This window comes from Anas platyrhynchos, chromosome 33 (assembly GCF_047663525.1).
Source record: "Anas platyrhynchos isolate ZD024472 breed Pekin duck chromosome 33, IASCAAS_PekinDuck_T2T, whole genome shotgun sequence".
In the NCBI taxonomy this organism is placed as follows: Eukaryota; Metazoa; Chordata; class Aves; order Anseriformes; family Anatidae; genus Anas; species Anas platyrhynchos.
Genome location: NC_092618.1, coordinates 7,809,343 through 7,879,678, shown reverse-complemented (window position 1 = coordinate 7,879,678; position 70,336 = coordinate 7,809,343). Strand labels below are relative to the sequence as shown.

Genomic DNA, 70,336 nt, shown 5'->3' with positions numbered 1-70,336 from the left:
CAACCCCATAACCCCAAAAAAAACCCCGCTGCCTTACGGGGGTCGGCGTCGCAGGGCTGGCACTCGTGCACCCCCCAGGCCACACCGGCCCCCCGGCAGCAGACGTCCTGGGTGCGCAGACCGGGCAGGGGCGAGCTGCACTGCACGGGGCGGGGGGGTCGGGGGGCGCCGGGACCCCCCCCGTGTCCCCATGTCCCCCCCCACGTCCCCATGTCCCCACCTGGATCCCCAGGTCCCCCTCCGTGTCCCCACCACGTCCCCAGCCCCACATCCTCGGCCACCTCCCCGTGCTCACGGTGCCATCCCCATGTCCCCACCCCAATGTCCCCATCCCCATGTCCCCATCCCCATCCCAATGTCCCCATCCCCATGTCCCCATCCCCACCCCAATGTCCCCATCCCCATCCCAATGTCCCCACCCCAATGTCCCCATCCCCATGTCCCCATCCCCACCCCAATGTCCCCATCCCCATGTCCCCATCCCCACCCCAATGTCCCCATCCCCATCCCAATGTCCCCACCCCAATGTCCCCATCCCCATGTCCCCATCCCCACCCCAATGTCCCCATCCCCATCCCAATGTCCCCACCCCAATGTCCCCATCCCCATGTCCCCATCCCCACCCCAATGTCCCCATCCCATCCCAATGTCCCCACCCCAATGTCCCCACCCCAATGTCCCCATCCCCATGTCCCCATCCCCACCCCAATGTCCCCATCCCATCCCAATGTCCCCACCCCAATGTCCCCATCCCCACCCCAATGTCCCCATCCCCATGTCCCCATCCCAATGTCCCCATCCCTGTCCCCATGTCCCCATCCCCGCCCCCAAGTCCCCATCCCCATCCCCATGTCCCCCATCTCCCCAGGCACAACTTGTGGCCATTTCCTCAAGTCCTATCATTAGTTATCTGAGAAAAGAGGCTGACCCCCTCCTCATCACAACCTCCCTTCAGGAAGTTGTAGAGTACAATGAGGTCTCCCCTGAGCCTCCACTTCCGCAGACCAACCACCCCCAGCTCCCTCAGCCGCTCCTCACAGGACTTGTGCCCCAGGCCCTTCCCCAGCTTTGTAGCCCTGCTCTGGGCACACTCCAGGGCCTCGATGTCCTTCTGGTACTGAGGGGCCCAAAGCTGAGCACAGCACCTGAGGGGCGGCCTCACCATGTAATACACAATAAATGTTTGTTCATTGTCTTTTGTATTATAAAAACAAGGAGTTCTGTTTGAGGAGCAGGAGTTGCAAAAGCTCCCTGCTGAAGTAAGGAGCTGTATAATACTTGGCTAGACACTATGAAAATTCTTTTGCTTAATGTAACAAAAAAGAGAACCCCCTCCCCTTCTCTCCTTCTGCATCTCAGTTGCCTCTTTCGTTCAAAGACCCTGCTGCAAAGCTCATGTAACCATCTCCTGATAAGTTGTTAAACTAGTGTATCAACATCCTGCCTTCCTGTCTCACGCTGGGCCAACATGACCAACTAAAAAAAGAAGTTGAACCACAACGCCGAGGAAGACTACGGCCTTCATCTTCACGACCACCAGAGGGACAGAGACGACCCCCTAGCAACAGTGCGCACAGTCGCAGAATATACCAGGATGTGCTGCGTAATCCCGGAATTACCAAGATGTAAAAAGGGACCCTGGGGGGGGGTGAGGTGCGTGCCGTTGGTGGAGCCGAGACTCCGTTGCCGCCCAGCGCTGTTTTGCTTGCTGTTGCTTACTCAATAACTTCCTTTCTATTATTAATGCAATGCTCTCTGAAAATTAATTAAGGGGGCAACTTATAACACTGGGGAGCTCTGCTTGGGCATGGCTGGTGCGGCTGGTGGCGAAAGTGGGGTGGCTGGCGGGCAGCCTGCGATGGCAACCGATTGTGTTGCCCTTCACGGGCACCAGGCCTTGCAGCTGCCCCTGAGCAGCTCCTCTGGGAAGGATCCAGCGCTGAAGCATCTCACAGTGCTGGGAGCTCCCTTCACATCGGCCACGCTAATGCTGAAATTCCTCCTGTCCTCCTCCCTGCCAGGCGTCCAGCCAGGTGCAGGAGCACTCCATCTGCCTCTTCCAAGCCGTGGTGGAGGCTGTGCTGTGGCAAAGGACGAAGAAAATGAAGAGGACAGTTCACAGGAGCCTTCTCCCACTCTACGTTCATATGAGAGACCAGAGTGAGAGCGTAGCAAAGGTACAGATCTCAGAGCTGAGCAGTTATGTGGGCAAGGGTGTGCTGATGCCACAGGGTTGCTGTGGGGGATCTCTGGCCGGCAGCATGAGCTGCCTCCGATGGTGGCTGTCCCGTGGCCTTGCCTTGGCCACTGAACCCAGTGCACGCTGCCCCCCACCACAGCCTCCCATAACGCGCTGGGAAAGGCTCGCAGCCCTGCCAAGAGGAGGGGACAGAGGGTCTCCTTCCCAAGGCTGTGGTGCCATCTCCCAACCTCTGCTGCTCCGCAGGCCTCTGGGGAAGCTCTTGCTGTGGCTGCAGAGTTTCTGCGATGCAAGGAGCTCAAGCGATTCGTCCAGACAAAACAGACATGGAGGATTGGAGAGTGCTTGGTAAGGACCCAACTTGGTTTGCCCCAGCTGGGCAAACGCGCCCGGCCAGAGCCCGCTGCCTGCAGCCGCATCCTCGCTCCCTTCCTGCCAGCACAGAGCCCCAGGGGGCTCTTCTGCAGGCCCCTCTGCCCTCCCTGCCCCCAGGATGCTGGAGGAGACCCTGGAGAGGGTGTGCAAGCCCCGTGACCCTGCGTTCTCTCTCTCTCCAGCTGCAGCAGGACAGAGGCAGAGTAGAAGAATACCTGCAGCAGAGCCAGCCCTACCTGAAGGCCACTCAGACCCTTGTGCGACTTGAGGCCGTCAGATTCATTGGTGAGCCCAGCCCCTGGGTCCCTCTTGGGGCAGCCTTTGGCAGCCCCAGGCACTTCCCTGGCAGTGAGGCACAGCCCTGTTGCCCCCAGAGCCCCCCGACTGGGCCCTTGCTCCAGGGTGCAGGAGGGGGCACAGCCTGGCTGGCCAGGCCAGGGGCTGCGCTGCTGGGAGCGTGCTGGGGAGCGGGGCTCTGATGGGGTCTCTGTGTCTAGGTCTTGCTGCGCGCTACTGCGAGGACCAGAGCGAGGAGAAGCTGAATGAAATCCTCAGCGGTGAGTGAGGGCAGTGGGGGGTGTGCTAGGGCTGGGGGGACAGCGGCAGAGGCCCCCGTGCCTTGCCCTGCTCCAGGGAAATGCTTTGGGGCGGAGGAGCAATGCAGCCATAGGAACGAGGGAGAGGAGACGGGGTAGCCTGTGGTGTCAGGGAATGGCCTCCCAGCCTGGAGCTGGGCAGTGCCGCTGAAAGGGTTGAGTGTCCCTGAGGAAGAGTCAGGGGAAAGGGCAGTAAGGCTGACAGAAGGTGGGAGCCTGTTGTAGAGCACGCAACCAGGACGAAGAGGGAGATGAGACAGCCTACAAGCAGCTAGGAGCAGGGTCACGATTGCTAGCCCTTGCTCTCATGGGGAAGCACAATAGCGAGAGGAAAGAGTCCAGGAGATTCCTGGAGTGTGTGAATCCTCCCAAGGGATGGAGGCAGGTGGTGAGGGAACCAGCTTGTGAAGGTGCCCCACTTGACCTGTGGTGCGCAGGTGGGGAAGGACTGGTGGCTGCATTTGGGACATTGCTGAGCAGCAGCTTTCAACGGATTCCTTTGTCCCTCCTGCTCCTCCTGGCCTGGGGAAGAGTCGAGTGGGGCTGGCATGCTCTGCAGGGGATGCCTGGGGATCTCTGCAAGGAGTGGGTTTTCATCTCTGCTCTTCTTTCTTTTGCAGTCCTCCAGCCTTCATATAAAGACCCGGAACCCATGGTCCGTTCCCTGGCAGTTCAAACCACCCTGATCCTGATGTCAAGGCATAAGGCAATGTCAGGACGGAGATTTCCACTGCTGTGTTGCTGCTAGCCCCGCAGCAGTCCTCAAAAGAGCAATATATATTTTAATAGAACTAGGTTGTTGTCTCGTTATTCCAGCAGCTCCTTCACAGTGACTCGGTGCCATGACGCTGAGCTAACTTGGAGGCCACCAAGGACGTCTTTTCCCTGGGCCCGGTGACTGCATGGCGCCTACTCAACCAGTGAAAGAGTCACAGAACCCTTGCGCTTGGAAAAGGGCCTTCAGCTCAAGTCCAAGCGTCAGCTAACACCACCAGGCCCACCACAAAACCACGGCCCTTAGCGCCAAGTCCACGCATTTCATAGAATCATAGAATATCCTGAGTTGGAAGGGACCCTTAAGGATCATCAAGTCCAACTCTTGACACTGCACAGGTCTACCCAAAAGTTCAGACCATGTGACTAAGTGCACAGTCCAATCTCTTCTTAAATTGAGTCAGGCTCGGTGCAGTGACCACTTCCCTGGGGAGCCTGTTCCAGTGTGCAACCACTCTCTCTGTGAAGAACCCCTTCCTGATGTCCAGCCTAAACTTCCCCTGCCTCAGCTTAACTCCGTTCCCACGGGTCCTGTTGCTGGTGTTAATGGAGAAAAGGTCTCCTGCCTCTCGACACCCCGTTACGAGGAAGTTGTAGACTGCGATGAGGTCTCCCCTCAGCCTCCTCTTCTCCAGGCTGAACAGGCCCAGTGCCCTCAGCCGTTCCTCGTACGTCTTCCCCTCCAGGCCTTTCACCATCTTCGTAGCCCTCCTCTGGACACTCTCCAACAGTTTCATGTCCTTTTTATACTGTGGTGCCCAGAACTGCACACAGTACTCGAGGGGAGGCCGCACCAGCGCAGAGTAGAGCGGGACAATCACCTCCCTTGACCTACTAGCGATGCCGTGCTTGATGCACCCCAGGACACGGTTGGCCCTCCTGGCTGCCAGGGCACACTGCCGGCTCATATTCAACTTGTTGTCTACCACGACCCCCAGATCCCTCTCTTCTAGGCTGCTCTCCAGCGTCTCGTCGCCCAGTCTGTACGTGCAGCCAGGGTTTCCCCGTCCCAGGTGCAGGACCCGGCACTTGCTCTTATTGAACTTCATGCGGTTGGTGATGGCCCAGCTCTCCAACCTATCCAGATCCCTCTGCAAGGCCTTTCCACCCTCATTCGAGTCCACAACTCCTCCAAGTTTGGTGTCATCAGCAAACTTGCTCAAAATGCCTTCTATTCCTACATCCAGATCGTTTATAAAAATATTGAAAAGTACCGGCCCTAAAATGGAGCCTTGAGGGACCCCACTGGTGACCGCCCGCCAGCCTGACGCAGCACCATTCACCATAACCCTTTGGGCCCTGCCCGTTAGCCAATTGCTCACCCATCGTATGATGTTTTTATTTAGCTGTATGGTGGACATTTTGTCCAGTAGGATCCTATGGGAAACCGTGTCAAAAGCCTTGCTGAAGTCCAAAAAAATCACATCAGCTGGTTTCCCTTGGTCCACCATACGGGTGATCTTATCATAAAAGGAAATCAGGTTAGTTAGGCAGGACCTACCCTTCACAAACCCATGCTGGCTGGGACCAATGACTGCATTGTCCCCCAGGCGCGCCTCAATACGTTCGAGAACCATCTTCTCCATGATTTTACCAGGCACTGATGTGAGACTGACAGGCCTGTAATTGCTAGGGTCTTCTTTCTGACCCTTCTTGAAAATCGGCACAACATTTGCCAGCTTCCAGTCTACCGGGACCTCTCCAGACTCCCAGGATCGTTGAAAAATAATTGAGAGAGGTTCCGGACCCATGGACTTGTAGGGATCCAGGTGGAGTAGCAGATCCCGCACACGTTCAGGGTCGGTTGGGAGTTTGTCATCCCCACCGTCCCGGTCCTCCAGCTCGGGGCACCCTGGGTCCCGAAGCCCATCATCGGCATTGAAGACAGAGGCAAAGAAGGCGTTAAGCGTCTCTGCTTTGCCTATGTCATCGTCTGTGAGAAGACCTTCCCTATCAAGGAGCGGCCCTATGTATTCTTTAGTTCTCCTTTTTCCATTCACATATCTAAAAAAACCCTTTTTATTTTCTCTCACAGACACAGCCAGCTTCAACTCTAGGTGTGCTTTAGCCACACGAATTTTCTTCCTACAGACACGAACAGCATCCCTGTATTCTTTCCATGTCACCTGGCCCTCCTTCCAGTAGCGAAACACTCTCTGTTTCCGCCTAATCTCCATTAGAATGTTCCTGGTCAGCCACGCCGGCCTCCTGCCACGCCTGCCTGACTTGCGATATTTAGGAATTGCCTGATCTTGTGCTTCTAGGAGGCATCGCTTAAAGAGTGACCAGCACTGGTGGACATCAAGGCCTTCAAGAGCAGCTTCCCAGGGGACCTTGCTGACTAGTTCCCCGAGCAGCCTGAAGTCCGCCTTCCCCATATCTAGGGATGAGGTTTTGGTGGCACTTTTCCTTCTGTCACCGTAAATTTTGAACTCAACCACTTCATGGTCGCTATGACCGAGGCGGCCACCAATCACCACATCTCCCACCAGACCCTCTCTGTTTTCTAGCAACAGGTCTAGGAGGGCACCTTTCCTAGTTGGCTCCGTTAACACCTGCACCAAGAAGTGCAAGGAGCTATTAAAGGAGCTATTTCTTTAATAGCTCCAGGCCTGGGACTCCAGCAGTGCCCTGGGCAGCCGGTTCCACCCTTTGCATGAAGAAATTCTTCCTGACATCCCATCCTGTGAGTCCACCTGTGGTAGGTGCGCCCAGGTAGAAGAACTGCTCAGCCTCCTGGCAGAGCTTCGGGAGGACGTGGGCAGGCTGAGGAGCACCAGGGAGTCGGAGAAGGTTGAACTGTACTGTGCCAGCCCTGGGACAGATGCGTCAGGCAGACACAGCAGAGGAAATGGAGGATCCCCTACCCTCTGGCCATCAGGCAGAAGGAGTGCATCTCAGTGACGAAGGGATGGAAGTTTAGATCTGCTCGGGGCAGCAGGCGAACCCCTCCTTGCCTACCTCACCTTCCTTTCAGGTGCCCTGAAACAACAGACTCTGGAAGTAATGGACACACAAACGATGATGTGCATGAAGGTCCATCCAGGTTGGAGGGGTTTTCTAGGGCAAGTCAGCCTTCCCCAGTATCACGACCACCTCCATCAAGAAGAAGAGAAGGGTTACTGTCATACGTGACTCCCTTCTGAGCAGAACAGAGGGCCGCATATGCCGGCCTGACCCAACCCATGGAGAAGTCTGCTGCCTCCCAGGAGATCAGGGTAAAAGGTGTTTCTGGAAAGCTCACTTGCCCCGTAAGGCCCTCTGAGCATCATCCATTATTGTTCTGTCCTGACAGAATCTTCTAAGTGGCACACCAAAATGGGAGGGAGTGTGCGCTAGCGAGATCCTTCGGCCTGCTCCATGCCACGCTGGGTACACTGGAGCACATTTGGAATGTTTCTGCACCGATGCACCCAGCATGAGGGACAAGCAGGAGGAGCTGGAAGCTTCAGCTCCATCCCAGAACAAGCGAGACTTGGTGTGCTGTGATGGACGGGTATGGGCTCTTCAGGAAGGATAGGCAGGGCAGGCGAGGCAAGGGGCTGGCACAAGGACGTGGCCGAGAGCTTCTGGGTAAGGATTAAGGGAGAAAGCAATCACTTGGATGTTGCAGTGGGTGTTTGCGATACCAATGAATTATTCGCTAAGCAACTAAGAGAGACCTCTCTTAGCTCAACTGCCCTTGTCCTGATGGGGGACTTCAACTTGCCAGACGTTAACTGGGAAGACCACACAGCTGATACAAGCAGGTCCAGGAGATTCCTCACACACCTTGATGACAACTCCTTGGTACAGCTACTGAGGGAGACAACAAGGAAAGGTGCCATCCTAGACCTGTTGCTTGTGTTATAAATGGCTCAGTCTTCAAAATAGGATTATAATCAAAGTTTACAATTTATTAAAGGAATAGAGGTAAGCAAACAGCGCTGGGTGCGCCGGGAGTCTCTGCTCCACCAGGACGCACACCAGTTACATCAAGCAGCTGATTTTTATGCTCCTAGGCTGATACATATTCATTACTACTTCTAAAAAAAATGGGTTATTATAATTAGCTTCCGGGATCCAAACCCTCCTACTGGAGCATGCGCATCAGTCTCTGGTGGTCCCCCTGGGGGTCTCTGGGGGTCTTTCATGCTGAAGGCTCGTAGTCTTCCTCTCAGTTTTTTTTTCTTGTCCTTCCCCTTTGTACTCCTTGGCAGCATGTCAAAAGCTTACACAGCGTTCCCTGCAAGTTTTGTCTTCTAGCCATCCTTCAGCTTCTTTCTTCTCCTTAATCTCCTGGCCGCCTGGCCAGATATCAGGGGCTTGCATAGTGTCCCATTCAGAAGTCATAACAGTTACTAGTTGTTAGCAGTTGTTCTGAAACCCCCAGACATCAGAGACTTCAAAGAAAGAACATACAAACACAAATAGCTCTCTATTGACACTTCACATTTAAAAATCTTTGGCGATTGGAGGAAAACTGCCAGTACGCCTGCTTTTGGCAGGGGGGTTGGACCCGATGATCTCTTGAGGTCCCTTCCAACCCCTCCAATTCTGTGAACTTTGGACACGGGGAGGGCAGAGTTCAGGCTGCTCAGGGAACTAGTTCGGAAGATCCCCTGAGAAGCTGTTTTGGAAGGTATCGGGGTCCATCTTTTTAAGCACGACCTCCTAAGAGCACAGGAGCAGGCGATTCCAAAATGTTGGAAGTCAAGCAGGCGGGGCAGGAGGCCAGCTTGGCTGAGCAGGGATCTTCTTCTAGAGCTTAAGTGCAAAAAGAAAGCGTGTGGCCACTGGAAGCGAGGTCGTGTGACATGGCAGGGCTACAGAGGTGCTGTTTGCCTCTGTCAGGAGAAAATTCGTGCAGGCAAAGCTCAGGGGTGACGCTGGCTAGTAGTGTGGGCAACAACGCAGATATATACATTAATATGTGTATTGAAGATGTGAACTGCTAAAGGAGGGCTAGAGGAAACATTGGTCCCTTACTTGCTGAGGATGGTCACCTCACAAACACAGACATAGGCGAAGCAGAGCCATTTAATGTCTCTTTTGCCTCTGTCTTCAAGAGCAATGATGGGCTCTGGGACCCAAGGGGCCCAGAGTTGGGGGGCCATGAGTGCGGTAACAAAAACCTCCTAGCCAAACCCACACTGGATGCATATGAGTCCACGGGGCCTGAGGGGATTCATTCCAGGGTTCTCAGAGGGCCGACTAATCTCCTTGTGAGACCTCTCTCAATTATTTTTCAATGGTCTTGGGAGGCCAGAGAGGTCCAAGTTGACTGTAGGCTGGCAATCATTGTGACAGGTTTCCAGAAGGGCAAGAAAGAAGAGCCCAATAATTACAGACCCGCCAGTCTCTCTTCAGAGCCTAGTAAAAATACGGAGAAACTCTTCTGGGCATTACTGAAGAACACCGGAAAGACAACGCAGTTGTTGATCACAGCCCACCCAGGTTCATGAGGGGAAAGTCCTGTTTAACAAACTTAATTTCCTTTTATGACAACATCACCCGTCTAGTTGAGCAAGGGATGCCAGGTTTTGGATTTCCATCAAGTTTTCAGTACTGTTTCTCTCAGTATCCTTCTGGACAAAATGTCCATTGTACAGCTAGATAAATACATGCGGTTTAGGGTGAAAAGTTGGCTGATGGGTTGGGCTCAAGGGGTTACAGAAATGGGGTTGCATCAGGCTGTTGACCAGTCCCTAGTGGGGTTCCCCAGGGTTCCACTTAGGGCCAGCAGAAGAGGCTGGAGAGCAGCCTTGCAGAAAGGGATCTGGGGGTTTTGGTCGACAGCAAGTTGCATACGTGTCAGAATTCAGCCTGGAGGAGAGTGAGGGGAGGCCTCCTGGCGGCCTGCAGCTCCCTCACGAGGGGAGCAGAGGGGCAGTGTGGCATTTAGGGGTGTAGCCGATTAACCGTTACGGGTCCGGTCAGATTCAGGGTCCTGAACTATCACAATCACAGATTCACCAATAACGCATGTATGAAATACAGAGGTGGCACAGGTGCGCAGCCTGGAAATGAACGCGTTACAAGGCACAAAGACTCTATAGAGATTCCTAAGTTTCCGCAGAGACACACGATATAACCTAGTGTTCAAATCTCACCCAAAGGCGTCCCAATGGGCGAGAAGAGAGGCTCAGCCCGTCGACTGATCCCAGGAGTCAGGAGGTCCTCAGGATGGTGTATTCCCTTGGGATGGCATCTCCCCTGATGGTGGTATCTTCCCTAATGATGGTACCTTCCCTAACAATGGTATCTTCCCTGACACACCCTCTCTCTTAGGCCAATTTATGAGGTGGAGCTTGAGTGACTCTAGTCAAGCATATTTTAGTTAGGATTGGTGAAAAGGTTTCTTGTCTCTGTTTAAAGTAGTAGGCTCTGAGAAATTCAGAGCACATGCTCAGAGAGGGGTGGTCGCACCTTGGAAGCAGGGAGCTTTTGGGATGGAGGTGTGTTTTGGCATTTTAATGATATTATAATTGTACTGGGTCTGGCTGGAATGTTAACTTTCCCGGCAGCAGCCCATACAGTGCCGTACTCTGGACTTGTAGCTGGAACAGCAGTGTTATCACACCAGTGTTGTGTCTACTGCTGAGCAGCAGTGGCACAGCATCGGGCCTTTCTCTAACCCTCCTAGGGGGTGGGCAAAAAGTGAGGAGAGAAACATCACTAGGGCAGCTGACCTAAACCGATCAAAGGGATATTCCATACCATGTGATGTCACACTCAGCAATAAAAGGTGGAAACAGGAAGAAGAGGGGAGGGGTGGGCTCTTGTTGAGAAGACGTCGGTCCTCCTCTGGAACACTGGCTGCGTGCGTTGAGGCCTTGCTTCAAGGACGCGGTCAATCATCGCTCATTTGTGGGAAGTAGAGAGTAATTTCTTTCCTCTGCACTTCCATATAGCTTTCATTTATTTTGTTGGTTTGTTTTCCTCCCTTCTTTTTATTTTTCCTTTTCCCCTCCCTTTTCCCCTTTCCCTTTTATTTCCCCTTAGTTAAATTTTTAGTTCATAGTAGTCTTGATTTAATTATTATAGTTATTTCCCTTTAATTAAATTATCCTTATCTCAACCCGTGAGTTGTTCTTTGCTTTATTTCTCCCCCTCCTCATCTAAAGGAGGGGGAGTGAGAGAGCGGTTGTGGGGTTTAGCTGCCCAGCACGGTAAAACCACCACAATAATGAGCAAAAGTACATTAGAATACAGCATTTGTCAAAACATGACAGGTCGTTGGCTCAGGGTAGCAAAAAGTGCAGCTTATCGGTCTCAGCGTGCACAGGAACAATCGAGTCCGCACCTGGTCACAGAGCCTAGCCGTGGTGTCTCCACTCCACTCTATGCTCCGTGCTGTTCCTTAGAGCTAGCACACCAGGTTCCCCCAGCGCAATAGCATCTAAGGTTGGAAGCCTAGGGAATGCTCAGGTAATGCAGCTACGCCCTACCCTGAAAGCCTTTTCAATGCTGTGCATTTTCTTTAAGATGTGAATGTTAGTTTTATTTTCCTAGTTACTTCAGGCAACTGCACCACAGGCAGGTGCTGAGCTCTGCTCTCTGGGGACAGTGACAGGACCCGAGAGAACGGCACGGAGCTGGGACAGGGGAGGCAGAGGCTGGGTGTTAGGAAAAGGTTTTTCACTGAAAGGGTGGTCGGGCACTGGGACAAGCTGCCCAGGGCATTGGGCATGGCTCCAAGCCTGCTGGAAGTCAAGTCAAGCGTTTGCACAACGCTCTAACATCCTCCGATAATGGGTGGTTCTGTGTGGAGCCTGGCGTTTGACTCAATGATCCTTGTGGGTCTTGTGTGGGAAAGGAATTTGTAGGTGGCTTTGCACTATTGCACACGTTCCTGAATTAGAGATAATGAAGAAATAATCGTAGAATCGTAGAATCTCCCGAGTTGGAAGGGACCCATAACGTTCAAGTCCAACTGCTGGCACCGCACAGGTCTACCCAAAAGTTTAGACCATGTGACTAAGTGCACAGTCCAATCGCTTCTTCAATTCAGACAGGCTTGGTGCAGTGACTACTTCACTGGGAAGCCTGCTCCAGTGTGCGACCACCCTCTTGGTGAAGAACCTCTTCCTGATGTGCAGCCCAAACTTCCCCTGCCTCAGCTTAACACCTTTCCCACGGGTCCTATCACTGGTGATTACGGAGAATAGGTCACCTGCCTCTCCACTCCCCCTCGCAAGGAAGTTGTAGACTGCGATGAGGTCCCCCCTCAGCCTCCTCTTCTCCAGGCTGAACAGGCCCAGCGCCCTCAGCCGCTCCTCATATGTCTTCCCCTCTAGGCCCTTCACCATCTTCGTCGCCCTCCTCTGGACCCTCTCCAACAGAGAGCCGGAGTCGCCAGGTCAACCCAGACCCGGCAAGGGGGGGGGGGAGGAAAAAAAACGGGGAAGGAGACGGGAGAGAGACCCAATCCATGCCGCGTGGAGCGGGGAAGTGGGGCCGTGTGATGGGAAGAGGGTAAGAGGGAAAAGAGGGAGAAAAGCGAGAGTGTTCTCCCCCGAGGGGGGAACGAGTGAACGGCAGGCAGGCGCAGGTCTGCGCGTGACAACTGCATCCCCTTGCCTTTCCCTCCTCCGCCCGGTGGTGGCAAGGGCGAAAAGTGACAAAAACTCGTGTCAAGGGCTGACTCTCAATAGATCGCAGCGAGGGAGCTGCTCTGCTACGTACGGAACCCTGACCCAGAATCAGGTCGTCTACAAATGATTTAGCACCGGGTTTCCCACGAACATGCGGGACGCAACGGTAAGCATACATGCGCCCAAGCCTTGAGCAGCCAGTTTCTCCGGGAGAATTCTGTGAGAAAAGGTGTCGAAAGCCTTACGGAGGGTTAGGTAGACCACATCCACAGCCATTCCTTCATCCACTGAGCACATTGCCTTGTCTTAGAAGGAGATCAGATTTGTCAAGCAGGACCTCTCTTTGATAACCACCTACTGAAATGGCCTGATCACCCGACTGTTCTTTCAGTGTTACAGAATCACAGAATCACAGAATTTCTAGGTTGGAAGAGACCTCAAGATCATCGAGTCCAACCTCTGACCTAACGCCAACAGTCCCCACTAAACCATATCCCTAAGCTCTACATCTAAACGTCTTTTAAAGACTTCCAGGGATGGTGACTCCACCACTTCCCTGGGCAGTCTGTTCCAGTGCCTAACAACCCTTTCGGTAAAGAAGTTCTTCCTAAGATCCAACCTAAAACTCCCCTGGCGCAACTTTAGCCCATTCCCCCTCGTCCTGTCACCAGGCACGTGGGAGAACAGGCCAACCCCCACCTCACTACAGCCTCCTTTAAGGTATCTGTAAAGAGCGATAAGGTCGCCCCTGAGCCTCCTCTTCTCCAGGCTGAACAAGCCCAGCTCCCTCAGCCGCTCCTCGTAGGACTTGTTCTCCAGGCCCCTCACCAGCTTCGTCGCCCTTCTTTGGACCCGCTCAAGCACCTCGATGTCCTTCTTGTAGCGAGGGGCCCAAAACTGAACACAGTACTCGAGGTGCGGCCTCACCAGAGCCGAGTACAGGGGGAAATGTGTTGTGTGATGGTACTCCGGATAATCTGATCCATGAGCTTTCCCAGCATCGTGGACAGAATAACAGATCCGTAGGTCCCCGACTCCTCCTTCCAGCCCTTCCTGTAGACAGACGTCACATTTGCTAGTCGCCAGTTGACCGCAGCCTCCCCTGATAGCCACGACTGCTGATCAATGATGGTTGCAGGTTGGCAAGTGATTCTGCCAGCTCCCTCAGTAGTGACAGGTGGATCCAATTCTGCCCCATAGATGTGTGTATATCTAAGTGGAGTAGCAGTTCTCTAACTATTTCCTCCTGGATTATGAGTGTTTCATTCTGCTCCCTGTACCTATCTACCAGCTCTGGAGGCTGAGTACCAGGGGAACAACTGGTCTTGCTGCTAAAAACTGAGGCAACGAAGGAATTAAGTACCTCAGCCTTTTCCTCATGTCTTCTATGGTTCTATGTCACTATCATTCCCCTCACATCCAATTCAGAATGGAGATGCTCCTTAATGCTCTTGTTATGTGTATATATATGTGTATATATATATATATATATATATATATATAATTACTCTTTTTGTTAGTAATAGTCAGATAGAGCTCCAGTTAGGATTTGGCCATTCTGATTTTGTCCCTGCACAGCTTCAAGACATGGAGGACTGAGCTCCACACCAAACGAAAAAATGGATGGAAAAAAAGCACAGAAAAGGTGGAACGTGGCAGCTTTACATCCCCTGCCCTTACCTGAGTCTATGCTGTAATTCCGTTCAACTGCTTACTGCCGTATTCTCTAAAGCGTCCTGCAACTCCTGTTGCTGTTATCTTGTGAGAGACAGCACAATCAGGGTGAGTCATCTGCCTACAGAAATTAACAACTGACAGAATGGAGCATCTGTCCAGGAGAAGTTGGAGTGGCTGATGGGCCTGCCACAGGGACTGGCGTGTGCCTGCAGGAAAAGTCCCAGGGGTCGGAGACGTGTTGCCTGTGGCTTGTTAAGCACAGGTCAAGCCCCAGCACATTCCAGTAATTTGTGTCTCTTTGGAAATGCCAGGGTGATCACACGCAGTTTTCAAGCATTTCACAGTTTTTTCTAGGATTCTGCACATTCTCAGAGGTGAAGCTCCAAAGCACTGGAGGTGCCCACTGCTCTAGGTTCCTGCCCATATCCTCACACAGTCCCTGCCACTCCTAACTCTCCTGCCTCTGGAAAGATCTCTGGATGGCATGCTTAAGTAGTTGTTTAAAATTATACAAAACCTGAATCACATTTAGGAGATGGGACAACAGAAACATGCTGGTTCGGCCATCCCACGGATATTCAAAGCTTTCAAGAGCTATTGTAATTAGCCCGGAGGAGAAGAAGAAAGGGAGAGTGAAGAAGTGGGGAGAAACGTCCCCCACTGTCCACACCAGTTCCATCCCCCCACCTCCTGCCCCACCCTGCACAGGAGAAAAGGCAAAAAGTGTAAAATAATGTAACTATTAATAGTTTCTAAGAGATGAAGAGATGGTTCCCGAGGTACAGAGGTGGCAATAATTTTATCCTGTCATAAGTCAGTGTTATCCCATACATCAAAACAGTAACCTTAAACCAGCCCCCAGAATTGATGAACAGCATGACATGGAAGACAGACAGTTAGTGATGTGCTATACAACACAATTCTGAAAACAAGCACAACAGCCCCAAGATCAAAAAGATCAACATTGTGATCAGCAACTGTTAAAGCAACTGTTAAACTGATCTATTGCTTATAACAATTTACTTTTAAAATGCTCTGGTCCGATTTGTCATCTCAACCTTTGTGCTCCATGCTAGGCACCAAAAAGACTTGCAGTGGTTTGACCCAGGAGGCAGCTCAGCACTACAGATCTATTTATCCAATGCAATGAAGGAGAGAACTGGGAGAAAAAAAAAAAAAGAAAAAAAAAAAAGACACAAAAGGAGTAGGTTGTTATTGTTATTGTTACAGACACCAACAGAGTAAGGGCATGATATTTTTGTGTGCACATCAATGTGGGGGGGAGGATTGGGAGGGACCGTGGGTGGGGCAAAGGGTCACGGGGATCTGGGGCAGTCATGTGTATAAGAAGCTATGCTACGCAGCAATAAATTGGCACTTGAGCTAGACACGGTGTGTCTGTCTCTGGTGTCCCTGCTTGGGGAGCAGACGTCCAGGCAGCCAAGTGATGTTGTCTCTCGGGATGGGGTAGCACGGAGAGAGACAACAATCAAAAGACAGGAAAGGTGGCGGTGATTAATTGAAAAGTGTTGGACCTAAGCATGACGTATATGGTATGGAATTAGGGGTGGATATTGTCCTAGTTTTGGCTGCGATAGAGTTCATTTTTCTTCCTAGTAGCTGGTATGTTGCTGCCTTTCGTATTTACAGAATCACAGAACAGTTTGGGTAGGAAAGGACCTTAAAGATCACATAATTCCAACTCTCCTGCCATGGGCAGAGACATCTTCCGCTAGACCAGGTTGCTGAAAGCCCCATCCAACCTGGCCCTGCTTCCAGAGATGAGGCAGCCACAGCTTCTCTGGGCAGCCTGTTCCCGTGCCTAATCATTCTCTGAGTAAACAACTTTCTAATATCTAATCCGGATCTACCCTCTTGCAGTTTAAAACCATTACCCCTAGTTACTGCTGGCTCATATTCAGCTGACTATCTACCAATATCCCCAGGAGCCTTTCTGCTGGGCGGCTTTCCACGCACTCTTCCCCCAGCTTGTGGCATTACATGGGGTTGTTGTGCCCAAGTGCAGGACCCGGCACTTTGCCTTGTTGAACTTCATCCAGTTGGCCTCAGCCCATGGGTGCAGCCTATCCATTTCCCTCTGCAGAGCCTTCCTACCCTCAAGGAGATCAACACTCTCTCTGAACTAGGTGTCATCTGCAAACTCACTGAGGGTGCACTTGATCCCCTTGTCCAGATCACTGATGGAGATATTGAAAAGAAGTGGCCCCAGTACTGGGCCCAGTGGGACACCACTAGTGACTGGCCTCCAGCTGCATTTAGCTCCATTCACCACAGCAATTTGGACCTGGCCACCCAGACAGTTTTCGACCCATTGATGCATCCATCCATCCAGGCCTTGAGCCGCCAGTTCCTCTGGGAGAATGCTGTGGGAAATGGTTTCAAAAGCCTTACTGAGGTCTAGGTAGACCACGTCCACAGCCTTCCCCTTGTCCACTGAAAGCATAACCTTATCTTCAAAGGGGATCAGATTTGCCAAGCAGGACCTGGCGTTGATAAACTCATGATGACTGGGCCTGCTCACCTGCTTGTCCTGGAAGCGTTGCGTGACAATCTGCTCCATGAGCTTCCCCAGCACCAAGATCAGACTGACAGGCCTGTAGTTCCCCGGATCCTCCTTCCGGCCCTTCTTGTAGACAGACGTCACGTTTGCTAGTCACCGGGTGACTGGGACCTCCCCTGATAGCCAGGACTGCTGGTCAGTGATGGAAAGCAGCTTGGAGAGCACTTCAGCCAGCTCCCTCAGTAACAACGGGTGGATGCCATCTAGCCCCCTAGACTTGTGCACATCTGAGTGCAGTAGCAGTTTTCTCAACATTTCCTCATGAGAGCTTCATTCTGCTGAAGGTCCTTATCTACCAGCTCAGAGGGCTGAGTACTAGGGGAACAACTGGTCTTGCTGCTAAACACTGAGGTAAAGAATGCATTAAGTACCTCAGCCTTTTCCACATCTCTTCTAATTCTGTTTTCCCACATCCAATAAAGGATGAAGATTCTCTTTTCCCTCCCCTCCCCTCCCCTCCCTTCCCCTCTGCTCTCCTTTCATTATAAAAACCTTTCTTATTGTCTCTGACAGCAATAGATAGATTGATCTCCGCTAGGGTCTGGCCCTTCCAATTTTGTCCTTGCCCACCCTAACAACATTTAGGACACAGCTTCAGACAAAATGACAGCATACATGAGAAGCACAGAAAAGGTGGAATCTGGCAGCCTTCCATCCACCAGCCTTCTGTGAGTCTGTGCTGCAATTCTGTTCAACTGGTTACTCCTCTACTGTCCACAATATCTACTAACACCTCATTGATGCTATCTTGTGAGAGACAGCACAATCAGGGGGAGCCGTCTTCCTGCAGAAATTAACAGATGAAAGAATGGAGCATTCAAGGTCCAGGGGAACCTTGAGAAACTGCAGGATTTTGCCTACAGAAACCTCTTGACATTTACAAGAAGAAAAGCCTCATCCTGCACCAGAGGAAGAGGAACCCCACACATCAGGGCAGACTGGGACCTTGCTGAGTGAGCAGTGCCCAGGAGGAGGAGGGCCTGGGCACCACGAGGGATGCCATACGAGCTCACCAGGAGCTCACCAGGAACCAGGCCAACTTCCTACAGAGCTGCCTTATGAGGAGCATGGCCACCAAGAAAATGTAAGTTACCATGCTCGGCTCCGATCTGATGAGACACCACACAGCCAGCAGGGAAAGAGGTGCAGGTCTGTGAATCTCTTGGACAGCCTGGTGTGGAGAGGAGCAAGCACACTGGAAAGGCTGAAAGTCCCAACAGGCCTGAGGTCTGTGTGTCAATGGCTAGGGCTCTTGTCTCCGACAGCGAGGCCTATGAGGAGGCAGCTTCTTGTTAAAGCACCAGGGTCTCATTGCCTCCTCACCAGCCATGAACCAGGCAGGAGTCGTACCCTTCTCCTGCACTGGGCCATGGACATCCCCATCTCCTACTGCCCAGGAAGAGCCCTGAGCTCCTGTGTGAAGGGAAAGGATCTCCCTTCCCAGGAGCCTGGGGTCAAAGCCTGTTTTTCAATACATCAGTGTCACCTTCACATTTGTCTACCTGTCCTCACTGCCTCCAGTGTTCTGCTCTAATGAGCTCCAAGGGAGGCTGTGTCAGTGCCAGCAGAGTCCCCCCTCAGGGGGACACTGCAGGAAACTTGCATCTGCCTTGGATTTCTTGAGAGATTTCTTCAACGCACTCTCAGTGCCTGAGGTTCATGGGCTCATCGCCAAAGCCCCCAGAGGGCTGATTCCAATGCCTCTGCTGCTGATCTGGGCTGGGCTCCTGGGACAGGGAGAGCTCCTGGCAAGAGGGCCCTGGTGCAGAGAGACAGCTCTGCCCAGGAGCAGCTCCTCTGCACAGCGCAGAAGGGCTGGGGGCTCTGACCCCCATGGGGAGAGGAGAGGAGAGAGGGGTTTGTTATAAATGGCTCAGGATTCAAATTAGGATTAAATAAAAAAATAGGATTTATTAAAAGAATATAAAGGAATAGAGGTAAGCAAACAGCGCTGGGTGCACCGGGAGTCTCCACTCCACCAGGACGCACACCAGTTACATCAAGCAGCTGATTTTTATGCACCTAGACTAATACATATTCATTACTACTTCTTAAAAAGTAGATTATTATAATTAGCTTCTGGGGTCCAGTTCCTCCTACTGGAGCATGCGCATCAGTCTCCTCTGGGGGTCTCTAGGGGTCTTTCATGCTGAAGGCTCGTAGTCTTCCTCTCACCCTTTGTACTTACTCGGCACTATTCCAAGTTTATGGAACACTCTCTGTACACTCTCCGCAGGTCTTGTCTCCCAACTGTCCTTCAGCTTCTTTTTTCTTCCTCTTAATCTCTTGGCCCCCCTGGCCAGATACCAAGGATCTCATAACAGTCACCAGCAGTCACCAGTTATTATCAGTTGTTCTGAAACTCCCAAACAGGTTGACGACTCACGAGCAATTAAAACATTCTTTCCCAGCTATTTACAGTCATCTACATAACATCTATAGCAGTGTTAAATCAATCTCGAAGAAGACAGAAAAAAACTGTAACTGTTAGAACTAGAAGTCAGGAATAACAAAAGCAAACAGGTTCATAAATTTAAGGAGTGTTTTCTGAAGACTTGATAAATTGACTGGAATGAGGGGGAGACTGGGACACACTGCATCTGTGGTTCAAGAATTAAACTGCCAGTGCAGGGCCCAGAGGCAGACAGGATTCAAACAGAGGCAGACAGGATTCAAACAGAATTATTCTTTATGGACACGAATTTATGGACACGAATTGGAATTGTTAAAACATTCCTCACAGGTTGGAGGCAGTTGGGAGTGGGAGGGTGCTGAGAGCTGCCTGCAGGAGAAACCTGCACAGCCCTTGACAAGGTAAGTCTCTGGCTGCAGGGCCATGCAGCTGCAGCTCCTGGAAGGGTCTTGTTTCTGGGAGGGCGGTGGGCAATGCAGTAGGCTGTGAGAGTCCTGCTGGATTGCACTGCGAGGTGAGGAAGTCTGGCAGAAGCCCCTTGGAGTGGCCTAAGCCAGGTGCCCCTGACACCCTAGAAGCCTCGAACACCCTGCTGGTGATGCAGGGCTCTCTCTCAGCTGCCCCATAGCTCCTGCTGCATGGAGGTGCCCCTTGGCAGGGCCCTGGTGGTGGCAGGGTGCTGCAGGGCAGCGCTGAGCACAGCCGCATGGGATGGGGTCTGCGAGCACAGGCGGGGGAAAGAAGAGTTTGGCCAAGATCAGCAGGAACAGAGTGGCCAAGAATCCTCTAGGTACAGCATGTTGTGTGCCTGGGATACTGGAATACCCCAGCGTGTGGATATTCACCTGTCTGCGGGGTGTTTTCCTGGGCTTCAGGCTGCTCTCCAGCAGGATGCAGCTCTCTCGTGGCATCCTTGTGGCATGCAGGCGTCCCAAGGAGAAGACACCTCCTTGCTAAGGCCATGTCCGTGCTGCTGGATGTCTGTCTGTGGGCAGCTGGAGTGAGGCCTCGGCAGCCCTGGCTAGGGGGGAAGAGCTGAGATCCTGCTCAGGCCCCCAGGGCCAAGGTAAGGATTCTGTCCAGCCTCACTCGGACTGGGGCTTCTCTGCTCTCAGCTGTCTCCGTTTTTTTCTCAGCGTAACACGAGTATGATCGGTGTCCTAAGCATTACAGGGGGAATTATAAGAAAATACAGCAAATAAAATCTCTCTTGCTCTACAGTGTGGTCGGATGAGTTGTTTGCAAAAAGACTGCATGGCTCATTGATCTGACAAGTGGACTGCACTTGAGTTTCCCCCACGGTCCTGCTTCCCTCCTGCTGCACAGCAGGAAGGACTCCTCTGGAGCCCACAGCAGCCCCTGCTCCCAGTGTCACACGCAGCCAGCACCACCCAGAGCTCAAGCAAGAGAGCTGCAGAAAGCTGCGGGCTTTCCAGGAGATGAAATAGGTTTTCCTCATTGAAGTCTGTTCTATTTTTTTTTCTCCTCTTCAAAGATACCTGTGTCCAAAGTCAGCAAATGCCCAACAGCAGCTCTGTGAGCGAGTTCCTCCTGCTGGCATTCGCAGACACGCGCGAGCTGCGGCTCCTGCACTTCGTGCTCTTCCTGGCCATCTCCCTGGCTGCCCTCCTGGGCAACGGCCTCATCCTCACCGCCGTAGCCTGCGACCACCGCCTCCACACCCCCATGTACTTCTTCCTCCTCAACCTCGCCCTTCTCGACCTGGGCTGCATCTCCACCACTCTGCCCAAAGGCATGGCCAATGCCCTCTGGGACACCAGGGCCATCTCTTACCACGGGTGTGCTGCACAGGTCTTCTTTTTTGTCTTCTTGGTTGGAGCAGAGTATTCCCTCCTCACCGTCATGGCCTACGACCGCTACGTTGCCATCTGCAAGCCCCTGCACTACGGGAGCCTCCTGGGCAGCAGAGCTTGTGCCCAGATGGCAGCAGCTGCCTGGGGCAGTGGCTTTCTCAGTGCTGTCCTGCACACAGCCAATACATTTTCCCTGTCCCTCTGCCTTGGAAACGCAGTGGCCCAGTTCTTCTGTGAGATCCCCCAGATCCTCAAGCTCTCCTGCTCAGATGCCTACCTCAGGGAAGTTGCTGTACTCTTATTTACTCTTTCTTTAATCTTTGCTTGTTTTGTTTTCATTATGTTGTCCTATATACGGATTTTCAGGGCTGTGCTGAGGATTCCCTCTGAGAAGGACCAGCACAAAGCCTTTTCCACGTGCCTCCCTCATCTGGTTGTGGTCTCTCTGACTGTCAGCACTGGCATGTTTGCCTACCTGAAGCCCCCCTCCATCTCCTCTCCATCCCTGGACCTGTTGGTGGCCGCTCTATTCTCGGTGGTGGCTCCAGCAGTGAACCCCTTCATCTACAGCATGAGGAACAAGGACCTCAAGAATGCCTTGTGGAAACTGATGACTTGATTTGCTTCGGAAACAATAATTTCACAGTCTGTTTCTGCAGATTACTCAGAATATCACTTACACAGAACAACCTATATTCCCTTTTTTGTTGTTTTTGTGTGTGTGAGTGTGTATTTTTAGTACTGGTATTACTTAGTTTTGTGTTTTGTTTTGTTGTTGTTTCTTTTTTTTTTTTCAGGTTAGGTTGCCCAATAAAATGTCATTTTTGTCCCACTCCCAATTCTGTACGTGTGTTTAGTGTATGTACTGAGTCTCTGTCCATGTGGAATTATGGTCTCTGTGAACTTTTAACGAAATAAAACAGCCTACACTGCCTTCTTTGTCTGATGTCCTTCCTCTGAGACCTGGTCTGGCTCTGCTGGGGCAGTGCCCATTTGCAGAGGAAAAGAGTCCCATTCCAGCAGCACAGCCAGGGAGCACCAGCGCTTGGGGCATGCCAAGCTGCTCTCTTGCCTCTGCCGCCCTCTCCTGCTGGTGGGGCCAGGCCCGGCTGCTCCTGGAGCTTGGTGCCAGTGCTGTTGTGGGGCTGTGCTGGGACTGCTGGCAGGTTAATGTTTCTTGCAGAGGGAATTAGCATCTGCCAGCAGAGTCCAGGGTATTGGCCGGAGCAGCATGAGCCCATAAAACAGGTGGAGCCCGCAGAGCATGAGCCTGTGCAAGGTGAATTTAGCAGAGCTCAAGTGCTCAAGCTGCTGCCAACAGGCAGAGGAGAGCTCTGCAGCCCCACGACACGCAGTAGCCCCAGCAAAGGAGGCTGGTGACTGATTCCTTGCAGCCTTGGGCAATGACAGTGACCCCATGAGCTGGGTCTGCCTCCCAGCCTGCCCAGCATGGCCCTGCAGAGTGTCCCCGTGCCCTGGGCACCACAGCCCCCTTGCTCTGCAGAGCAGCACCGCCAGCTCGGGCTGGGGCAGGGGCTGGGAGGGCGCTTCCCAGAGTGTCTTCTAGGCCAGCTTCAGGCACACAACATCTGCATGTCAGAGTGATCTTTGCTGTGTGCAAGGAGCTGAGAGACCAACAACAGTCATGGGGCTGGAACATTGCCTGCAAGGTCCCACCTGCCCTAGCACCTCCCAGAACTGGCACGGAACTGGTTCACATGCATCAGAGGGTCTGGGAGCCCAGCAGCAGTGCCATGGGCTTGAAGGATCACAATCAGATCACTTCTACCTGGGCAGGTCCTAGGCCAAAAAGGGGGTGTTTTGTAGGTATGATATTATGAGGCGGTGGTGCCTCAGAAATTCTAAGTCCAGCAGGAAGTGAATGGCTGTTAAATGGCCTTTGAGGTGGCTTCTTGGAGAAATAGCTGGCAGCTCATCCCTTGACTCCCGGCTGGGATCTATGCCATTAGGCTCATATCTGCAAAAGTACCTGAAAGGCAAGCAGAAGGCACTTGCTGTGCCTGTAGTTTGTGAGATCCGCTCTTTCCGAGTACCTGGTAGGCCCCATAAAGGAAGAGGTCTTGGATAGGGCTTGTCATGTCAGAGGTGTCAGCTTTTGCCTGAAGTCATCCTTCAGGACTGCTTTCAGTTTTCAACACAGAGGGGGCCACTGCCTCCAAGATGCCTGGGGTAAACTGAACCATGCACGAGGGCCTGGAAAAAGTTACCCTGGCTGCATAGGAGCCATTCTATATCCAAAAGCTGGAGGCAGGAAACAAATTTTTAGCGTGGTACGGAGCTGCAGGGCACATTGTGCAGGGTGTTCCTGCAGCCTTTATGTTCTTTTCCATCCTGGCTTCGGTGCTGCGTCTGTCTTAAGAAAGGAGTAGCCAACAGAGGTAAGACAGACACTGTGAGATCATGAAAGCCATCAGAAAACTACCCCTAAGAAGATGACTGATATGGGGAGGTCAGAAGAAGCCTGGCCAGGAGAAATGTGAGATTTGGGAGAGAGAAGAGGCCAGCAGGAATCAATGATTTCTGGGAGGCTAGAAGGTTCAGGCAATGTTGATTCTGCTGTAGCACTGACTTAAAAGAGTCATGTAAAGACCTTGCCCTATTTTAACCAGCAACATTAATCCTTAAACCTAAATGCTACTGTACACACTGTCAGGAATCCACTACTCTAATGCCTGACCTCAACGCATCCCTTGAAGCCAAAATTCATCACATAGCCCCTTCCCCTTGTTTTTACTCTCTTAATCACTCTGATCCCTGACCTTAACACTAGCATTAAAATGCTCTTTTTAACCCTAGGAAACTGCCTGAGAGACCTAAACAAAACCCTAAACCACAAAGCTTGTCCATACCCTAAACACAGACCTGATACCCACATAAGAATACCAAAACATTCCCATTCAAACTTTGCTTAATCTTTAACCCAGTAAGGTGGGCCCTAGTCCCTAGTCATATACATGAACACCTAACACCCAAAACCCCTGTTCCTGTGCATTAACCTCCTCACCTTCAGCCCCTCTACTAAGCCTTAACTTTAGGCCCGTCATCCCTTGGGACAGGGCAGGAACCATGAGGTTGCTCTGCAGTCATGGCACTCAAAGCTGAATGTGAGGGGCCATGGATCTCATCAGATTGTGGGCCACAAGGAGGAGACAGGGGAGAATGCTCTGATGAGCTCAGCTCTGCCTCAGGAAGTCCTGCACCAGCAGGAGCAATGTGACTGTGGCAGTGACGGTAAGGTCACTTCTGTCCCTGCAGAAGATAGGGCAGCAGCAGGAACATGTCACAGAAAGGGACTGAGAGGTCACTTCTGTCTGTAGGTGGCAGGTCACCCTTGACTTAGAGCTGGGATCGGTACTTTTCGGCTGACATCTGCCAGTGGCCCTGGTAGGCCAGCAAAAGGCACCTGGCTGGCATGCTGACTGTGGGATCCCCTCTGCCTACATACCCAGGAGGACCCATGCAGAAAGAAGGCCCACATATGGGTTGTCCTGTCCCTTCTGCTTGAGTCCATGACTGGACAGCAGCAGGCCCATGGCTTGGAAGATGCTGGTGCGGTGACTTCTGTCTGGTTGGCTGACAGGCCGCAAGGAGCCTGATGGATTGGGATGCCTACTTTAGGAGGGGGTTCCACCCTGATGGAGCTTTCTTTTGTAGTAGAAAAGAGTAGGAGAGAAAAAACTGCCACAAAGTGCACTTTGGAATGTTGGTGCTGGCCACGAGGAGGAAGAACTGTCCCTCAGAGTGTTGTGCTGCGTTGCCAGAGGTCACCCAAAGAGCGTCTGTGATCAGAGCATGGCTTTGTGTGAGAAGGAGCAGCTGGGGAGGGTTGATGAGACACTGGTGAAATGATGGAAATGCTGGGATGAGAGCAAGGTGGTGAACAGAGACGGGTGTCTACAGTCCTCAAAGAAATAGGTGAAAGTCATCAAAGTCAACAAAGTGCTCTGCCGGGCACTGCCCAGCCCAGCCCGGCCCCTGCCCACCTCTCCCCACCACCCTGCCCTCTCTCCAGCCCAGCCCAGCCCAGCAGCCCAGGCTGGGCTGGCCCCAGGGCAATGCCCTCCACAGGCTGCTGCAGGGCTCTGGGCACGGCCACCCCAGCCCCAGCCCCTCACAAGGCACCGCAGCTGCTGGGACAAAGTGTGGTGGTTTTACTCAGGTGGGCAGCCGAGCTCCACCACAACCGCTCTCTCACTCCCCCTCTCCTCAAAGAGGAAGGGGGAGAAAATACAACACAGAGAACTCGAGGTTTGAGATGAGAAAGGTTTAATTAAATGGAAAGGGAATGGGGAGGAAAAAAAAAAAAAAAACGAAACAAAAGAAACAATCAGTCCGCGCGGGAGCACGGAGAGAGGGAAAAAAAAATTATTCTCTACTTCCCATCAACGAGCGGTGTTCAGCCACGTCCTGGGAAGCAGGGCCTGAGGGTCCGAGCCACGGCTGCGCTCGCGTCAGGCAGCACCCTGGGGTGTCACCAAGTGACGTCACAATGGGTGCCCACCCAGCCCAGGCGCGTGTCACAGTGGCACCCATTGTGACGTCACTTGGTGACACCCCAGGGCTCCGCCTTATAAGAGCGCAGCCGTGGCTCGGACCCTCAGTGTCGGTGCACGGCAGTGACGGACAGGGCAGGAGCACAGGGCCTTCGAGGAGTCCCCGAGCATAGCCCACGTCCCACAATGCCGCAACCGCCCGCCCGGAGGAGCCGCCGGTTTATCCTTGTGAGCTCTCCCACTCCAGAGGCTGCTTCTGAAGGGGAGTCGCAGCTGCTGGATCGCAGTGAGTCTTAGGGATGCGGTGGGGAGGGTTGGGGACACAGAGACCCCTGCCTGACTCCAGGACTCCTTCCCTGGGTAAAGCGGCGCTTGGGCTGACGGGGCCGAGCTTCCTCCGCAGCACCACAGAATGCCAGGACGCTTTGGGCTGGGGGGGACCTCGGCGATCACGATGCTTCCCCCCAGCCCAGGCTGCCCAAAGCCCACCCAGCCTGGCCGTGGGCAGTGCCAGGGAGGGGGCACCGCAGCCTGCGCCAAGGCCTCACTGCCCTGGGCGTGAAGGAGAGAAATCCCTGCCTGTCCGAAAGAAACCTGCCCTCTTTGAGGTTAAGGCCGTCACCCCTTGTCCTGTCGCTGCAGTCCATGATGAAGATCCCCCCCCAGCTTTCCTGGAGGCCCCTTTGGGCACGGGGAGGCCGCAGCGAGGTCCCCCCGCAGCCTTCTCCAGGCTCCACAAGCCCAGCTCCCTCAGCCTCTCTTCCCAGCGGAGCTGCTGCAGCCTCTGGGCATCCCCGCGGCCTCCCCACGGCCTTCTGGGGCTGGGGCCCTTCCTCTCCTCACCCCTGCATTCAGCCCCTCTCTGCAGCACTCTTTGCTTTCCTCCTTTCCAGGTAATATATGGAAACTGTGCAGAGACAAGGCCGTGGAATTCATCAGGGCGTATGTCAGAGGCACAGAAAAGGTAATGGCAGCCGCTTGCATCACAGCTGTGCTCCTGGCGCTGCCCTCCAGGGGTCCCACACAGCCCCAGACCCCTCAAGGCTTTGGTCCTGCTGGCCGTGGGTGTCCCCCTAATGCTCTGTTGGTGTCTTTGTGGCTGCCAGGACGACGAGGAGCAGAAGATGCTGTTCCTCAGCAAAATCTGCGATCTGTGCAGATGTGTCACAGAGAGGGGTGTGCCAATGAACTTGCATGACTTCTGCTGCCAAACTAACCTGGTGGAGAACATCATGGTGAGAGGATGCGCAGCGGGTTGGGGAAGGGGCAAGGCCCCCCGGCACCAGCCCCCTGGGAGGCGAGGGCTGGGGCAGCGCTGGCTCTGCTGCTGCTGGGTGCCGGCGGCTCCAAGGTCTCATCCTGCTTGTGCTCTGCAGGCGCTGCTGGAAAAGGAGCCCATGGACAGCTTGCGCACAGCATTCCGGCAGAAGGCCATGGAGACTGTCGCCCTCCTCAGGTGCGTGCCCAGCCCCTGGTGGCAATGTCCTGGTGGCCCTGAAGCTGGCAGGGAGGCTGCCCGTCCCTCCCAGGGATGCCTGGCCAAGGGAGGTCCGTGTCCTCCTTCATAAGCCTCGAGGCACTGCGTCCAACAGGCTCCTCTCTCTCTTTTCTTCAGCAAGACCGTGCCAATAGTACTGCATGGCAAAAAGGAGAGACTCCTGCGTGTGTGCTGTAAGAGCATCTTCTTTCTGCCTCCCGAGTCAGATGTGCCAGAGACAGAAAGAGCGCTCTTCACTGAGGTATGTGCTGGGTGAGGTACCGGCACCCCCAGTCCTGCTGAGCTGCTGCCTTGCTTCCCCGTGCTGACACAACCAGAGACCAGTGCAGGGCCGGGGCCCAGATTTGCTTTCCCAGCCTCGCCCCTTTCCCGACCTGATCTTGTGCTGCAGGAGGTCTGCACACAGTGGCTTTTTAGCCCCAAAGACACCCCTGAACTTCAGAGGGGCTCAGAGCCAGCTCCTGGGGGTGAGGAGGGCCACAGAAATAATTCGATGCTCTTCTGTCCTCCCTGCAGACTATGAAAGCCATGGACACCATGCTGGCGGCCTTCGTACGCAACTGTCCCAACACCAGTGTCAGCATAGAGTTGGAGAATATCTTGGAGGTTTGGCATTTGCAAAGAACTTCCAAAGAATCCTCTCAGGTCTCATTTGCAGACCACTGTCAACCCAGCAACTTCTCTCCTCGCAGGCGCTGCTGGACTTTGCCCTCTCCAAAGACCCAGCTGTGTGTGAGAGAGCTGTGAGGATGATTGAGAGGCTGAGTGCTTTCATCGTCTTGTATTTTGAGGCCGAGGTAAGGCACAACGAACCCTTCACCCTTTCCTGCATCCCAGAGCATCCTGCCACTCAGGGGTGCCTGTGAGGCAAGCCTCGATGCACGTGAGTGCCTCAGAACCGTGAATCGAGGGTCTTCGTCCCTCCTTCGCCCCTGCTCTTCCCTTCCCAGGCCGTGCTCTCTCAGGGACCGGCTCTGCCTCCACTAAGCCCTTTGTCTCTCCTCCCTTCCTCACCCAGATCACAGATGACTATGAAAACTATAGCGATGATGATTCCAGAGAGCTCTACATCCCCATCCTGGGACAGCTGCTGGGCATCCTCTTCATTTTCACGGGTGACAAAATTTCCATCAGATTCACAGCTTTAGAAACTCTTTCTCACATATACAACATCATCAGAAAAGGAAGAGGTAAGAAGGTGTGGTGGGCAGCGTCCGTCTGCACACAAACATCTACTGATATGTCTACTTGTTTTCCCCGAGTTTAGTGGGGACTGTTAGTGTTAGGTTAGAGGTTGGACTCGATGATCTTGAGGTCTCTTCCAACCTAGACATTCTGTGATTCTGTGAGTATTGTGAAGGATTGTTTTTGTGCTTGGTGGAGGCTGCCCACGGAATTCTGCCAGGTTCCCTGGCCTCCTCTGCTCCTCACAGCAGCTTCCCGCAGCATTCTGGCTATCGTTTTCCGCAGAAGCTAGACGCTCACCTGCCGTCCAGGAGCAGTTCTCTGCTGCTGTCCTTCCCAACCCTCCCCAGATCACCTACCACGCTGTTTTGTGGTGTCCCCCAGTCTAAGCCATCAATCGATGAGCACTTCCCAAACGGCATCTTCCCCGAGGAGTGAACAGCAGAGCCAGCCGTGCATCACCAGGGATGGTGACGCCCTCCAGAATGCTCCCTGACTGTTTGCTCCCTGCCGTCTTAAAGGCAGGTGTCAGGGGGCTTCCTGCACATCCTGACCCCGAGCAGAAGGGGGTCTGTGACACGCTGCTACCCCCACGGCACCCAACGCCATTGCTTCTCCTCCTTCTGCATCATCCCTGAGGTCCCTCTTGCTCCCAGCACTCCTCACCTTGTGCTTTACATCCCTGCCCACCACTCTCCTCGCCGTGGGTCCGAGCCTCCCTCCTCAGCCATTCCTAGTGAAAGTGCTTTTCACCATTTGGCAAGCTTGTTGGCAAAGATGCTCTTCCCTACTGACTCTTCGCTGTTTCCCCCTGTTTAGAATGCATATTGAGAGCGGACATGGTAAATTATGCAGTGAGACACAAGAAATTGGAGTATGCAAAACTTCCATTTTCTATAACATCAACTCCGTGTGAAATTGCCAAGGTAATGAGCTCTGGCCTTGCTGGGGATCTTGTCCGCAGCATCAGCAGGCATCTCGTGTGAGCAAAGGGGTCCAGAACCGGTGGGGCTGGCACGGCCTCACTCGCCCTGCTGAGAGGGTTCCTCTTGTCCCCAGGCTGGGGCTATGCGAAGGCTGCTCCCCTGTGTCCCGGCAGCAGCTCCAGCCCTCCTGGCCACCAGCAAGCCCTGGTTACCTGCAGGGCCAGCACTCTGGCCCCATATGCCCCATCCTCACCCCTTCCCCCGAGGGCCCTCTCTCCAGAGCCGCTCTTGCTGCTCAGCTAAGCAGCACCCTTGGGACACTCAGTGAGGCATGTCTTCGCTCCTCCTTCTTCCCACAGCGGTTTCGAGGACATCTCTTCCCTGCTGAGAGGCTGGACATCATCCTCACAGCCCTGGAAGCTTTACCAGACTCCAGCATCCATGACAAGCAGGGGGCCTGCAGCGTGCTGGACGCAGCCTTGGAGGACCCTGACTACTGGCTGACAGATGTAAGTGGCCTGTGGCCATGGCCCTGCCCTTGAGCTCTTCCAGGCATGGTTCCTCTCTCCTTCCCTGCCTCCCTCCCTGCCTCCCTCGCACATCGGGGTCTCTTGGGCTCCAGAAGCCACCTGAAGCCAGCAGAGAGCAATGGAAGGGGCCAAAGTTTGAGTGGCAGCTGTGGCAATGGCTGCGGTCTGCTGGCAACACCATTCCCACTTTGTCCCCCAAGGTGCCAACAATCATGGAGCGCATCAGGAGAAACCTGGGCAGCATCCACACGGCATCGGCGCGGCAGTGCCTGGACTCCCTGCTTCTCCAGCTGACCAACATGATGCCCAGGGAAGAAGTTGAGAACCTGCTGCAGTTCTCTCCGCCACGTGACAGGTCCTGGCCTTAACATCCTTGAGGGCTTGTTCCGCGTCGGGAGATGCACCTGGAGACTCTCTGCTTGCCACACCAATGGCAAAGAGCAGGACATCCCCAAGGAGCACAGCCCTCCTTCCCACCAATGTGTTCCAGCCCTACTGGGCCAGCCAGGGCTGCAGCAGCCCAGCTGTCCAAGGCAGCCCAGAGTCCCCCTGCCCCCAGGGAACACCAGCTCAGCCCCCTCCTGCCTGCCCAGGCTGGGCCCTCAGTGCTCCCCAAGTCACAGGGGCTGCAGGACAGCCTGGGTCCTCTGGGGCTGGCCCAGTTTGTGGCCCTGCGGCTGAGGCAGCCTCACTGACAGAGTATTCTGGGCTTGCAGCACTGACCTGGCCATGTGGGAGGTGATCCTGGCCATGCCGCAGACCTTGAAGAGGGTTTTAAACATCATGATGGAAGACTTGCCGCTGTGCCTGTGGTGCACCGCAGTCACCGAAGACACGTGCATCCGTCGCTTGGCTGTGAGTTCCCAGATGAAACCTTGCTCCCAGCAGGGCTACGTGTGCCCCTTCAGGCACACAGGCACAGCCCTGTGCCCATCTACCCCCAAACTGCCAGCTCCCGCAGGACGTACGGACACATGGTCCCTGGGGCCGGCAAGCCCCCGTAGCTCCCCGCGCCTGGTGCCTCTTTGGTGCCAGCTGGCGCTGCCCCATCCCTGCCCAAAGGTGGGAGAAGAAGAGGCTGCAGGGAGCCCTGCAGGCCCTGCCAGGCTCTCACTGCTCTTTCTTGCAGATGCTGGGCCACAATCACATTTTTTTGGAGGACTTTGGTAACCCAGTGCACCTCCAGAGCTACCTGAGGCACCCAAGACCAGAGATGCGCTTGATGGTTCTGAAAGGGCTCTGCACCGTGTCAGAGAGCCCTGAGAAGGTGAGCGGGCCATCGTCAAGCAAAGCCATGTTGGCAGCCTGGGGCTTTGCTCTTCTGCCCTCCCGTCCCTCCCCGCTGCCAGGAAGCAAGGCAGGAGGCTGGTGCTCAGGAACCAGAGCCCTTTGCCCAGGGTGGTCTCTCACTGCCTCACGGAAGGGAAATGGTGTCTTTCCTACAGGCAAGGAAAATTCAGGTCGTGCTGCCAGACATCCTGGAGGCTCTGCAGGACACCAACACAGACGTGGTGCTGAAGGCCCTGCCTGTGCTGAGAAACGTGATGGCTCATGTGGAGAGGAGGGAGGCCAGTGGCCCGGCTCTGCAGCTGGCTGAGAAGCTCCTGCCACTCTTTGACCACGTAAGTGTGCTGCGGGAGCCCGAGCCCTCAGCTGGGCCCCCTGTAACGAGGGCTGCCCTTCAGCCCGGCCCTGTGGGCAGCACTCAGGCAGGGCCTTCCCAGTCTCCTCGTCAGCCCAGGCGCTGGGGAGCTCTGCTTGGGCATGGCTGGTGCGGCTGGTGGCGAAAGTGGGGTGGCTGGCGGGCAGCCTGCGATGGCAACCGATTGCGTTGCCCTTCACGGGCACCAGGCCTTGCAGCTGCCCCTGAGCAGCTCCTCTGGGAAGGATCCAGCGCTGAAGCATCTCACAGTGCTGGGAGCTCCCTTCACATCGGCCACGCTAATGCTGAAATTCCTCCTGTCCTCCTCCCTGCCAGGCGTCCAGCCAGGTGCAGGAGCACTCCATCTGCCTCTTCCAAGCCGTGGTGAAAGCTGTGCTGTGGCAAAGGAAGAAGGAAATGAAGAGGACGGTGCACAGGAGCCTTCTCCCACTCTACTTTCACATGAGAGACCAGAGTGAGAGCGTAGCAAAGGTACAGATCTCAGAGCTGAGCAGTTATGTGGGCAAGGGTGTGCTGATGCCACAGGGTTGCTCTGGGGGATCTCTGGCCGGCAGCATGAGCTGCCTCCGATGGTGGCAGTCCCGTGGCCTTGCCTTGGCCACTGAACCCAGTGCACGCTGCCCCTCACCACAGCCTCCCATAACGCGCTGGGAAAGGCTCGCAGCCCTGCCAAGAGGAGGGGACAGAGGGTCTCCTTCCCAAGGCTGTGCTGCTACCTCCCAACCTCTGCTGCTCCGCAGGCCTCTGGGAAAGCTCTCGCCGTGGCTGCAGAGTTTCTGCGACGCAAGGAGCTGAAGCGCTTGGCCCAGACAGAACAGACATGGAGGATCGGGGAGTGCTTGGTAAGGACCCAACTTGGTTTGCTCCAGCTGGGCAAACGCGCCCGGCCAGAGCCCGCTGCCTGCAGCCGCATCCTCGCTCCCTTCCTGCCAGCACAGAGCCCCAGGGGGCTCTTCTGGAGGCCCCTCTGACCTCCCTGCCCCCAGAATGCTGGAGGAGACCCTGGAGAGGGTGTGCAAGCCCCGTGACCCTGTGTTCTCTCTCTCTCCAGCTGCAGCAGGACAGAGGCAGAGTAGAAGAATACCTGCAGCAGAGCCAGCCCTACCTGCAGGCCACTCAGACCCTTGTGCGACTTGAGGCCGTCAGATTCATTGGTGAGCCCAGCCCCTGGGTCCCTCTTGGGGCAGCCTTTGGCAGCCCCAGGCACTGCCCTGTTGCCCCCAGAGCCCCCCGACTGGGCCCTTGCTCCAGGGTGCAGGAGGGGGCACAGCCTGGCTGGCCAGGCCAGGGGCTGTGCTGCTGGGAGCGTGCTGGGGAGCGGGGCTCTGATGGGATCTCTGTGTCTAGGTCTTGCTGCGCGCTACTGCAAGGACCAGAGCGAGGAGAAGCTGAATGAAATCCTCAGCGGTGAGTGAGGGCAGTGGGGGGTGTGCTAGGGCTGGGGGGACAGCGGCAGAGGCCCCCGTGCCTTGCCCTGCTCCAGGGAAATGCTTCGGGGCGGAGGAGCAATGCAGCCATAGGAACGAGGGAGAGGAGACGGGGTAGCCTGTGGTGTCAGGGAATGGCCTCCCAGCCTGGAGCTGGGCAGTGCCGCTGAAAGGGTTGAGTGTCCCTGAGGAAGAGTCAGGGGAAAGGGCAGTAAGGCTGACAGAAGGTGGGAGCCTGTTGTAGAGCACGCAACCAGGACGAAGAGGGAGATGAGACAGCCTACAAGCAGCTAGGAGCAGGGTCACGATTGCTAGCCCTTGCTCTCATGGGGAAGCACAATAGCGAGAGGAAAGAGTCCAGGAGATTCCTGGAGTGTGTGAATCCTCCCAAGGGATGGAGGCAGGTGGTGAGGGAACCAGCTTGTGAAGGTGCCCCACTTGACCTGTGGTGCGCAGGTGGGGAAGGACTGGTGGCTGCATTTGGGACATTGCTGAGCAGCAGCTTTCAACGGATTCCTTTGTCCCTCCTGCTCCTCCTGGCCTGGGGAAGAGTCGAGTGGGGCTGGCATGCTCTGCAGGGGATGCCTGGGGATCTCTGCAAGGAGTGGGTTTTCATCTCTGCTCTTCTTTCTTTTGCAGTCCTCCAGCCTTCAGAGAAAGACCCGGAACCCATGGTCCGTTCCCTGGCAGTTGAAACCACCGTGAATCTGACGTCAAGGCATAAGGCAATGTCAGGACGGAGATTTCCACTGCCGTGTTGCCGCTAGCCCCGCAGCAGTCCTCAAAAGAGCAATATATATATTTAATAGAACTAGGTTGTTGTCTCGTTATTCCAGCAGCTCCTTCACAGTGACTCGGTGCCATGACGCTGAGCTAACTTGGAGGCCACCAAGGACCCTGAGAAGTTCCCTCTGTTCCCCTGAGAAGGCAACTTCCTTGTGAGGGGAACAGAGGGCCCTATTTGTTAGCCTGACCCTACCCGTAGGGAAGTCTGCTGCCTCCCTGGGGCTAGGGTCATGGACGTTGCCAGAAAGCTTCCCAACCTGGTTTTCCCCTCTGATTACTATCGTCTTTTGATAGTCCAGGCCGGCAGTGATACTACTGAAGATAGAAGCCTGAAGACTATCGAGCGGGACTTTAGGGGACTGGGACGGGTAGTGGATGGAGTGGGAGTTCAGGTGGTGTTTTTGTCCACCCCTACAGTGGCAGGGAGGGGTACAGAGAGGACTCACGACTCACTGGGATCCAGCAACTGCAACTCCTTCTTGCTGTCCTCTGTCAAACCTCTGTTCTCTACCACTAAGCTGTCCTCTGCTGGTCTCCTGTCCTCTGCCAGGCTGCTGTCCTCTACCGGGCTGCTGCCCTTTGACAGCAAGCTGTCCTCTGCTGGGCTTCTGTCCTCTGCCGGCAAAATGTCCTCTACCGGGGTGCTGTCCTCTGCCAGCAAGCTGTCCTCTGCTGGCCAGTTGCTGCCCTCAGAAGACCAGGTCTCCTGCCAGGCCAGCCTGGGCTGCCTGGGGGGCATGCCTCCCTCCTCATCAGATTCAGAAGGAGCCTCTGGAGTGGGAGAGTTCTCAAATAGAAAACGGAGGCTCCTTCGGGCAGGCGTGGGCTATGCTCGGGGACTCCTCGAAGGCCCAGTGCTCCTGCCCTGTCCGTCACTGCCGTGCACCGACGCTGAGGGTCCGAGCCACAGCTGCAGTCATATAAGGCGGACCCCTGGGGTGTCACCAAGGGAGGTCACCAAGGGTCCCATGTGACACGTGCCTGGGCTGGATGGGCCCCACCGGGCGCTGTAAGTTCGTGGGCGACACCAAGCTGGGCAAGGGGATCTGGACAGGCTGGATCAACGGGCCGCATCCAGCTGCGTGGCATTCAAGGCCAAATGCTGGGTTCCACACTTGGAATCATACAATATCCTGAGTTGGAAGGGGGCAGACCTGAAGGGATGAAAGACACGGTCTCCCGATGCCTCTTGAGCAGAAGGCCTTTATTGCCATTTTTCTCTGCTACATATACTTTCCCCGTAACCACATGCGCTGTCCACGCGCCCGAATCAGTCGTACAATTCATTAGAGACCCTCAGCCACGCGCCTCAAGCCAGCCAGCAATTGACCACTGCGCAAAGCTCATCTTTAATGCTGTAGCCAAGTTAATTTATCTCCACCTTGTTCAAGTTTTTGTTACTAATGCCTAGTAAAAAAAGGGGCTTTAGGGCTTTGGGGCGACTACTTAAAGGATCAGGGGCACAGGTTGTGTTTGCCTCTGTCCTTCCGATAGGGGGGATCGATGCTGACAAGCAGACTCATCACATTAACACGTAGCTTCGGGACTGGTGCAACTGGTAGAACTTTGGGCTTGCTGATCATGGGAGGGTCTATGTGACACTGGCCTGCTACCACCAGATGAGATGCGCCTCCCTGTAGTGGTTTTACCTGGCAAGGTTTTGGTAGCACGGGGCCATAGGAGTGGCTTTTGTGAGAAGGATCTGGAAGCTGCCCCATGTTTGCTAAGGGCCCCTCTGCTGACCAGAGCTGAGCCAATAAGTCACAGAATCACAGAATTTCTAGGTTGGAAGAGACCTCAAGATCATCGAGTCCAACCTCTGACCTAACGCCAACAGTCCCCACTAAACCATATCCCTAAGCTCTACATCTAAACGTCTTTTAAAGACTTCCAGGGATGGTGACTCCACCACTTCCCTGGGCAGCCTGTTCCAGTGTCTAACAACCCTTTCGGTAAAGAAGTTCTTCCTAAGATCCAACCTAAAACTCCCCTGGCGCAACTTTAGCCCATTCCTCCTCATCCTGTCATCAGGCACGTGGGAGAACAGGCCAACCCCCACCTCACTACAGCCTCCTTTAAGGTATCTGTAGAGAGCGATAAGGTCGCCCCTGAGCCTCCTCTTCTCCAGGCTGAACAAGCCCAGCTCCCTCAGCCGCTCCTCATAGGACTTGCTCTCCAGGCCCCTCACCAGCTTCGTCGCCCTTCTCTGGACCCGCTCAAGCACCTCCATGTCCTTCTTGTAGCGAGGGACCCAAAACTGAACACAGTACTCGAGGTGCGGCCTCACCAGAGCCGAGTACAGCCCCCCGTAGCCACCCATAGCCCCCCGTAGCCCCCAATAGCCCCCCATAGCACCCTAGAGCCCCCTATAGCCCCCCTAGCCCCATATAGCCCCCTGTAGCCCCCCGCAGCCCCCTATAGCTCCCCGCCGCCCCCCCCCACCCCCCCCAATTCTCCCTCCACCCCCCCTTATCCCGCTCCTCACGTTCCGGTCCACGATGTCCCGGCCCTGGCTGGCCAAGCTGCTGCCGTAGGCGGCGGCCAGGCTGGACACGGGCTCGGCCAGGAAGGCGGCGGCGGGGGGGGGCAGGCGGGATGCGGAGGACGCCGGGGGGGCCGCCGGGGGGGCCCCGTAGGCCCGGGCCGGGCCGTGGGGGGGGGGGGGCGGCCCCGCCGCTGGTGTCGTCGAAGAGCGGCCGCGGCTCCGCCATCCGCGGAGGGGCCGGGCCCGGGCCGCGGCGCTTGGGGGCTGCGGGGAGAGGAGAGGAGAGGAGAGGGGGGGTCAGGGGGGGTCGGGGGGGGTCGGGGGAGGGGGGGGGCGCCGGGGAGTCCGCACCGAGCCCCGCCGCCGCTCCCGGGGGCTCCATGGCGCTTCCGCTTCCGGTCACGTGAGGAGCGCGGGAGGAAGCTGTTGGCGGAGCGGCGGGGCGGGGCCGGAAGTGGCGGTTGCCATGGGGACGGGCGCGCGGGGCCGTGACGTCAGCAAGGGTGTGATGTCAGCAAGGCCACCGTGCCACCAAGGTGATGACGTCACCAAGGCCACCACGTCACCAAAGCCATGATGGCAACCAAAGCCATGACGTCACCAAGGCCACCATGTCCCCAGGGCCACCACGTCCCCATAGCCCCCATGGCCCCATAGCCCCCACGGCCCCATATCCACCATGTCCCCAGCGCCATCTTATCCCCAAGGCCACCACGTCCCCAAGGCCACACGGTGGCCGTGGTGGCCCTAGGGCTGTCCCTGAGGTGTCGTGGCCATTTCCTGGCCACGGCGGCCATCTTGTCCCCAAGGCCACCACGTCCCCAGGGCTACCACTTCCCCAAGACCACCATGTCCCCAGATCCACCACATCCCTGTTGCCACCACATCTCCGTGGCCACCACATCCCCAAGGCCACACGGTGGCCGTGGTGGCCCTAGGGCTGTCCCTGAGGTGTCGTGGCCATTTCCTGGCTACGGCGGCCATCTTGTCCCCAAGGCCACCATGTCCCCATGGCCACCACATCCCCATGGCCACCATGTCTCCGTGGCCACCATGTCCCCAGGATGACCATGTCCCCATATCCACCATGTCCCCATGGCCACCACGTCCCCAAGGCCACACGGTGGCCCAGGGGGGGCTGCTGCTGCTGGGCACCCTGGGGCTCTGGGTGCTGGAGGGGGGGGCGCGGACCCTCGGGACCCCCCCCGGGACCCTCAACGCCTCCGGGACCCCGCGGTGGGACCTGGCCTCCGCCTTCTTCTTCTCCACCACCCTGCTCACCACTGTGGGTAAGGAGCCCCCCCGCCCCCAAATCGGGACCCCCCCTCCGAATTGGGACCCTCCTAAAGAACCCCATGGGCACCAGGACCCCCCCAAGGGCATTGAGACCCCCGGGACCCCCATGAACCCCAGGACCCCCATGAGCACCAATTCCCCCAGGACGCCTCTGAGCACCAGGCCCCCCCGGGACCCCCCAAGAACACCGGGACCCCCATGAACACCAGGACCCCCGTGGGCACCAGGACCCTCCATGGCCCCCCATAGGCACCGAGCCCCCTGAGAACCTCAGGACCCCCATGGGTTTTGGGACCCCCTTTAGCACTGGGACCCCCAGGCCCCCCCCCAGCCCCACCAGGACCCCCCCAGCCCACAGAGCCCCCCAGTTCGCCCAGGACCCCCATCACCACCAAGCCCCCAACCTCCCCCCACCACCCCCAGGGGTCCCCCCTCCCCTTTCACTTACCGGGGGGGGTCCCCCCCCTAAATTTCCCCCCCCCCCCCAGGCTACGGCCCCGTGGCCCCCCTGTCCCCGGGGGGCAAAGCCTTCTGCTTGGCCTACGCGGCGCTGGGCGTCCCCTTCACGGTGTTGACGTTGGCGGTGGTGGCCCGGTGGCTTTCGGTGCCGGTCACCCGGTGGCCCCGGCGCTACCTGAGGACGCGGTGGGGTTGGAGCCCCCGGGGGGCCGCCGGGCTCCATTTGGGGCTGCTGGCGGGGGCGGTGGCGGGGGGCTTCGTGCTGCTGCCTGCCGCCGCCCTGTGGGCCCTGGGGGGCTCCGGGAGCTTCTTGGACGCCGTCTTCTTCTGCGGCATGGCCGTCACCACCGTGGGGCTGGGGGACGCGGCGGGGGCACCGGAGGGGCAGCCCCCGCGCCACCTCTACCGGGTGGCCTTGGCCGGTGAGCGGGGGCGGGGGGTTGGGGGGGGGCGTTGGGGTGGGGGGCGTTGGGGTTTGGGGATCTGGGGTTGGGGTTATGTGGGGGTTGGGGCTATGTGGTTGGGGTCTTCTTGGTGGGGGGGGTCTTCATTGGGGTGGGGTCTTTATGGTGGTGGGGTCTTCATGGTTGGGGTCTTCATGGTTGGTGTCTCCATGGTTGGGGTTTAGGTGGTTGGGGTCCTCATGGTTGGGGTCTTCATGGTGGTTGGATCTTCGTGGTTGGGGGTCTTCATGGTTGGGTTCTCCATGGTGGTTGGGGTCTTCATGGTTGGGGTCTTTATGGTTGGGGTCTTCATGGTTGGGGTCTTCATGGTTGGGGTCTCCATGGTTGGGTTTAGATGGTTGGGGTCTTCATGGTTGGGGTCTTTATGGTTGGGGTCTTCATGGTTGGGGTCTTCGTGGTTGGGGTCTTCGTGGTTGGGGGACTTCATGGTTGGGGTCTCTATGGTGGTTGGGTTCTCCATGGTTGGGGTCTCCGTGGTTGGGGTTTAGATGGTTGGGGTCTTCATGGTTGGGGTCTTTATGGTTGGGGTCTTCATGGTTGGGGTCTTCATGGTTGGGGTCTCCATGGTTGGGGTTTAGATGGTTGGGGTCTTCATGGTTGGGATCTTCGTGGTTGGGGTCTTCGTGGTTGGGGTCTCCATTGGGGTGGTGTCTTTATGGTGGTTGGGTCTCCATGGTTGGGGTCTCCATGGTGGTTGGGTCTCCACTGGGGCGCGGTCTCCATTGGGGTGGGGTCTTCATGGTTGGGGTCTTCGTGGTTGGGGTCTTCGTGGTTGGGGGACTTCATGGTTGGGGTCTCTATGGTGGTTGGGTTCTCCATGGTTGGGGTCTCCGTGGTTGGGGTCTCCATTGGGGTGGGGTCTTTCTGGTGGTGTCTTTATGGTGGTTGGGGTCTTCATGGTTGGGGTCTCCATGGTGGTTGGGTCTCCATTGGGGTGGGGTCTTCATGGTGGCGGGGTCTTCATGGATGGGGTCACCATGGCGGATTGGGTCTTCATTGGGGGGGGGTCTCCATGGGGATCTCTCCATGGGGTGGGGGTCTCCACGGGGGGGTGGGGGTCTCTGACCGCTGTGTCCCCCCCCCCCAGCCTACCTGCTGCTGGGGGTGACGGCGGCGCTGCTGCTGCTGGCGGCCTTCCAGCAGCTGCTGGAGCTGCACGGGGTCAGCGCCGCGCTGCGCCCCCCCCCGGACCCCCCCGAGGAGGACGGGGGGCTGCTGGACGAGGGGGGGCAATAAACGGGGGGCTCGAAGCGCGACGGGCTCGCTGTGGTCACTGGGGGGGGTTGGGGGTCCCAGATGCATGGGGGGGGGGTCCCAGACACATGGGGGGGGTCCCAGACACATGGGGGGGGTCCCAGGTCCAATAGGGGGGTTCCCGGTCCCATTGGGGGGTCACAGACCCATGGGGGGGGGGGGGTCACAGCACCATTGGGGTGGGGATCCTGATCCCATTGGGGGGGGTCCCGAAACCCATGGAGGGGTCCCAGACACATGGGGGGCTCCCAGTCCCATTGGGGGGGGCAGACACATTGAGGGGGGGAGCAGATACATGGGGGGGGTCCCAGTCCCACTGGGGGGGGTCCCAAACCCATAGAGGGGTCCCAGTCCCAAGTAGAGGGGTCCAGACTCATGAGGGGGGGGTCCCATTTGGGGTCCCAGTCCCTGTGACACCACAGCCCCCCCCCCACCCGACCCTATTAGGATGAAAGAACTCCCCCCCCCCCAGCTCATTTTATAGAAAACCTTTATTCTGTAAAAATTGGGGGGGAAGTGAGGGGGGGCTCACATGGACGGGGGGGGAGGGAGCGGGGGGCCGGGCACCCCCATGGGCACCCCCAGGAGCCCCCCCCCCACCTCACCCCACAGCGGGCGGGGGGGGGATGCCGGACGGTGACCCCCAGTGTCTCTCCATCCCCCCCCCCCCAGCTCCGATATATACAGACAATAAATACAGGGCCCCCCCCCCGGGATGGGGAGGGGGGGGCTCAGGCCGGGGGGCGCGCGGGGATGCAGCGGGGGGGTCCCTGCGCCGGGACAGAGCCGGGGGGGCAGAGGCAGCGGAAGGAGCCGGGGGTGTTGAGGCAGCGCCCCCCCCGGCACAGGGCGGCCTCCGAGCACTCGTCGAGGTCTGCGGGGAAAAGGGGGGGGGTCAGGGGGGGTCGGGGAGGGGGATTAAGGGGGGTTGGGGGGGATTTGGGGTGGGATTGGGGTGGGATTGGGGGGTTTTGGGGGGATTGGGGGAGATTGGGGGGGGAATGGGGTGGGATTTGGGGTGGGATTGGGGGGGGGGTTGGGGGGGATTGGGGTGGGATTGGGATTGGGGGGGATTGGGGTGGGATTGAGGGGGATTGGGATGGGATTGGGATGGGATTGGGGTGGGATTGGGGTGGGGTGGAATTGGGATTGTGTGGGTTTTGGGGTGGGATTGAGGGGGATGGGGATGGGATTGGGGTGGGATTTTGGTGGGGATTGGGATTGTGGGGGATTGGGATGGGATTGGGGTGGGATTGGGATTGGGGGGGATTTGAGGGGGGATTGGGGTGGGATTGGGGTTTGATTGGGATTGGGTAGGATTTGGGGTGGGATTGGGGTTGGGATTGGATTTGGGGTTAGACTGGGGTGGGGAGGGGTTGCGGATGGGATTGGGGTGAGATTTGGGATGGGATTGGGGTGGGATTAGGATGGGTTTGTGTTGGGATGGGAAGGGATTTGGGGTGGGACTGAGATTGGTTGGGATTTGGGGCGGGATTGGGATTTAGTTGGGATTTGGGGTGGGATTGGGATTGGATTTGGGGTCGGACTGGGGTGGGAAGGGGTTGCAGATGGGATTTGGGGGGGTGGGGATGGGATTGGGGTGGGATTGGGATTGGGGGTATGGAATGGGCATGGGATCGGGATTTGGGGTAGGATTGGGGTAGGATTGGGGTAGGATTTGGGGTTGGATTAGGGTGGGATTGGGGGTTGGATTAAAGTGGGATTGGGGATGGGATGGGGTGGGATTTGGTCTGGGACTGGGGTTTGGGATGGGATGGGATTGGGATGGGAACAGGCTGGGATTATGCCGGGATCAGGCCGGAATCAGGCCGGAATCAGGCCGGGATTAGGCCAGGATTAGGCTGGGATCAGGCCGGGATCAGGCCGGGATTAGGCCTGGATTATGCCAGATTAGGCCGGGACTAGGCCGGGATTATGAAGGAATTAGGACGGGATCAGGCCGGGATTATTCCGGGATCAGGCCGGGATTAGGCCGGATTAGGCCGGGATTATGCCAGGACTAGGCCGGATTAGGCCGGGATTAGGCCGGATTAGGCCGGATTAGGCTGGGATTAGGCCGGATTAGGCCGTATTATGCCGGGATTATGCCGGGACTAGGCCGGATTAGGCCGGATTAGGCCGGGACTAGGCCGGATTAGGCCGTATTATGCCGGGATTATGCCGGGACTAGGCCGGATTAGGCCGGATTAGGCCGGGATTATGCCGGAATCAGGCCGGGATTATGCCGGGACTAGGCCGGGACTAGGCCGGATTAGGCCGGATTAGGCCGGATTAGGCCGGGATTAGGCCGTGTCTCACCCACGCAGGCCACGCGTGCCGCGTCCAGCCGGTAGCCGGGGTCGCAGGCGCAGGTGAAGCCCTGGGGCACCCGCACGCAGTGCCCATGCTCGCAGCCGCTCAGCACCCCGCACAGCTCCGGCGGCAGCGCCTCGTCCCGGGGGTCTGCGGGGGGGGGTCCCCGTCAGCCCCCTCCCCATAAAAAAAACAAAATCCCCCCCCAAAACCCCTCAATCCCGCCCCCCCCCAAACTCACCATCCTCGCTGGCTCGCCCCGGCCGCTCGGCCACACCATGGGGCTGGAAGAGCCACGGGGGGGGGTCCTGGGGGGCGCTGGGGGGGCTGCGGGGCCGGGAGGAGCGGGGGGGGCCCCGGCGGGACCCCTCGAAATCCTCCAAGTCCTCGTAGCGGGGGGGGGCGGCGTAAAGGGCGTCCCCGCGGGGGTCGTAGCCCCCCCCCAGCCCATAGGGGTCGTAGTCGGCGCGCAGCCCCGGGGGGGGCAGGCGGGGGCCCGGACCCCCAAAGGGGAGGGGGCCGTAGGGCAGCCCGTAGTGGGGGGGGTATTCGGGGCCGTATTCGTAGGGGGGGCCCAGCCCCGGGCCGGGGGGGCGCAGGACGTTGCAGAGGAACTCGAAGTCATCTGGGGGGGGGGGGGGGGGGAGAAAAAAAAATGGGGGGGGGGGCAGGTTGTGGGGTGGGGTCCTAAAAATTGGGGATGCTAAGGGGGGGGGTGTAAAGAGGTGGGGGGGGCACTGTTATATGGGGGGTACCCAAGGGGTCTCCATTAGGGGGGGGGCGTTGTGGGGTGGTGGGAGGGGTTCCCATTATTGGGGGGGGCAAAGGGGTCCCTGTTATGGGGGGGGTCCAAGGGGTCCCAATCATGGGGGGGGTGTCTAAGGGGGACCCACTCTGGGGGGTGCCCATGGGGTCCCCATTATGGGGGTCTGGGGGGGGTCCCTATTGCTGGGGTAGGAGGGGGGCAGGGTGGGGGTCCCCCTGTGTGGGGTCTTGGGGACATGGGGACATGGGGACATGGGTATAGGGGATGGGGGGGTCGTGGGCATGGGAGGGGGCATGGGGACGTGGGCATGGGGGGGGGGACAGGGACATGGGGGGACATGGGGACACAGGGATGTGAGGCTATAGGGCCTTAGGGACATGGGGACATGGGGACGAGGGGACAAGGGGCCGTAGGGGACACGGGTGCATGGCAACATGAGGCTATGGGGCCACGTGGCTGTGGGGTCATAGGGACGTGGGGACATGGGGACACGGGGACATGGGGACACAGTGAGGTGGGGACATGGGGAGGTGATGTGGGATGTGGGGAGACAATGGGGGACACTGGGATGAAGGGATGTGGGACATGGGGACATGGGGACACGGGGATATGGTGACGTGGGACAGGGGGATGTGGGACAAGGGGAGGCGACGTGGGACATGGGGACACAGGGACACGGGGATTTGGGGACATGGGGGATACAGCGCCATGGGGGTATGGGGACACAGGACGTGGGGACACGGTGACGTGGGACATCAGGATGTGGGACATGGGGACACGGGGGGGGCATCAGGGGACAGTGCCGGGACACGGGGATGGGGGGCCACGGGGACATAGGGCAGGGATATGGGGACACGTGGGGACAGGGCGACACGGGGGGGGTGACGGTGACACGGGGGGGGTGACAGGGGGTGGCCTCACCCATGGCGCGGGTGTCGTTGGTGACGCAGCGGCGCTGGGAGCCGTCCAGCACCAGGGGGGGGGCGCAGGAGCAGAAGTAGGAGCCCACCGTGTTGACGCAGCGGCCCCCGATGCACGGCTCCGCGTCCTCGTCCTGGCACTCGTCGTTATCTGGGGGGGGGGCGGTGGTGGTCGGCAAGGGGGTGGGGGGCACGGGGGGGGGGGCTGGAAGGGGGCTCGGGGGGCTGGAAGGGTGCTCGGGGGGCTGAGGGCAGGGTGCTTGGGGTGCGAGTAGGGTGCTCGGGGTGCAGACAGGGTGCAGGCAGGGTGCTGAGGGTGCAGGGAGGGTGCACTCAGGGCACAAGTTGGGTGCTCAGGGTGCAGGTATTGTGCAGGGAGGGTGCACTCAGAGCACAATTAGGGTGCTCAGGGTGCAGGTAGGGCACGCTCAGGGTGCTCAGGGTGCTGGCTGGGTGCTGGAAGGGTGTGGGCAGGGTGCTCAGGGTGTGAGCTGGGTGCAGGCAGGGTGCTCAGGGTGCAGTCAGGGTGCAAGTAGGGTGCTCAGGGTGCAGGTAGAGCGCACTCAGGGCACAAGTTGGGTGCTCAGGGTGCAAAGAGGGTGCTCAGGGTGCAGCCAGGGTGCACTCAGAGCACAATTAGGGTGCTCAGGGTGCAGGCAGGGTGCTGGCAGGGCACAAGTTGGGTGCTCAGGGTGCAAGTAGGGTGCACTCAGGGCATAAGTTGGGTGCTCAGGGTGCTGGCTGGGTGCTGGCAGGGTGCTCAGGGTGCAGGCAGGGTGCAAGTAGGGTGCTCAGGGTGCTGGCAGGGTGCTGGAAGGGTGTGGGCAGGGTGCTCTCAGGGTGTGAGCTGGGTGCAGGCAGGGTGCTCAGGGTGCTGGCAGGGTGCAAGTAGGGTGCTCAGGGTGCAGGTAGAGCGCACTCAGGGCATAAGTTGGGTGCTCAGGGTGCAGACAGGGCACGCTCAGGGTGCTCAGGATGCAAGTTGGGTGCTCAGGGTGCTGGCTGGGTGCAGGCAGGGTGCTCAGGGTGCAGGTAGGGTGCTGGCAGGGCACAAGTTGGGTGCTCAGGGTGCAAAGAGGGTGCTCAGGGTGCAGCCAGGGTGCTCTTAGGGTGCTTTCTGGGTACAGGTTGTGTGCTCAGGGTGCAGGTAGGGAGCTCAGCGTGCTGGCTGGGTGCTCAGGGTGCTCTCAGGGTGCAAGTAGGGTGCAGGCAGGGTGCAAGTAGGGCGCACTCAGGGCACAATTAGGGTGCTCAGGGTGCAGGTAGGGCGCACTCAGGGTGCAGTCAGGGCACAAGTCGGGTGCTCAGGGTGCAAAGAGGGTGCTCAGGGTGCACTCAGGGCACAATTAGGGTGCTCGGGGTGCTCAGGGTGCAGGCAGGGTGCACCCAGGGCACAATTAGGGTGCTGAGGTCAGGGTGCTGGGGGTGCTGGGGGTGCTGGGGGTGCTGGCAGGGTGCTCAGGGTGCTGAGGGCAGGGTGCTCAAGGTGCGAGTAGGGTGCTCGGGGTGCACAGGGTGCTCTTAGGGTGCAGTCAGGGTGCAAGTAGGGTGCTCTCAGGGTGCAGGCAGGGTGCTCAGGGTGCTCAGGATGCAAGTAGGGTGCTCAGGGTGCAGGCAGGGTGCACCCAGGGCACAAGTAGGGTGCTGGGGGTGCTGGGGTCAGGGTGCTGGGGGTGCTGGGGGGGTGCTGGGGGGGTGCTGGGGGTGCTGGGTGCTCACCCACGCACTGCAGGTGCTCCTGCTCGTAGTAGTAGCCGCTGGGGCAGTAGCAGCTGAAGCCGGGGGCGGTGTTGATGCAGACCCCCCCCCGGCACAGCTGCGGCGCGAACACCCGGCACTCGTCCACATCTGGGGGGTAAGGGGGTAAGGGGGGGGGCGACGTCAGGGGGAGGGTCCTCGGAATTGGGGGGGGCACCCCCGAAACGGGGGAGCCCCTATATAGGAGGGGAACCCCAAAATAGGGGGGGTATTGCCCCAAAATAGGCGGGATGCACCCAAAAGGGGAGGGGCGTAACCCCACAAAATAGGGGGGGCATCCCCAAATTGAGGGGGCACCCTGAAAAATGGGGACATCCCCAAAATGGGAGGGGTGAGTCCCCCAAATGGGGGCCATTCCCAAATTAGGGGGGGTGAGTCCCCAAAATGGGGGGCATCCCATAAATGGGGGAGCCCCAAAACAGGGGTGGCATCCCCAAAATGGGGGGGCATCCCCAACATTGGGGAACCGCTAAATACAGGGGGGAGCCCCTGAGTAGGGGGGGGAGTCCCTAAACGGAGGGAGCCCCCAAATGGGGGGGGCCCCATTGCTGTGCCCCCCCCGCGGCCGCACTGACCTGCTGCTGAGCCCTGGGGCCCCGTGGTCTGGCCGGTCCCGTGGGGGCAGAGGGCTCGGTGCTCGGCTTGGGGGGGGGGACAGAGGTGTCACCCCCCCTGCACCTTGGCACCATCCTGACCCCATCCCCAGCCCATCCCTGTCCCCATCCACACCCCGATCCCAATCCCATCCCATCCCAGTCCTAATCCCTGGCAATACCCACCCCAATCCCAATCCCTTTACAATCCCATCCCCATCCCCATCCCAAATCCCATCACCACCCCAAACCCATCCCAATCCCTTCCCACCCCAATCCCAGTCCCATCCTCATCCCATCCCCATCCCATCCCCATTCCATCCCAGTCCCAATCCCAATCTATCTCAATCCCATCACCAACCCCATCCCAATTCCATCTCCACCCCCCCAATCCTATCCCAATCCCATCCCAATCCTAATCCTATCTCCATCCCAATCCCATCCCATCCCAGTCCCAATTGCAACTCCAATCCCATCGCCATCCCATCCCATCCCAAATCGCATCCCATCCCACTCCACTCCAATCCCAATCCCATCCCATCCCATCCCATCCCCATCCCCATCCCCATCCCCATCCCCATCCCCATCCCCATCCCCATCCCCATCCCCATCCCCATCCCTATCCCCGTCCCCATCCCCAATCCCAATCCCCATCCCCAATCCCACTCCCACCCCAATCCCTTCCCACCCCACGCCATCCCCAATCCCCTCCCCCCCCCATAGCGTCCCCATGTCCCCACCGGTTCCAGGCGTGGGGCACGGCCTCGGGGGGGGGCAGCGGACCCCCCAGGCGCCCCCCACGCTGCAGCAGCACTGCTGCCGGCTGACGTTGGGCGCCAGCACCCCGCAGGCGGGGCTGAAGCACGCCGCCAAGCCCGGGGGGGCTTCCACGGCTCCGGGGGGGGCCGGAGGAGTGGGGTCGCTGGGGGGGGTCCCCCGCACGTCCCCGTCACCGGATCGAACTCGTGCCCCCCGTCGGGGCAGAGGCAGAGGAAGGAGCCGTCCACGTTCTCGCAGCGCGCCGCCCCGCACACCCCCGGCAGCGTCGCGCACTCGTCCACGTCTGGGGGGGAAACACGAAGGGGGGGGGCTCAGTGTCACTCTGGGTGTCCCCCCCCTGCTGTCCCCGCTGTCCCCGTACCCTGGCAGTGGTGGCCGTGCCGGGCGGCCTCGTAGCCCTGGTGGCAGGCGCACTGGAAGGAGCCGGGGAGGTTGTGGCAGGCGGCGTGGGGGCCGCAGCGGGACCCCCCCTCGGCGCACTCGTCCTCGTCTGCAAGCGGGGAGGTGACGTTTTTTTGGGGGGAGGGGGCGGTGGGGACATTGGGGGGGGGAGCGTGGAGCCGTCCCCCAAAAGCTCAGCCCCATGGGGGGGTCCCCACTGTCCCCCGATGGTCCCTGCTCTCCGTCTCCATCCTGACCCCATGGAGAAGCCCCCCTGCACCTCGACCCCATTGGCTTGTCCCCAGTGGCCCCATTGGCTTGTCCCCAATGTCCCCCATCGTTTTGTCCCCATTATCTCCCGTGGTGTTGTCCCTGATGTCCCCTGCTGCCCATCCCCATCCTGACCCCATAGAGAAGTCCCCCTGCACCTCGACCCCATTGGCTTGTCCCCAGCATCCCCGTTGTTTTTTCCATGTCCCCCATAGCTTTGTCCCTATTGTGCCCCATTGGCTTGTCCCTGATGTCCCCCATGCCATGGCCCCTCAGGGTCCCCTCAGCCTCTCCGTACCCCCATCCCCATCCCCGTGCCCCAGTCCCTGTCCCCATGGCCCCATCCCCGTCCCCATGGCCCCATCCCCGTCCCCATGGCCCTGTCCCCATCCCCATGGCCCCATCCCCATCCCCATGGCCCCATCCCCGTTCCCATGGCCCCATCCCCATCCCCATGGCCCCATCCCCATCCCCATGGCCCCATCCCCATCCCCATGGCCTCATCCCCGTCCCCATGGCCCCATCCCCATCCCCATGGCCCCGTCCCCATCCCCATGGCTTCATCCCCGTCCCCATGGCCCCATCCCCATCCCCATGGCCCTGTCCCCGTCCCTATGGCCCCGTACCCTCACACCCCCCGCCGTCCCGGGGCCGGTAGCCGGGCTGGCAGGGGGGCACGCAGCGGTAGGATCCGGGCAGGTTCTCGCAGCGCTCGGCCCCACACAACTCGGCCCCATGCTCCTGGCACTCGTCCACATCTGCGGGGACACCGGGGGGACCCCAAGCATGGGGGGGGGACAAGGTGGGGTGGGGGATGATGGGGACCACGGCCCCGGGCAGGATGAGCCCCGTGCGCATCACAGCCCTGTGTGCGGGTTCCCATCCCTGTCCCAGTCCCCATCCTCGTCCCGTTCTGGTCCCTGGACCTGTCTCCATTCCCATCCCATCCCCAACCCCATCCCAATCTCACCCTAATCCCATCCCAATCCCACCCCCTATTTTCATCCATTATTGGTCTCCATCTCCATCCCCATCCCAATCCTGTTCCAATCCCACCCCCATCCCCATTCCAAACCCATTCCATCCCCATCCCAGTCCCAGTCCCAGTCCCAGTCCCAGTCCCAGTCTCAGTCCCAGTCTCAGTCCCAGTCGCAGTCGCAGTCCCAGTCCCAGTCCCAGTCCCAGTCTCAGTCCCAGTCCCAGTCCCAGTCCCAGTCCCAGTCCCTATTTTCATCCATTATTAGTCTCCATTTCCATCCCCACCCCAATCCCATCCCCATCCCATCCCATCCCATCCCAACCCATCCCATCCCCACCCCAATCCCCTCCCATCCCCCTCCCATCCCCATCCCAATCTCACCCCAATCCCATCCCCTCCCATCCCCACCCCAATCCCCTCCCATCCCCTCCCATCCCCATCCCCATCCCAGTCCCAGTCCCAGTCCCAGTCCCAGTCCCAGTCCCAGTCCCAGTCCCAGTCCCAGTCCCTATTTTCATCCATTATTAGTCTCCATTTCCATCCCCACCCCAATCCCAATCCCATCCCCATCCCATCCCCATCCCATCCCCATCCCAATCCCACCCCAATCCCATCCCCTCCCATCCCCATCCCATCCCCATCCCATCCCCACCCCAATCCCACCCCAATCCCACCCCCTCCCATCCCCATCCTAGTCCCAGTCCCTAAACCCATCCACTATCGGTCTCTATCTCCATCCCCACCCCAATCCCAACCCCAACCCCAATCCCAATCCCCATCCCCATCCCATCCCCACCCCAATCTCCTCCCATCCCCATCCCCATCCCATCCCAATCCCATCCCAATCCCATCCCAATCCCCTCCCATCCCCACCCCAATCCCCTCCCATCCCCCTCCCAATCCCACCCCAATCCCATCCCCTCCCATCCCCATCCTAGTCCCAGTCCCTAAACCCATCCACTATTGGTCTCTATCTCCATCCCCAACCCCAACCCCAACCCCAACCCCAACCCCAATCCCAATCCCAATCCCAATCCCAATCCCAATCCCAACCCCAACCCCAACCCCAACCCCAATCCCAATCCCAATCCCAATCCCAATCCCAATCCCAACCCCAACCCCAACCCCAACCCCAACCCCAATCCCAATCCCAATCCCAATCCCAATCCCCGCTCACCCTCACACCCCCCGCCGTCCCGGGGCCGGTAGCCGTGCTGGCAGGCGGGCACGCAGCGGTAGGATCCGGGCAAGTTCTCGCAGCGCTCAGCCCCACACAACTCGGCCCCGTGCTCCTGGCACTCGTCCACATCTGCGGGGACAGGGCCACCCTCGCCGCCAGCCCCAGGGTGGGGGGCACCCAAAATCCCCCCCCCCCCAACCCCCCAGCCCCTCACCGTGGCACTGGGCCCGCTCGGCGTCGGTGCGGAAGCCGGCGGGGCAGTGGCACTCGAAGGCGCCGTCGGTGTTGGCGCAGCGGCCGCCCCGGCACACGTCCCCGCGCTGGCACTCGTCCACGTCTGGGGGGGGACACGGGGTGAGGACGGGGGGGACATGGGCACGGGGTGGACGTGGGTACAGGGGGGGGACACGGGGGCAGGGGGGATACGGGGAAAGAGGGGGACACAAGGGGCTGGTGGCACCCCGTGGTACCCGGATGCGTGGGTGGGTGGTGGAGGGGTGGGGTGGGATGGGATGGGACTGGGGTGGGATTGGGATTGGGATGGAAATGGGGATGGGGTGGAAAAGGGATGGGATTGGGGTGGGATTGGGATTGGGGTGGAAAAAGGGTAGGATGGGGATGGGATTGGGGTGGGATGGGGATGGGATTGGGATGGGGATGGGGACTGGGGTGGGAATGGGGATGGGATGGAGACAGAGATGGGATGGGGGTTGGGATTGGGGTGGGATGGGATGGGGACAGGGAGAGACATTGGGATGGGATAGGATGGGGATGGGATTGGGATGGGGATAGGATTGGGATTGGATGGGGACATGGATAGGCACGGGGATGGGACTGAGTAGATTAACTGGGACTAAAAAACCGCAACTGGAATAGAAACCACAATGAGAATGGGGACTGCAATGGGACCGGGATGGGTATGGGGACGGGGACAGGGACAGGGACAGGGACAGGGACCGGGACCATGCCGGGCTCTGACCAACACATGCGGTGCCCTCGGGGGTGCTGGCATAGCCCTGGGCGCAGAGGCAGCTGTAGGAGCCCTCGGTGTTGAGGCACTCGCCGTGGGGGAAGCAGAAGTCGCCCTCCAGGCACTCGTTGACATCTGTGGGCAGATGGGGGCCGTGGGGGGGCCGTCGGGTGTGGGGGGGACACGGCACCATCCCCACGCCGCCCCCACCACTCACCCGCGCATGGCGCGCCGCCGGCACCCACCCGGTATCCGCGCCGGCACTGGCAGTGGAAGGAGCCCTCGGTGTTACTGCAGCGGCCGTGGGGACCGCAGGGCGAGCCCGTGGCGCACTCGTCCACGTCTAGGGGGTGGCACAATTAAGGGTTGGCCCCCCCCTCGGGGGGACAGGGGGGACGTGGGGGGACGCGGGTACCTGCGCAGCGCCCATGGTGCAGCTCGAAGCCGTCGCGGCACGGCCGGCACTGGAAGGAGCCCGGCGTGTTGGCGCACTCCTGGCCGGGGCAGGCCAGGTGGTTCTCGCACTCGTCGATGTCTGCGCGGCACGGAGAGGGGGCGGCGGTGGTGGCACCGCGGGGAGGGCGTGGGTGGTGGCACCACGGACGGGGACACCACGCATGGGGACACCACAGATGGGGACACCACGTATTGGGAGGTTATGGATGGGTTCACCATGGATGGGGACTCCATGGATGGGGACACCACGCATGGGGACACCACGCATGGGGACACCACGTATTGGGAGGTTATGGATGGGTTCACCATGGATGTTTAACCCCGTGGCTGGCAACACTATGGCATGGTGACCCCATGGCTGCTGACCCAATGGATGGTGACCCCATGAACGATGACCCCATGGGTGTTGAACACGCAGATGGTGTCCCCATACCCTTGGTGTCCCCATACCCTTGGTGTCCCCACACCCCGGTGTCCCCACACCCAGTGTCCCCACAGCCCGGTGTCCCCACACCCCCGTGTCCCCGCTCACGCTGGCACTGTCCCGTGGGCGTGCTGGCCTGGTAGCCGGCCGGGCAGACGCAGCGGTAGCCACCGGGCAAGTTCTCGCAGCGGCTCTGGGCGCAGGGCGAGGGGCTCTGGGCGCATTCATCCACATCTACGGGGACACGGCCACCTCAGCCCCATCCCCGTTGTCCCCATTGTCCCCCTCTGTCCCCCCCCCGTCCCTGCTGACCTTGGCAGTCGGTGCCGCCGGGGCCGGGCCGGTAGCCGGGGCCGCAGACGCAGCGGAAGCTCCCCACCGTGTTCTCGCAGCGGCCGGGGGCGCAGGGCCGGGGGCTGCGCCGGCACTCGTCCACGTCTGGGCAGGCGGGGGGACGGACGGCAATGGGGACAGACGGACGGACAGGAGCGGGGACGGATGGAGAGGTGGGTGGGAGGGAAGGGGGAGAGGGGAGTGGGGAGGTGGGTGCGCGGGGAAATGGGGGCAGGGGGAAATGGGGGCACGGGAAGGTGGGGGCATGGAGAGATGGGTGGGTGCGTGGGGAAACGGGTGCATGGGGAAATGGGGGCAGGGGGAAATTGGGGCTTGGAGAGGTGGGTGCACGGGGAGGTGGGTGCACAAGGAAGTGGATAGATGGGGAAATGGGTGCACGGAGAAATGGGTGGGTACATGGGGAGGTGGGCGCATGGGGAAATGGGTGCAGAAGGAAATGGGTGCGTGAGGAAATGGGTGCATGAGGAAATGGGTGGCTGCACGGGGAAATAGGTGCACGGGGAAACGGGTGAGTGCATGGGGAGGTGGGTGCATGGGGAAACAGGTGCACAGGGAGGTGGGTGCACAGGGAAATGGGCGCACGGGGAAATGAGTGCAGGGGGAGGTGGGTGCACGGGGACATGGGTGCCCAGGGAGGGGCCGGGCGCCGCTCACCGATGCAGTGGGTGCCCTGGGTGCTGAGCCAGAAGCCGGGGTGGCACAGGCAGGTGTAGCCGCCCTGGCGCGGGACGCAGCGCCCGGGGCCGCAGATCCGCGGGTTCCGCTCGCACACGCTGCCGGCGGCTGCAAGCGGGCACACGTGAGTAACACATGTGTGTGCAAACGGGCAGGCGTGCAGCTGTGCACACCTGTGCAAACATGCACGCATGCACACTGTGCACGTGTGTGCAATCAAGCATGCATGCAACTGTGGACATGTGTGCAAATAGGCATACAGGACACATGCACACGTGTAGGCGTGTGTAAGTAGGCATTGTGCACACGTGTGTAAGCAGGCATGCATGTAGCCGTGCACACGTGTGCAAATAGTCATGCATGCAAACCGTGCACACGTGCACAATATATTTAGCTGTGCATGCATGAGATGCACACGTGCTACTGCAGCTGCATGCAGCTGGGCAAGCCTGCAATGGTGTGCACACGTGTAACACGCACGTGTGTAACTGTGCACGCCTATAACTGTGCACAAATGAGACTGAATAAATGCAAATTGCACACGTAACTGCTTGCACATGTAACTGAGCACACGTGCACATGCAACTGCACACATGCAGCCATGCAAGCATGCAACCATGCACAAGTGCACAGCCACATGCACACACGTGTGACCTTGCACGCCTGTGCTGAGATGTGTATGTGCAACGGCGCAGAGCGTAACCACACGTGCAAAAAATAAAATAAAATGCACGCACACAGCTGCACACAGTGCAACCCTGCGCACATCTGCAACCATGCATGCGTGCAACGGTGCACACACGTGTGCAGCCGTGCACAAGTGCCCCAGCCCTACCTGGTGCCGGACCCTCCGGGCCGGGTGGCGTGGGGAGGGGTCCCAGCAGCCCCAGGGTGGGTCGAGGCACGATGACAACCTCGGGGGCTGGTGGTGGCACCTCGGGGATGCGCGGTGGCACCTCGGGGACGCGTTGTGGCACCTCGGGGACGTCTGGTGGCACCTCGGGGACACGTTGTGGCGCCTCAGGGACCCGCTGTGGAACCTTGGGGACATGTGGCACCTCAGGGACATGCGGTGGTGCCTCAGGGACACGTGGTGGCACATCAGGGACATGTGGTGACACCTCGGGGACACGTGGTGGTACCTCGGGGATGCGTTGTGGCACCTCGGGGACACGTGGTGGCACATCGGGGACCCGTGGTGGCACCTCGGGGACACGCGGTGGCACGTGTGGGACGCGTGGTGGCACCTCAGGGACGCGTTGTGGCACCTTGGGGACCCGCGGTGGCACCTCGGGGACAGGCGGTGACCTGCTGGGGGGCGGCCGACCGGGGCGCCAGCGAGCTGTGGGGCAGAGCAATGGGGTGAGGGGGGGTCCTGGCAGCCGGGGGGGGTGGGGGGGGACAAAGCGGGGGGGACAAGGGGCTCACGGGCGGCGGTCCCAGCTGGGGAGGGGACACGGGGACGCCCCAGGGGGACACGGGGCAGGTCCTGGCCCAGGTAGCGGGTGTTGTAGTGCAGGTCGGAGGCCGAGTAGTGGTAGCCGGGGCCGGCGGGGCAGATCTCCTTGAACCCCTCTGCAATTGAAGGGGGGGGAGGGGGTGTCAAAATGGACCCCCCCCCAAAAAAAATTACCCCCCTCCCCCAAAAAAAACCCCCCTCCAAAGGGTGAGCCCGTGGCTTTGGGTGCAAATCCCATGAAACGGAGGCTCCCCAAAGGGTTTTTGTTTTTTTTGGGGGGGGTCCGCCCTAAAGGGTTTTTTTTGGGGGGATCCCAAGGGGTTGGGGGGGTCCCGGGGGGGCTCACCGGAGCCGAAGGGGGGGCAGCGCTGGCACGCCGGCCCCCAGGCCTTGCCCACGCGGCTGCAGCAGCAGATCTGGCGGGTGATGTTGCGCAGGGTGGGCAGCGCGCAGCGCCCCTCCCGCAGCACCCGGTAACATGGCCCCCGCGCCTCCGAGATCACCTGGTGGGCTGGGGGGGGGGGGGGCGGGGGGGTGGTACCGGTCACCCTAATCCCAATCCCAATCCCAATCCCAGTCCTAGTCCTGGTCCTAACCCCAATCCCAATCCCAACCCCAATTCCAATCCCAACCCCAATTCCAATCCCAATCCCAGTCCTAGTCCTGGTCCTAACCCCAATCCCAATCCCAACCCCAATTCCAATCCCAACCCCAAAACCCCAATCCCAATCCCAATCCCAATCCCAATCCCAATCCCAGTCCTAGTCCTGGTCCTAACCCCAATCCCATTTCATCCTGTTCCCATCCCAATCCCACCTCATCCTACTCCATCCCCATCCCACCCCAATCCTTTCCCCTTCCTCTTCCCTTCCCTATCCCCTCCCAATCCCAATCCCAATCCCAATCCCAATCCCAATCCCTATTCCATTTCAGACCACCCCCATCCCCATCCCATCCCCATCCCCTCCCAATCCCAACTCCAACTCCAATCCCAACCCCTACTCCCTCCTCACCCCATCCCCATCCACATCCCAACCACAATCCCAATCCCAACCCTAATCCCAATTCCAACCCCAATCCCAATCCCTACCACAATTCCAGGCCTTGCCCCGACCTCAACCCCAACCCCAATTCCAATTCCAATCCCAATCCCAGCCCCAGCCCCAGCCCCTGCCCCAACCCCAATCCCAATCCCAATCCCAATCCCAATCCCAATCCCAACCCCAACCCCAGCCCCAACCCCAATCCCAATCCCAATCCCAACCCCACCCATAATCCCAACCCCAACCTCATCCCCAATCCCACCCCCAACCCCAACCCCAATCTCAACCCCAACCCCAACCTCACCCCCAATCCCAATCCCAATCCCACCCCCAATCCCATCCCGATCCCAACCCCAATCCCAATCCCAACCCCAACCCCAATCCCAGCCCCAACCCCAACCCCAACCCCAATCCCAATCCCAATCCCAATCCCAATCCCAATCCCAACCCCAACCCTACCCATAATCCCAACCCCAACCCCACCCCCAACCCCACCCCCAATCCCATCCCGATCCCACAGATGCAGCTGCTCCGGGACGAGTCCAGGATGAAGCCCTCGTGGCAGAGGCAGGCGAAGCTGCCCCGGGTGTTGGTGCAGAGCCCGTTCTTGCAGAACCCCCCCTCCTGGCACTCATCCACATCTGGGGGGGGGACGCACACACACAGGGTGGGGGTCAGCACCCCAAAACCCCCCCCATCCCCTTTTAACCCCCCCAAAAATAAATCTCCCCAAACTCACCCACGCAGGAGCCGTTGGCGCGGCGGAAACCTTTGGGGCAGGGGTGCTGCCCCACGGCGGGGGGGTTTGCTGCAAATGGAGGGGGGGGAGGGGGGGACAAAGTGAGCCCCCCCCCCACACCGCAGAACCCCCCCCAACCCCATAACCCCAAAAAAAACCCCGCTGCCTTACGGGGGTCGGCGTCGCAGGGCTGGCACTCGTGCACCCCCCAGGCCACACCGGCCCCCCGGCAGCAGACGTCCTGGGTGCGCAGACCGGGCAGGGGCGAGCTGCACTGCACGGGGCGGGGGGGTCGGGGGGCGCCGGGACCCCCCCCGTGTCCCCATGTCCCCCCCCACGTCCCCATGTCCCCACCTGGATCCCCAGGTCCCCCTCCGTGTCCCCACCACGTCCCCAGCCCCACATCCTCGGCCACCTCCCCGTGCTCACGGTGCCATCCCCATGTCTCCACCCCAATGTCCCCATCCCCATGTCCCCATCCCCACCCCAATGTCCCCATCCCCATCCCAATGTCCCCACCCCAATGTCCCCATCCCCATGTCCCCATCCCCACCCCAATGTCCCCATCCCCATCCCAATGTCCCCACCCCAATGTCCCCATCCCCATGTCCCCATCCCCACCCCAATGTCCCCATCCCATCCCAATGTCCCCACCCCAATGTCCCCACCCCAATGTCCCCATCCCCATGTCCCCATCCCCACCCCAATGTCCCCATCCCATCCCAATGTCCCCACCCCAATGTCCCCACCCCAATGTCCCCATCCCAATGTCCCCATCCCTGTCCCCATGTCCCCATCCCCGCCCCCAAGTCCCCATCCCCATCCCCATGTCCCCCATCTCCCCAGGCACAACTTGTGGCCATTTCCTCAAGTCCTATCATTAGTTATCTGAGAAAAGAGGCTGACCCCCTCCTCATCACAACCTCCCTTCAGGAAGTTGTAGAGTACAATGAGGTCTCCCCTGAGCCTCCACTTCCGCAGACCAACCACCCCCAGCTCCCTCAGCCGCTCCTCACAGGACTTGTGCCCCAGGCCCTTCCCCAGCTTTGTAGCCCTGCTCTGGGCACACTCCAGGGCCTCGATGTCCTTCTGGTACTGAGGGGCCCAAAGCTGAGCACAGCACCTGAGGGGCGGCCTCACCATGTAATACACAATAAATGTTTGTTCATTGTCTTTTGTATTATAAAAACAAGGAGTTCTGTTTGAGGAGCAGGAGTTGCAAAAGATCCCTGCTGAAGTAAGGAGCTGTATAATACTTGGCTAGACACTATGAAAATTCTTTTGCTTAATGTAACAAAAAAGAGAACCCCCTCCCCTTCTCTCCTTCTGCATCTCAGTTGCCTCTTTCGTTCAAAGACCCTGCTGCAAAGCTCATGTAACCATCTCCTGATAAGTTGTTAAACTAGTGTATCAACATCCTGCCTTCCTGTCTCACGCTGGGCCAACATGACCAACTAAAAAAAGAAGTTGAACCACAACGCCGAGGAAGACTACGGCCTTCATCTTCACGACCACCAGAGGGACAGAGACGACCCCCTAGCAACAGTGCGCACAGTCGCAGAATATACCAGGATGTGCTGCGTAATCCCGGAATTACCAAGATGTAAAAAGGGACCCTGGGGGGGGGTGAGGTGCGTGCCGTTGGTGGAGCCGAGACTCCGTTGCCGCCCAGCGCTGTTTTGCTTGCTGTTGCTTACTCAATAACTTCCTTTCTATTATTAATGCAATGCTCTCTGAAAATTAATTAAGGGGGCAACTTATAACACTGGGGAGCTCTGCTTGGGCATGGCTGGTGCGGCTGGTGGCGAAAGTGGGGTGGCTGGCGGGCAGCCTGCGATGGCAACCGATTGTGTTGCCCTTCACGGGCACCAGGCCTTGCAGCTGCCCCTGAGCAGCTCCTCTGGGAAGGATCCAGCGCTGAAGCATCTCACAGTGCTGGGAGCTCCCTTCACATCGGCCACGCTAATGCTGAAATTCCTCCTGTCCTCCTCCCTGCCAGGCGTCCAGCCAGGTGCGGGAGCACTCCATCTGCCTCTTCCAAGCCGTGGTGGAGGCTGTGCTGCGGCAAAGGACGAAGAAAATGAAGAGGACAGTTCACAGGAGCCTTCTCCCACTCTACGTTCATATGAGAGACCAGAGTGAGAGCGTAGCAAAGGTACAGATCTCAGAGCTGAGCAGTTATGTGGGCAAGGGTGTGCTGATGCCACAGGGTTGCTGTGGGGGATCTCTGGCCGGCAGCATGAGCTGCCTCCGATGGTGGCTGTCCCGTGGCCTTGCCTTGGCCACTGAACCCAGTGCACGCTGCCCCCCACCACAGCCTCCCATAACGCGCTGGGAAAGGCTCGCAGCCCTGCCAAGAGGAGGGGACAGAGGGTCTCCTTCCCAAGGCTGTGCTGCTACCTCCCAACCTCTGCTGCTCCGCAGGCCTCTGGGGAAGCTCTCGCCGTGACTGCAGAGTTTCTGCGATGCAAGGAGCTGAAGCGCTTGGCCCAGACAGAACAGACGTGGAGGATCGGGGAGTGCTTGGTAAGGACCCAACTTGGTTTGCCCCAGCTGGGCAAACGCGCCCGGCCAGAGCCCGCTGCCTGCAGCCGCATCCTCGCTCCCTTCCTGCCAGCACAGAGCCCCAGGGGGCTCTTCTGCAGGCCCCTCTGCCCTCCCTGCCCCCAGGATGCTGGAGGAGACCCTGGAGAGGGTGTGCAAGCCCCGTGACCCTGCGTTCTCTCTCTCTCCAGCTGCAGCAGGACAGAGGCAGAGTAGAAGAATACCTGCAGCAGAGCCAGCCCTACCTGAAGGCCACTCAGACCCTTGTGCGACTTGAGGCCGTCAGATTCATTGGTGAGCCCAGCCCCTGGGTCCCTCTTGGGGCAGCCTTTGGCAGCCCCAGGCACTGCCCTGTTGCCCCCAGAGCCCCCCGACTGGGCCCTTGCTCCAGGGTGCAGGAGGGGGCACAGCCTGGCTGGCCAGGCCAGGGGCTGCGCTGCTGGGAGCGTGCTGGGGAGCGGGGCTCTGATGGGATCTCTGTGTCTAGGTCTTGCTGCGCGCTACTGCAAGGACCAGAGCGAGGAGAAGCTGAATGAAATCCTCAGCGGTGAGTGAGGGCAGTGGGGGGTGTGCTAGGGCTGGGGGGACAGCGGCAGAGGCCCCCGTGCCTTGCCCTTCTCCAGGGAAATGCTTCGGGGCGGAGGAGCAATGCAGCCATAGGAACGAGGGAGAGGAGACGGGGTAGCCTGTGGTGTCAGGGAATGGCCTCCCAGCCTGGAGCTGGGCAGTGCCGCTGAAAGGGTTGAGTGTCCCTGAGGAAGAGTCAGGGGAAAGGGCAGTAAGGCTGACAGAAGGTGGGAGCCTGTTGTAGAGCACGCAACCAGGACGAAGAGGGAGATGAGACAGCCTACAAGCAGCTAGGAGCAGGGTCACGATTGCTAGCCCTTGCTCTCATGGGGAAGCACAATAGCGAGAGGAAAGAGTCCAGGAGATTCCTGGAGTGTGTGAATCCTCCCAAGGGATGGAGGCAGGTGGTGAGGGAACCAGCTTGTGAAGGTGCCCCACTTGACCTGTGGTGCGCAGGTGGGGAAGGACTGGTGGCTGCATTTGGGACATTGCTGAGCAGCAGCTTTCAACGGATTCCTTTGTCCCTCCTGCTCCTCCTGGCCTGGGGAAGAGTCGAGTGGGGCTGGCATGCTCTGCAGGGGATGCCTGGGGATCTCTGCAAGGAGTGGGTTTTCATCTCTGCTCTTCTTTCTTTTGCAGTCCTCCGGCCTTCAGAGAACGACCCGGAACCCATGGTCCGTTCCCTGGCAGTTCAAACCACCCTGATCCTGACGTCAAGGCATAAGGCAATGTCAGGACGGAGATTTCCACTGCTGTGGTGCCGCTAGCCCCGCAGCAGTCCTCAAAAGAGCAATATATATTTTAATAGAACTAGGTTGTTGTCTCGTTATTCCAGCAGCTCCTTCACAGTGACTCGGTGCCATGACGCTGAGCTAACTTGGAGGCCACCAAGGACGTCTTTTCCCTGGGCCCGGTGACTGCATGGCGCCTACTCAACCAGTGAAAGAGTCACAGAACCCTTGCGCTTGGAAAAGGGCCTTCAGCTCAAGTCCAAGCGTCAGCTAACACCACCAGGCCCACCACAAAACCACGGCCCTTAGCGCCAAGTCCACGCATTTCATAGAATCATAGAATCATAGAATATCCTGAGTTGGAAGGGACCCTTAAGGATCATCAAGTCCAACTCTTGACACTGCACAGGTCTACCCAAAAGTTCAGACCATGTGACTAAGTGCACAGTCCAATCTCTTCTTAAATTGAGTCAGGCTCGGTGCAGTGACCACTTCCCTGGGGAGCCTGTTCCAGTGTGCAACCACTCTCTCTGTGAAGAACCCCTTCCTGATGTCCAGCCTAAACTTCCCCTGCCTCAGCTTAACTCCGTTCCCACGGGTCCTGTTGCTGGTGTTAATGGAGAAAAGGTCTCCTGCCTCTCGACACCCCCTTACGAGGAAGTTGTAGACTGCGATGAGGTCTCCCCTCAGCCTCCTCTTCTCCAGGCTGAACAGGCCCAGTGCCCTCAGCCGTTCCTCGTACGTCTTCCCCTCCAGGCCTTTCACCATCTTCGTAGCCCTCCTCTGGACACTCTCCAACAGTTTCATGTCCTTTTTATACTGTGGTGCCCAGAACTGCACACAGTACTCGAGGGGAGGCCGCACCAGCGCAGAGTAGAGCGGGACAATCACCTCCCTTGACCTACTAGCGATGCCGTGCTTGATGCACCCCAGGACACGGTTGGCCCTCCTGGCTGCCAGGGCACACTGCCGGCTCATATTCAACTTGTTGTCTACCACGACCCCCAGATCCCTCTCTTCTAGGCTGCTCTCCAGCGTCTCGTCGCCCAGTCTGTACGTGCAGCCAGGGTTTCCCCGTCCCAGGTGCAGGACCCGGCACTTGCTCTTATTGAACTTCATGCGGTTGGTGATCGCCCAGCTCTCCAACCTATCCAGATCCCTCTGCAAGGCCTTTCCACCCTCAACAGAGTCCACAACTCCTCCAAGTTTGGTGTCATCAGCAAACTTGCTCAAAATGCCTTCTATTCCTACATCCAGATCGTTTATAAAAATATTGAAAAGTACCGGCCCTAAAATGGAGCCTTGAGGGACCCCACTGGTGACCGCCCGCCAGCCTGACGCAGCGCCATTCACCATAACCCTTTGGGCCCTGCCCGTTAGCCAATTGCTCACCCATCGTATGATGTTTTTATTTAGCTGTATGGTGGACATTTTGTCCAGTAGGATCCTATGGGAAACCGTGTCAAAAGCCTTGCTGAAGTCCAAAAAAATCACATCAGCTGGTTTCCCTTGGTCCACCATACGGGTGATCTTATCATAAAAGGAAATCAGGTTAGTTAGGCAGGACCTACCCTTCACAAACCCATGCTGGCTGGGACCAATGACTGCATTGTCCCCCAGGTGCGCCTCAATACGTTCGAGAACCATCTTCTCCATGATTTTACCAGGCACTGATGTGAGACTGACAGGCCTGTAATTGCTAGGGTCTTCTTTCTGACCCTTCTTGAAAATCGGCACAACATTTGCCAGCTTCCAGTCTACCGGGACCTCTCCAGACTCCCAGGATCGTTGAAAAATAATTGAGAGAGGTTCCGCGATGACGTCCGCCAGCTCCTTCAGCACCCGGGGATGAATCCCATCCGGACCCATGGACTTGTAGGGATCCAGGTGGAGTAGCAGATCCCGCACACGTTCAGGGTCGGTTGGGAGTTTGTCATCCCCACCGTCCCGGTCCTCCAGCTCGGGGCACCCTGGGTCCCGAAGCCCATCATCGGCATTGAAGACAGAGGCAAAGAAGGCGTTAAGCGTCTCTGCTTTGCCTATGTCATCGTCTGTGAGAAGACCTTCCCTATCAAGGAGCGGCCCTATGTATTCTTTAGTTCTCCTTTTTCCATTCACATATCTAAAAAAACCCTTTTTATTTTCTCTCACAGACACAGCCAGCTTCAACTCTAGGTGTGCTTTAGCCACACGAATTTTCTTCCTACAGACACGAACAGCATCCCTGTATTCTTTCCATGTCACCTGGCCCTCCTTCCAGTAGCGAAACACTCTCTGTTTCCGCCTAATCTCCATTAGAATGTTCCTGGTCAGCCACGACGGCCTCCTGCCCCGCCTGCCTGACTTGCGATATTTAGGAATTGCCTGATCTTGTGCTTCTAGGAGGCATCGCTTAAAGAGTGACCAGCACTGGTGGACATCAAGGCCTTCAAGAGCAGCTTCCCAGGGGACCTTGCTGACTAGTTCCCCGAGCAGCCTGAAGTCCGCCTTCCCCATATCTAGGGATGAGGTTTTGGTGGCACTTTTCCTTCTGTCACCGTAAATTTTGAACTCAACCACTTCATGGTCGCTATGACCGAGGCGGCCACCAATCACCACATCTCCCACCAGACCCTCTCTGTTTTCTAGCAACAGGTCTAGGAGGGCACCTTTCCTAGTTGGCTCCGTTAACACCTGCACCAAGAAGTGCAAGGAGCTATTAAAGGAGCTATTTCTTTAATAGCTCCAGGCCTGGGACTCCAGCAGTGCCCTGGGCAGCCGGTTCCACCCTTTGCATGAAGAAATTCTTCCTGACATCCCATCCTGTGAGTCCACCTGTGGTAGGTGCGCCCAGGTAGAAGAACTGCTCAGCCTCCTGGCAGAGCTTCGGGAGGACGTGGGCAGGCTGAGGAGCACCAGGGAGTCGGAGAAGGTTGAACTGTACTGTGCCAGCCCTGGGACAGATGCGTCAGGCAGACACAGCAGAGGAAATGGAGGATCCCCTACCCTCTGGCCATCAGGCAGAAGGAGTGCATCTCAGTGACGAAGGGATGGAAGTTTAGACCTGCTCGGGGCAGCAGGCGGACCCCTCCTTGCCTACCTCACCTTCCTTTCAGGTGCCCTGAAACAACAGACTCTGGAAGTAATGGACACACAAACGATGATGTGCATGAAGGTCCATCCAGGTTGGAGGGGTTTTCTAGGGCAAGTCAGCCTTCCCCAGTATCACGACCACCTCCATCAAGAAGAAGAGAAGGGTTACTGTCATAAGTGACTCCCTTCTGAGCAGAACAGAGGGCCGCATATGCCGGCCTGACCCAACCCATGGAGAAGTCTGCTGCCTCCCAGGAGATCAGGGTAAAAGGTGTTTCTGGAAAGCTCACTTGCCCCGTAAGGCCCTCTGAGCATCATCCATTATTGTTCTGTCCTGACAGAATCTTCTAAGTGGCACACCAAAATGGGAGGGAGTGTGCGCTAGCGAGATCCTTCGGCCTGCTCCATGCCACGCTGGGTACACTGGAGCACATTTGGAATGTTTCTGCACCGATGCACCCAGCATGAGGGACAAGCAGGAGGAGCTGGAAGCTTCAGCTCCATCCCAGAACAAGCGAGACTTGGTGTGCTGTGATGGACGGGTATGGGCTCTTCAGGAAAGATAGGCAGGGCAGGCGAGGCAAGGGGCTGGCACAAGGACGTGGCCGAGAGCTTCTGGGTAAGGATTAAGGGAGAAAGCAATCACTTGGATGTTGCAGTGGGTGTTTGCGATACCAATGAATTATTCGCTAAGCAACTAAGAGAGACCTCTCTTAGCTCAACTGCCCTTGTCCTGATGGGGGACTTCAACTTGCCAGACGTTAACTGGGAAGACCACACAGCTGATACAAGCAGGTCCAGGAGATTCCTCACACACCTTGATGACAACTCCTTGGTACAGCTACTGAGGGAGACAACAAGGAAAGGTGCCATCCTAGACCTGTTGCTTGTGTTATAAATGGCTCAGTCTTCAAAATAGGATTATAATCAAAGTTTACAATTTATTAAAGGAATAGAGGTAAGCAAACAGCGCTGGGTGCGCCGGGAGTCTCTGCTCCACCAGGACGCACACCAGTTACATCAAGCAGCTGATTTTTATGCTCCTAGGCTGATACATATTCATTACTACTTCTAAAAAAAATGGGTTATTATAATTAGCTTCCGGGATCCAAACCCTCCTACTGGAGCATGCGCATCAGTCTCTGGTGGTCCCCCTGGGGGTCTCTGGGGGTCTTTCATGCTGAAGGCTCGTAGTCTTCCTCTCAGTTTTTTTTTCTTGTCCTTCCCCTTTGTACTCCTTGGCAGCATGTCAAAAGCTTACACAGCGTTCCCTGCAAGTTTTGTCTTCTAGCCATCCTTCAGCTTCTTTCTTCTCCTTAATCTCCTGGCCGCCTGGCCAGATATCAGGGGCTTGCATAGTGTCCCATTCAGAAGTCATAACAGTTACTAGTTGTTAGCAGTTGTTCTGAAACCCCCAGACATCAGAGACTTCAAAGAAAGAACATACAAACACAAATAGCTCTCTATTGACACTTCACATTTAAAAATCTTTGGCGATTGGAGGAAAACTGCCAGTACGCCTGCTTTTGGCAGGGGGGTTGGACCCGATGATCTCTTGAGGTCCCTTCCAACCCCTCCAATTCTGTGAACTTTGGACACGGGGAGGGCAGAGTTCAGGCTGCTCAGGGAACTAGTTCGGAAGATCCCCTGAGAAGCTGTTTTGGAAGGTATCGGGGTCCATCTTTTTAAGCACGACCTCCTAAGAGCACAGGAGCAGGCAATTCCAAAATGTTGGAAGTCAAGCAGGCGGGGCAGGAGGCCAGCTTGGCTGAGCAGGGATCTTCTTCTAGAGCTTAAGTGGGAAAAGAAAGCGTGTGGCCACTGGAAGCGAGGTCGTGTGACATGGCAGGGCTACAGAGGTGCTGTTTGCCTCTGTCAGGAGAAAATTGGTGCAGGCAAAGCTCAGGGGTGAACCTGGCTAGTAGTGTGGGCGACAACGCAGATATATACATTAATATGTGTATTGAAGATGTGAACTGCTAAAGGAGGGCTAGAGGAAACATTGGTCCCTTACTTGCTGAGGATGGTCACCTCACAAACACAGACATAGGCGAAGCAGAGCCATTTAATGTCTCTTTTGCCTCTGTCTTCAAGAGCAATGATGGGCTCTGGGACCCAAGGGGCCCAGAGTTGGGGGGCCATGAGTGCGGTAACAAAAACCTCCTAGCCAAACCCACACTGGATGCATATGAGTCTACGGGGCCTGAGGGGATTCATTCCAGGGTTCTCAGAGGGCCGACTAATGTCCTTGTGAGACCTCTCTCAATTATTTTTCAATGGTCTTGGGAGCCCAGAGAGGTCCAAGTTGACTGTAGGCTGGCAATCATTGTGACAGGTTTCAAGAAGGGCAAGAAAGAAGAGCCCAATAATTACAGACCCGCCAGTCTCTCTTCAGAGCCTAGTAAAAATACGGAGAAACTCTTCTGGGCATTCCTGAAGAACACCGGAAAGACAACGCAGTCGTTGATCACAGCCCACCCAGGTTCATGAGGGGAAAGTCCTGTTTAACAAACTTAATTTCCTTTTATGACAACATCACCCGTCTAGTTGAGCAAGGGATGCCAGGTTTTGGATTTCCATCAAGTTTTCAGTACTGTTTCTCTCAGTATCCTTCTGGACAAAATGTCCATTGTACAGCTAGATAAATACATGCGGTTTAGGGTGAAAAGTTGGCTGATGGGTTGGGCTCAAGGGGTTACAGAAATGGGGTTGCATCAGGCTGTTGACCAGTCCCTAGTGGGGTTCCCCAGGGTTCCACTTAGGGCCAGCAGAAGAGGCTGGAGAGCAGCCTTGCAGAAAGGGATCTGGGGGTTTTGGTCGACAGCAAGTTGAATACGTGTCAGAAAAATAAAGTGTGTGGCCACTGGAAGCGAGGTCGTGTGACATGGCAGGGCTACAGAGGTGCTGTTTGCCTCTGTTGGGAGAAAATTCCACCATACACCAGCCACAGGACTCATCCCACCAGGTTTCACTTATGCCGATGATGTCGTAGCTGTGGGACAGGGCCAAGACTTCTAGCTCATCCATTTGATTCCTCATAGTGCCTGCGTTTGTGTAGAAGCACTTCAAATGCGCCTCCCTACACACTGCGCCTTGTGGAGCTGACCGCAGGACCTCACTAGCACACCGTCCCTCTGATTCTAGCGCACCATCCCTCAGCTTAGCAGCGGTGTGTCTGGTTTTATCCCCTTCCTCCTTCGACTCTAGTTTAAAGCCCTATCTATCAGCCCTGCCAAGTCCTGAGCAAAAATCCTTACCCCTCTCTGAGAGAGTGTGGTGGTTTTACTTGGGTGGGCAGCCGAGCTTCACCCCTCCTCAAAGAGGAACGGGGAGAAAATACGATGAAAAGGGCTCAAGGGTTGAGATAAGGACGAGGAGATGGCACAGTAATTATCGTGACGGACAAAACAGACTCAGCATAGGGAGATGGTAAGATTTATTGCTTATTACTAACAAGCTAGAGAAGTGAGAAACAAAGGAGAGAAGCCAAAAGCACCTTCTCCCCCGTCTACCCTCTTCCACCTCCTCCCCCCGAGCAGTGCAGGGGAACGAAGGAACGGGGGTTATGGTCAGTCTACAGCGCTTCTTCTCTGCCGCTCCTTCTCGGTCACTCTCGCCCCCTGTGCTGTGGGATCCCTCCCACGGGATGCAGTCCTTGATGAACTGATCCGGCGTGGGCTTCCCACAGGCAGCAGCTCTTCCAGAACTGCTCCAGATATGGGTCCGTAGCACGGGGTCCATCCCTCAGGAGCAGACTGCTCCAACCTGGGTCCCCCATGGGCAGCAGCTCCTGCCAGACCCCCTGCTCCTGCGTGGGCTCCTCTCCACAGGCTACAGGTCCGGCCCGGAATCTGCTCCGGCAGGGGTCTTCCACAGGCCGCAGCCTCCATCGGTGCAGGGCCACCTGCTCCACCGTGGTCTCCTCCACGCGCTGCAGCGTGGAACCCTGCTCCACCGTGGTACTCCATGAGGCTGCAGGGAGACAACCTGCTTCACCAGGGTCCTCACCACAGGCCGCAGGGGACTTCTGCTCCGGCGCCTGGAGCACCTCTCCCCCTCCTTCTTCACTGACCTTGGCGCCTGCAAGGCCGTTCCTCACTCCTCTCACTCTCCCAGCTGCTGTGTGGCGCAGCGTTTTTTTACTGGCTGGAGAACAAGAAACCCGAGCCTGCATGGAGTCTCCTGAATCACCCTTCTTGGTTCCCTCTAAACTCTTTTACATTCCTGATGGCCTCCTCGTTAAGAGTCTAATTTTATCTCAACCACAGGGCTTTCCAAGCCCCATGGCCACACTCCCAAATCTCCCCCTTCTTTATTAATATCAACCATTTTCTCCACACGAATTACCACTCCATATATCACAATCCCTCATTTTCTTTTGAATATCATTAATCCGTGTCTTGTTTTCAGATTTGGCCAAGGCCAACTGAACCACAAGAGAATGCTTTCACAATATTCCCTGCAAGATTTATAAACCAGTTTTTAACAATTGTTGGACTCCCATATCTAGAATTACGGGTCACAAAATAAGAGTTCTTGGTTCTTTACTTGCTTCTTATGTTCGAAATCTTGTTGGACTCTAGCACCGCTATCGGCAAGGGCCACTGTGTGGGGCGCCTCCCTTTGCCGGTCACAGATCCAAAGTCCAAGAAGATCACGTCGGGGTCACCAATTTGTTATAAATGAGGTCTCAACTCAATCTGAATTTTGTAATATTTATAAAACAAATATTTCTAAAAGGTAGAAAAGGCATAAAAGCTATAAAAGGTAGAAAAGGCAAGTAAACAGTGCTGGGTGTGTTCTCATCAACCACGGGGCTTGCCGACCCCCATGGCCACACTCCCACATCTCTCCCTTCTTTATTAATATCAACCAGCATCTCTCCACGAATTACCACTCCATATATAACGTAAGTACCTTAAAGAAGGTACCCCAGGATGCTGTTGGCCTTCTTGGCCCCAAGGGGATGGCTCGTGGTCCACCAGGACCCCCAGGTCCCTCTCCCCTTCCCTGCCCTCCGGCAGGCCAGCCCCCAACTTAAACTTTGGACTCCATGATCCTTATGGGTCCCTCCCAGCTGGGGATATTTTGTGATTCTAAGCGTGACGCCCAGCATTTGGCCTCGAATGCCACGCAGCTGGATGCGGCCCTCTGCACAGCCTTCCTGCCCTCATGCGGGGCCCACCCAGCCCAGGCGCGTGTCACAGTGGCACCCATTGTGACGTCACTTGGTGACACCCCAGGGCTCCGCTTTATAAGAGCGCAGCCGTGGCTCGGACCCTCAGTGTTGGTGCACGGCAGCGATGGATATGGAAGGAGCACAGGAGCCTCAAGGAGACCCTGAGCGCAGTCCAAGTCCCACAATGCCGCTGACACCCACGCGGAGGAGCCACCAGTTCCTCCTTACGAGCTCTCCCACTCCAGAGGAGGCTTCTGAATGGGATGAGGAGGGAGGCATGCCCCCCAGGCAGCCCAGGCTGGCCTGGCAGGAGACCTGGTCTTCTGAGGGCAGCAACCGGCCAGCAGAGGACAGCTTGCTGGCAGTGGAAAGAACCCCAGTCGAGGCCTTTTTGCCATCAGAGGACAGCAGCCTGGCAGAAGACAGCTTGCTGGCAGAGGACAGCACCTCGGTAGAGGACATATTGCCGGCAGAGGACAACAGCCTGGCAGAGGACAGCAGCCCGGCAGAGGCCATTGCTCAGGCAGCGGGCAGCAGCCAGGTAGAGGAGAGCCAGGACGACGTACAGTGGCTGGATCCCAGTGAGTCAGGGTCTTCGGGATGGGGTGGGGAGGGTTGGGGACACAGAGACCCCTGCCTGACTCCAGGACTCCTTCCCTGGGTAAAGCGGCGCTTGGGCTGACGGGGCCGAGCTTCCTCCGCAGCACCACAGAATGCCAGGACGCTTTGGGCTGGGGGGGACCTCGGCGATCACGATGCTTCCCCCCAGCCCAGGCTGCCCAAAGCCCACCCAGCCTGGCCGTGGGCAGTGCCAGGGACGGGGCACCGCAGCCTGCGCCAAGGCCTCACTGCCCTGGGCGTGAAGGAGAGAAATCCCTGCCTGTCCGAAAGAAACCTGCCCTCTTTGAGGTTAAGGCCGTCACCCCTTGTCCTGTCGCTGCAGTCCATGATGAAGATCCCCCCCCAGCTTTCCTGGAGGCCCCTTTGGGCATGGGGAGGCCGCAGCGAGGTCCCCCCCGCTGCGGACACCCACGCGGAGGAGCCACCAGTTACTCATTACGAGCTCTCCCACTCCAGAGGAGGCTTCTGAATGGGATGAGGAGGGAGGCATGCCCCCCGGGCAGCCCAGCCTGTTCTGGCAGGAGACCTGGTCTTCTGAGGGCAGCGACCAGCCAGCAGAGGACAGCTTGCTGGAAGAAGGCTACATCGCAGATGAGGACAGCATCCTGTCTGAGGACAGCGAGGGGAGCCTGGATGACCTGCTGGATGTGGAACGCAGCCTGCCAGAGGACACTGCCCTGTCAGAGCCCACCAATACGGCCCAGTTGCTGGAGGATGCTGGTAAGTGAGGGTCCCTGTGAGACAAGGTGGGGGCCCAGTGTGGGAGAGAGCTGGGGGGCCCCATCCCATCCCATCCCATCCCATCCCATCCCATCCCATCCCATCCCATCCCATCCCATCCCATCCCATCCCATCCCATCCCATCCCATCTACCTGCGGTGGGGCCGGGCAGCGAGAGGCACCCATGGGGAGGCTGTGCCAGGGAGAAATCCCTGCCTGTCCGAAAGAAACCTGCCCTCTTTGAGGTTAAGGCCGTCACCCCTTGTCCTGTCGCTGCAGTCCATGATGAAGATCCCCCCCCAGCTTTCCTGGAGGCCCCTTTGGGCACGGGGAGGCCGCAGCGAGGTCCCCCCGCAGCCTTCTCCAGGCTCCACAAGCCCAGCTCCCTCAGCCTCTCTTCCCAGCGGAGCTGCTGCAGCCTCTGGGCATCCCCGCGGCCTCCCCACGGCCTTCTGGGGCTGGGGCCCTTCCTCTCCTCACCCCTGCATTCAGCCCCTCTCTGCAGCACTCTTTGCTTTCCTCCTTTCCAGGTAAGGCATGGAAACTGTGCAGAGACAAGGCCGTGGAATTCATCAGGGCGTATGTCAGAGGCACAGAAAAGGTAATGGCAGCCGCTTGCATCACAGCTGTGCTCCTGGCGCTGCCCTCCAGGGGTCCCACACAGCCCCAGACCCCTCAAGGCTTTGGTCCTGCTGGCCGTGGGTGTCCCCCTAATGCTCTGTTGGTGTCTTTGTGGCTGCCAGGACGACGAGGAGCAGAAGATGCTGTTCCTCAGCAAAATCTGCGATCTGTGCAGATGTGTCACCAAGAAGGGTGTGCCGCTGAACTTGCATGGCTTCTGCAGCAAACATAAGCTGGTGGAGAACATCATGGTGAGAGGATGCGCAGCGGGCTGGGGAAGGGGCAAGGCCCCCCGGCACCAGCCCCCTGGGAGGCGAGGGCTGGGGCAGCGCTGGCTCTGCTGCTGCTGGGTGCCGGCGGCTCCAAGGTCTCATCCTGCTTGTGCTCTGCAGGCGCTGCTGGAAAAGGAGCCCGTGGACAGCTTGCGCACAGCATTCCGGCAGAAGGCCATGGAGACTGTCGCCCTCCTCAGGTGCGTGCCCAGCCCCTGGTGGCAATGTCCTGGTGGCCCTGAAGCTGGCAGGGAGGCTGCCCGTCCCTCCCAGGGATGCCTGGCCAAGGTCCGTGTCCTCCTTCATAAGCCTCGAGGCACTGCGTCCAACAGGCTCCTCTCTCTCTCTTCTTCAGCAAGACCGTGCCAACAGCACTGTGTGGCGAAAAGGAGAGACTCCTAAACATTTGCTTCAAGAGCATCTTCTTTCTACCTCCCAAGTCGGACATGCCAGAGA

At 57.9% G+C, this 70,336-nt stretch overlaps 2 long non-coding RNA genes across 2 annotated transcripts; both read right to left on the bottom strand.

Annotated features, from left to right (window-relative positions):
• Positions 1 to 25,276: 25,276 nt before the first annotated feature.
• On the bottom strand, positions 25,277 to 36,677 carry LOC140000379 (uncharacterized). Its single transcript, XR_011805524.1, has 2 exons — positions 36,021 to 36,677; positions 25,277 to 31,697 (listed from the first exon to the last, which is right to left on the bottom strand). It is a non-coding gene; the product is annotated as an uncharacterized lncRNA (long non-coding RNA).
• A 9,148-nt stretch (positions 36,678 to 45,825) lies between these two features.
• On the bottom strand, positions 45,826 to 47,492 carry LOC140000373 (uncharacterized). Its single transcript, XR_011805517.1, has 3 exons — positions 46,985 to 47,492; positions 46,584 to 46,906; positions 45,826 to 45,891 (listed from the first exon to the last, which is right to left on the bottom strand). It is a non-coding gene; the product is annotated as an uncharacterized lncRNA (long non-coding RNA).
• Between the last annotated feature and the right edge of the window lie 22,844 nt (positions 47,493 to 70,336).